This window comes from Stomoxys calcitrans, chromosome 3, assembly GCF_963082655.1.
Source record: "Stomoxys calcitrans chromosome 3, idStoCalc2.1, whole genome shotgun sequence".
Lineage (NCBI taxonomy): Eukaryota > Metazoa > Arthropoda > Insecta > Diptera > Muscidae > Stomoxys > Stomoxys calcitrans.
In genome coordinates, this window is record NC_081554.1 from 136,704,762 (window position 1) to 136,776,850 (window position 72,089).

Here is a 72,089-nt window from a genome sequence, read left to right on the forward strand (position 1 = left end):
CAAGTTGTGCAAAATTTCATTCCAATCGAATAAGGATTGCGCACTCTAGAGGCTCAAGAATCAAGGCCCAAAATCGGTTTATATGGTCCGATATGGCCCATTTACAATACCAACCGACCAACACTAATAAGAAGTATTTGTGCAAAATTTCAAGCGGCATGCTTTACTCCTTCGGAAGTTAGCGTGATTACCACAGACAGACGGACGGACGGACAGACGGACGGACGGGCGGACATGGCTAGATCGACATAAAATGTCGCGACGATCAAGAATATATATACTTTATGGGGTCTCAGACGAATATTTCGAGTAGTTACAAACAGAATGACGAAATTACACCCCATCCTATGGTGGAGAGTATAATAATAATCCTGCTTGTTTTGATGATTTTATGCCAAAACCATTAAATCCAACTTTCTTCGTAAATGGTCATATAATATTATTATACCCTCCACCATAAGATGGGGGGTATACTAATTTCGTCATTCTGTTTGTAACTACTCGAAATATTCGCCTGAGACCCCATAAAGTATATATATCCTTGATCCTCGTGAAATTTTATGTCGATCTAGCCATGTCCGTCCGTCTGTCCGTCCGTCCGTCCGTCCGTCTGTCTGTCTGTCGAAAGCACGCTAACTTCAGAAGGAGTAAAGCTAGCCACTTTAAATTTTGCACAAATACTTCTTATTAGTGTAGGTCGGTTGGTATTGTAAATGGGCCATATCGGTCTATGTTTTGATATAGCTGCCATATAAACCGATCTTGGGTCTTGACTTCTTAAGCCTCTAGAGGGCGCAATTCTTATCCGATCAGAATGAAATTTCGCACGACGTGTTTTGTTATGATACCCAACAACTGTGCTAAGTATGGTTTAAATCGGTCCATAACCTGATATAGCTGCCATATAAACCGATCTTGGGTCTTGACTTCTTGAGCCTCTAGAGCGCACAATTCTTATCCGATTTGAATGAATTTTTGCACGAAGTATTTCGTTATGATATCCAACAACTGTGCCAAGTATGGTTCAAATCGGTCCATAACCTGATATAGCTGTCATATAAACAGGTCTGGGGATTTGACTTCTTGAGCTTCTAGAGGGCGCAATTCCTATCCGATTTGGCTGAAATTTTACTTTCAACAACTGTGTCAAATAAGGTTCAAATCGGTTCATAACCTGATATAGCTGCCATATAAACCGATCTGGGATCGTGACTTCTTGACCCCTAGAGGTCGCAATTATTATCCGATATGCCTGAAATTTTGTACGACGGATCCTCTCATGACCATCAACAAACGTGTTTATTATGGTCTGAATCGGTCTATAGCCCGATACAGATCCCATATAAATCGTTTTCTCTATATTATTTCGTGAGCCCCAATGGGCGCAATTCTTATACGAATTGGCTGAAATTTTACACAGGTCTCCAACATATAATTTAATTGTGGTCCGAACCGGACCATATCTTGATATCATTTTAATAGCAGAGCAACTCTTTTTATACCCTCCACCATAAGATGGGGGGTATACTAATTTCGTCATTCTGTTTGTAACTACTCGAAATATTCGTATGAGACCCCATAAAGTATATATATTCTTGATCGTCGCGACATTTTATGTCGATTTAGCCATGTCCGTCCGTCTGTCCGTCCGTCCGTCTGTCTGTTGAAAGCACGCTAACTTCCGAAGGAATAAAGCTAGCCGCTTGAAATTTTGCACAAATACTTGTTATTAGTGTAGGTCGGTTGGTATTGTAAATGGGCCATATCGGTCCATGTTTGATATAGCTGCCATATAAACCGATCTTGGGTCTTGACTTCTTGAGCCTATAAAGAGCGCAATTATTATCCGATTGGAATGAAACTTTGCACGACGTGTTTTGTTATGATATCCAACAACTGCGCCAAGTATAGTTCAAATCGGTCTATAACCTGATATAGCTGCTATATAAACCGATCTTGGGTCTTGATTTCTTGAGCCTCTAGAGGGTACAATTCTTATCCGATTTGAATGAATTTTTGCACGAAGTATTTCGTTATGATATCCAACAACTGTGCCAAGTATGGTTGAAATCGGTCCATAACCTGATGTAGCTGTCATATAAACAGATCTGGGGATTTGACTTCTTGAGCTTCTAGAGGGCGCAATTCCTATCCGATTTGGCTAAAATTATGCATGACGTATTTTATTTTTACATTTTTACAACTGTGTCAAATAAGGTTCAAATCGGTTCATAACCTGATATAGCTACCATATAAACCGATCTGGGATCTTGACTTCTTGGCCCCTAGAGGTCGCAATTATTATCCGATATGCCTGAAATTTTGTACGATGGATCCTCTCATGACCATCAACAAACGTGTTTATTATGGTCTGAATCGGTCTATAGCCCGATACAGATCCCATATAAATCATTCTCTCTATTTTACTTCGTAAGCCCCAATGGGCGCAATTCTTATACGAATTGGCTGAAATATTACACAGGTCTCCAACATATAATTTAATTGTGGTCCGAACCGGACCATATCTTGATATCGTCTTAATAGCAGAGCTACTCTTTTCTTATATCCTTTTTTGCCTAAGAAGAGATGCCGGGAAAAGAACTCGACAAATGCGATCCATGGTGGAGGGTATATAAGATTCGGCCCGGCCGAACTTAGCACGCTTTTACTTGTTTTATATCCTTTTTTGCCTAAGAAGAGATGCCGGGAAAAGAACTCGACAAATGCGATCCATGGTGGAGGGTATACAAGATTCGGCCCGGCCGAACTTAGCACGCTTTTACTTGTTTTTTTAGACAAAATCACCCCACCCCTGGATCACCCGATTTGATTTCTTGATTCTTTTGTGTTTCTGATTTTTATACCCTCCACCATAAGATGGGGGGTATACTAATTTCGTCATTCTGTTTGCAACTACTCGAAATATTCGTCTGAGACCCCATAAAGTATATATATTCTTGATCGTCGTGACATTTTATGTCGATCTAGCCATGTCCGTCCGTCCGTCCGTCTGTCTGTCTAAAGCACGCTTACTTCCGAAGGAGTAAAGCTAGCCGCTTGAAATTTTGCAAAAATACTTCTTATTAGTATAGGTCGGTTGGTATTGTAAATGGGCCATATCGGTTCATGTTTTGATATAGCTGTCATATAAACCGATCTTGGGTCTTGACTTCTTGAGCCTCTAGAGGGCGCAATTCTTATCCGAATTGAATGAACTTTGGCACGACGTGTTTTGTTGTAATATCCAACAACTGTGCCAAGTATGGTTCAAATCGGTTTATAACCTGATATAGCTGCCATATAAACCGATCTTGGGTCTTGACTTCTGGAGCCTCTAGAGTGCGCAATTCTTATCCGATTGGGATGAAATTTCGCACGAAGTATTTTGTTATAATATCCAACAACTGTGCTAAATATGGTTCTAATCGGTCCATAACCTGATATAGCTGCCATAAAAACCGTTCTTGGGTCTTGACTTCTTGAGCGACTAGAGGGCGCAATTATTATCCGATTTAGCTGAAATTTTGCATGAGGTCTTTTGTTATAACTTTTAATAACTGTGCAAAGAACAGTGCAAATCGGTTCATAACCTCATATTGCTGCCATATAAACCGATTTGGGATCTTGACTTCTTTAGCCTCTACAGGTTGCAATTATTATCCGATTCGCCTGAAATTTCGTACGACGGATTCTCCATGACCATCAACATACGTGTTTATTATGGTCTGAGTCGGTCTACAGCCCGAAACAGCTCCCATATAAAATGATTGCTCTATTTTACTTCTTGAGCCCCCAAAGGGCGCAATTCTGACATTTTACACAGATCTCCAACATATAATATAATTGTGGTCCATACCGGACCATATCTTGATATCGCTCTAATAGCAAAGCAAATCTTTTCTTATATCCTTTGTTTGCCTAAAAAGAGATACCGTGGCAAGAGCTCGATAAATGCGATCCATGGTGGAGGGTATAAAAAATTCGGCCCGGCCGAACTTAGCACGCTTTTACTTGTTAGTTCTACCACCTTTTCTTATTTTATCATCAATAAATTAGAAAACTTTTGGACTTATAAATACATGATAGAAATTATAAGCATATAAGACAATAGTTGGATGCAATTTTTATCGGACGTCTTTTCCCTCAATTACGAATTTCCGATCGATTTTAATTGAACTGGAAGAGGAAATTAGCGACTTCATTTAGGTAGAATGAAGATGGTTCTTCGTAAAAATTGGTCAAAAAAATTTGTGTTTGAAACATTAACAATTGTAGTTGCTTAATGTTTTCAATCTGCGTAAAATTTTATAGAAATAAAAGCCATTTAAGCCCAACATACAGACATAAGCAATAACCTGTTGAAATCATAAAAATAGTTTGATAGCAAAAATGAGCGCAAATGAAAATATTTCATCAAAATACTGAAGCTCAGTCGCTGAAACTTTCACTATAAAACTAAGATATTTGAAGGCTGGATTAGTACAAAATCCAGCTCTGACTTTGTGACCAAATGTCACAGCTGATGGGCCAGTTTCTGCACAAAATAGAGATCACAATTAAAAAAGAAAATTTGAGGTATATTTATTTATTACACAGTAACAAAGAATTTTCGCAAAAATTCGATTTTGAAAAAAATGTTAGTTGGACTCCCGCCTACTTCCCTGATGGAAGCATTATCAGGTTATAGACCGATTTAAACCGTAATTGTCACAGTTTTAGGAATTTATAACAGAACACTGCATGCATAATTTCAGTCAAATCGGATAAGAATTGCAACTTGTAAGGGCTCAAGAAGTCAAATCGGGGGATCGGTTTATATGCGACCTATATCAGGTTATGGGCCGATTTGGACCGTACTTTGCACACTACGTACAAAATTTCAGCCAAATCTGACAAAAATTGCGCCTTCCAGGGGCTCACCAAGGCAAATCGGGAGATCGGTTTATATGGGAGCTATATCTTAATCTGAACCGCAAAAGCAATCCCCAACGACCTACATCAATAGTAAGTATCTGCAAGCGGAAAGCTTTACGCGTTCGACTACTATCTTGATTTCGACAGACAGACGGACGGACATCGCTAGATCGGCTCAGAAAGTCAAGATGATCAAGAATATATATACTTTGTTGGGTCCTAGATCAATATTACGAGGTGTTACAAACGAAATGACTAGATTGGTATACCCCCATCATATGGTGGTGGGTATAATTTAAAATACAAACTTAGTTAATAAGGGTACAGTTTTAGCGGAAGCCATGGTGGTGTATACTCAAGATTTAGTCCGGCCCAACTTACGTTATTACCCGTTTATAAAGAAACCATCGAATGCAAAAATATACTACAACGGTTTCCAGGTATCTGACTCCTAAGAAGTTTGAGAAAATTTTTTTTTAAATTTTGAGCTATAAAACGTTGCTGACTTGAGGAAAGTTTGGGCATTGTAATTTGGATGAGCTAGTTGTGCTGACTTTGCCAATTGCTGTTTGCACTGTTCAAATTCGCTGATTAATTCATTAGTTCAAGCGATTTTTATACCCTCCACCATAAGATGGGGGGTATACTAATTTCGTCATTCTGTTTGTAACTACTCGAAATATTCGCCTGAGACCCCATAAACTATATATATTCTTGATCGTCGTGAAATTTTATGTCGATCTAGCCATGTCCGTCCGTCTGTCCGTCCGTCCGTCTGTCTGTCGAAAGCACGCTAACTTCCGAAGGAGTAAAGCTAGCCGCTTGAAATTTTGCACAAATACTTATTAGTGTAGGTCGGTTGGTATTGTAAATGGGCCATATCGGTCCATGTTTTGATATAGCTGCCATATAAACCTATCTTGGGTCTTGACTTCTTGAGCCTCTAGAGTGCGCAATTCTTATCCGATTCAAATGAAATTTTGCACGACGTGTTTTGTTATGATATCCAACAAATGTGCCAAGTATGGTTCAAATCGGTCCATAACCTGATATAGCTGCCATATAAACCGATCTTGGGTCTTGACTTCTTGAGCCTCTACAGTGCGCAATTCTTATCCGATTGAAATGAAATTTTGCACGACGTGTTTTGTTATGATATCCAACAACTGTGCCAAGTACGGTTCAAATCGGTCCATAACCTGATATAGCTGCCATATAAACCGATCTTGGGTCTTGACTTCTTGAGCCTCTAGAGGGCGCAATTCTTATCCGAATGGAATGGAATTTCGCACGACGTGTTTTGTTATGATACCCAACAACTGTGTTAAGTATGGTTTAAATCGGTCCATAACCTGATATAGCTGCTATATAAACCGATCTTGGCCTCTAGAGGGCACAATTCTTATCCGATTTGAATGAATTTTTGCACGAAGTATTTCGTTATGATATCCAACAACTGTGCCAAGTATGATTGAAATCGGTCCATAACCTGATATAGCTGTCATATAAACAGATCTGGGGATTTGATTTCTTGACCTTCTAGAGGGCGCAATTTCTATCCGATTTGGCTGAAATTTTACTTTCAACAACTGTGTCAAATAAGGTTCAAATCGGTTCATAACCTGATATAGCTGCCATATAAACCGATCTGGGATCGTGACTTCTTGACCCCTAGAGGTCGCAATTATTATCCGATATGCCTGAAATTTTGTACGACGGATTCTCTCATGACCATCAACATACGTGTTTATTATGGTCTGAATCGGTCTATAGCCCAATACAGCTCCCATATAAATCGATCTCTATTTTACTTCTTGAGCCCCTAAAGGGCGCAATTCTTATTCGAATTGGCTGACATTTTACACAGGTATCCAACATATAATATAATTGTGGTCCGAACCGGACCATATCTTGATATCGCTCTAATAGCAGAGCAAATCTTTTCTTATATGCTGTTTTGCCTAAGAAGAGATGCCGGGAAAAGAACTCGACAAATGCGATCCATGGTGGAGGGTATATAAGATTCGGCCCGGCCGAACTTAGCACGCTTTTACTTGTTTTATATCCTTTTTTGCCTAAGAAGAGATGCCGGGAAAAGAACTCGACAAAAGCGATCCATGGTGGAGGGTATATAAGATTCGGCCCGGCCGAACTTAGCACGCTTTTACTTGTTATGTCTATACTCTTTCTATTGCCAGAGCAATGGGCGTGCAGATTCGATTGACTTGTACTGCTCTGGGTACAAATCGACGAAAAAAAAAATCTTTTACTTTTGCAGGAAGTGGACTTACGTCGTTGCTTGTCACCAGGTGTCCCAGGTATTTATTATGTAGAGCATTTATATGGACGTGGTTACTATTTAAAATTATTTAAAATTCGTAAACATATTAAAAAAAAATTTTATTCACAACAAACAATTATGGAAAGGAAAATGTCGAGGAGTGCCGACTATTAAATACCCCACACCTACACAAAAATCGAAAATTGGGAGATATATCTAATTCTGATCCGAAATTTAAATAATTAGGTGGAGAACAATACGAGGTAATTATATGTGCAACTTTCAGGGACCATCGGTTGACAAATGACGACATTTTTCCAAATTATTCAATGTCGGAAGAGCTTTTATAGGGGAGCCATAAGCGTAGAAAGAACTCCGGATGGTGGGCTAAGCACCCCAAGAATAGTTTTAGCAACTAGGATGGGGGAGATACTAATTTCGTCATTCCGTTTGTAACTACTCGAAATATTCGTCTGAAACCGCATAAAGTATATATATTCTTGATCGTCGTGACATTTTATATCGATCTAGCCCTTTCCGTCCGTCTGTCTGTCGAAAGCACGCCAACTTCCGAAGGAATAAAGCTAGCCGCTTGAAATTTTGCACAAATACTTTTTATTAGTGTAGGTCGGATGATGTTGTAAATGGGCCATATCGGTCCATGTTTTGATGTAGCTGCCATATAAACCGATCTTCGGTCTTGACTTCTTGAGCCTCTAGAGTGCGCAATTCTTATCCGATTTGAACAACATTTTGCACGACGTGTTTTGTTATGCTATCGAACAACTGTGCTAAGTATGGTTCAAATCGGTCCATGTTTTGATATAGCTGCCATATAAACCGATCTTGGATCTTGACTTCTTGAGCTTCTAGAGTGCGCAATTCTTATCCGATTTGAATGAAATTTTCACGACGTGTTTGCTCTGCGCAATTTTTATCCGATTTGGTTGAAATTTTGCAAGGCGCGTTTTGTTATGATATCCAACAACTGTGCTAAGTATGGTTCAAATCGGTTCATAACCTGATATAGCTGCCATATAAACCGATCTGGGATATTGACTTCTTGAGCCTCTAGAGGTCGCAATTATTATCCGATTTGCCTGAAATTTTTGTACGACGAATCCTCTCATGACCATCAACATACGTGTTTATTATGATCTGAATCGGTTAATAGCCCGATACAGCTCCCATATAAATCGATCACTCTATTTTACTTCTTGAGCCCCTAAAGGACGCAATTCTTATTCGAATTGGCTGACATTTTACACAGGTCTCCGACATATAGTTTAGTTGTGGTCCAAACCGGACCATATCCAAACCCGGCCGAACTTAGCACGGTTTTACTTATTATACCCTCCACCATAAGATGAGGGGTATACTAATTTCGTCATTCTGTTTGTAACTACTCGAAATATTCGCCTGAGACCCCATAAAGTATATATATTCCTGATCGTCGTGAAATTTTATGTCGATCTAGCCATGTCCGTCCGTCCGTCCGTCCGTCCGTCTGTCTGTCGAAAGCACGCTAACTTCCGAAGGAGTAAAGCTAGCCGCTTGAAATTTTGCACAAATACTTCTTATTAGTGTAGGTCGGTTGGTATTGTAAATGGGTCATATCGGTCCATGTTTTGATATAGCTGCCATATAAACCGATCTTGGGTCTGTTTTGCCTAAGAAGAGATGCCGGGAAAAGAACTCGACAAATGCGATCCATGGTGGAGGGTATATAAGATTCGGCCCGGCCGAACTTAGCACGCTTTTACTTGTTTTATATCCTTTTTTGCCTAAGAAGAGATGCCGGGAAAAGAACTCGACAAAAGCGATCCATGGTGGAGGGTATATAAGATTCGGCCCGGCCGAACTTAGCACGCTTTTACTTGTTATGTCTATACTCTTTCTATTGCCAGAGCAATGGGCGTGCAGATTCGATTGACTTGTACTGCTCTGGGTACAAATCGACGAAAAAAAAAATCTTTTACTTTTGCAGGAAGTGGACTTACGTCGTTGATTGTCACCAGGTATCCCAGGTATTTATTATGTAGAGCATTTATATGGACGTGGTTACTATTTAAAATTATTTAAAATTCGTAAACATATTAAAAAAAAATTTTATTCACAACAAACAATTATGGAAAGGAAAATGTCGAGGAGTGCCGACTATTAAATACCCCACACCTACACAAAAATCGAAAATTGGGAGATATATCTAATTCTGATCCGAAATTTAAATAATTAGGTGGAGAACAATACGAGGTAATTATATGTGCAACTTTCAGGGACCATCGGTTGACAAATGACGACATTTTTCCAAATTATTCAATGTCGGAAGAGCTTTTATAGGGGAGCCATAAGCGTAGAAAGAACTCCGGATGGTGGGCTAAGCACCCCAAGAATAGTTTTAGCAACTAGGATGGGGGAGATACTAATTTCGTCATTCCGTTTGTAACTACTCGAAATATTCGTCTGAAACCGCATAAAGTATATATATTCTTGATCGTCGTGACATTTTATATCGATCTAGCCCTTTCCGTCCGTCTGTCTGTCGAAAGCACGCCAACTTCCGAAGGAATAAAGCTAGCCGCTTGAAATTTTGCACAAATACTTTTTATTAGTGTAGGTCGGATGATGTTGTAAATGGGCCATATCGGTCCATGTTTTGATGTAGCTGCCATATAAACCGATCTTCGGTCTTGACTTCTTGAGCCTCTAGAGTGCGCAATTCTTATCCGATTTGAACAACATTTTGCACGACGTGTTTTGTTATGCTATCGAACAACTGTGCTAAGTATGGTTCAAATCGGTCCATGTTTTGATATAGCTGCCATATAAACCGATCTTGGATCTTGACTTCTTGAGCTTCTAGAGTGCGCAATTCTTATCCGATTTGAATGAAATTTTCACGACGTGTTTGCTCTGCGCAATTTTTATCCGATTTGGTTGAAATTTTGCAAGGCGCGTTTTGTTATGATATCCAACAACTGTGCTAAGTATGGTTCAAATCGGTTCATAACCTGATATAGCTGCCATATAAACCGATCTGGGATCTTGACTTCTTGAGCCTCTAGAGGTCGCAATTATTATCCGATTTGCCTGAAATTTTTGTACGACGAATCCTCTCATGACCATCAACATACGTGTTTATTATGATCTGAATCGGTTAATAGCCCGATACAGCTCCCATATAAATCGATCACTCTATTTTACTTCTTGAGCCCCTAAAGGACGCAATTCTTATTCGAATTGGCTGACATTTTACACAGGTCTCCGACATATAGTTTAGTTGTGGTCCAAACCGGACCATATCCAAACCCGGCCGAACTTAGCACGGTTTTACTTATTATACCCTCCACCATAAGATGAGGGGTATACTAATTTCGTCATTCTGTTTGTAACTACTCGAAATATTCGCCTGAGACCCCATAAAGTATATATATTCTTGATCGTCGTGAAATTTTATGTCGATCTAGCCATGTCCGTCCGTCCGTCTGTCTGTCGAAAGCACGCTAACTTCCGAAGGAGTAAAGCTAGCCGCTTGAAATTTTGCACAAATACTTCTTATTAGTGTAGGTCGGTTGGTATTGTAAATGGGTCATATCGGTCCATGTTTTGATATAGCTGCCATATAAACCGATCTTGGGTCTTGATTTCTTGAGCCTCTAGAGGGCGCAATTCTTAGCCGATTGAAATGAAATTTTGCACGACGTGTTTTGTTGTGATACCCAACAACTGTGGTAAGTATGGTTTAAATCGGTCCATAACCTGATATAGCTGCCATATAAACCGATCTTGGGTCTTGACTTCTTGAGCCTCTAGAGGGCACAATTCTTATCCGATTTGAATGAATTTTTGCACGAAGTATTTCGTTATGATATCTAGCAACTGTGCCGAGTATGGTTCAAATCGGTCCATAACCTGATATAGCTGCCATATAAACCGATCTTGGGTCTTGACTTCTTGAGCCTCTAGAGTGCGCAATTCTTATCCGATTTGAATGAGTTTTTGCACGACGTGTTTTGTTATGATATCCAACAACTGTGCCAAGTATGGTTCAAATCGGTTTATAACCTGATATAGCTGCCATATAAACCGATCTTTGGATCTTGACTTCTTGAGCCTCTACAGTGCGCAATCCTTATCCGATTGAAATGAAATTTTGCACGACGTGTTTCGTTATTATATCCAACAACTGTGCCAAGTATGGTTGAAATCGGTCCATAACCTGATATAGCTACCATATAAACCGATCTTGGGTCTTGACTTCTTGAGCCTCTAGAGGGCGCAATTCTTATCCGAATGGAATGGAATTTCGCACGACGTGTTTTGTTATGATACCCAACAACTGTGTCAAATAAGGTTCAAATCGGTTCATAACCTGATATATCTGCCATATAAACCGATCTGGGATCGTGACTTCTTGACCCCTAGAGGTCGCAATTATTATCCGATATGCCTGAAATTTTGTACGACGGATCCTCTCATGACCATCAACAAACGTGTTTATTATGGTCTGAATCGGTCTATAGCCCGATACAGATCCCATATAAATTGTTTTCTCTATATTATTTCGTGAGCCCCAATGGGCGCAATTCTTATACGAATTGGCTGACATTTTACACAGGTCTCCAACATATAATTTAATTGTGGTCCGAACCGGACCATATCTTGATATCATTTTAATAGCAGAGCAACTCTTTTTTTATATCCTTTTTTGCCTAAGAAGAGATGCCGGGAAAAGAACTCGACAAATGCGATCCATGGTGGAGGGTATGTAAGATTCGGCCCGGCCGAACTTAGCACGCTTTTACTTGTTGTATTATTGATTTTCTTCCAACAAAAATTTATTTTGAATAAGAGATTACAATGAAATCTTATCTTAATACTCACCTTAAAATCACTTTAGTCGTCATACTTTTTTTTATCTATGAGAGCAAGTTTTATATTACACCCACGGTTTTCGTTAGGCCATTTGATATCAATTATTTAATTATTTCATCTACCGAGAAATGAAGGCATCGGGATGACGGCAGAAGTGAGTGATGGCTTTGATAAGCTCACAAACAGACCGAGAAAGCGATCCGGAGCACGACGAAAGAGACAGAGGAGTATGTACCGGCAGTGTATTCATGCGAAAGTGCAGCATGCTTGAAGGGATAGAACTGACATTCCAACCACTTCTACGGATGCTGAAAAAAGAATCAGTTCTCCCGAAGAGAACTGCTAAAATACCGAAGAAGGAAAAGAGCTCTCCGTTTTCAAGTACTCCGGTAAATCCTACCAGCCATCCCGCAATGGAGACTCCAGACTGTGTCCTGCGGAGGTAGACAAAGTTGGAGCTGGAACGAGGGAAGCGCGCACAGCCCCTGAGTCTTCATGGAGGACTGTGATTCCAAACTGATGCCACTGCCATCACGGAAGGGGAAAATGGTCGCTGAGAATGGTAAGGAGCCGCCCCCTTACGCCAAGGAAGCACAACAGAGATGATGCATCCGGTAGGATTCCACCAGATCATCGGTCGCAAGTGGAGGATCTGGTTAACGATCGGATTTTTGAACATGTGTGTAACTCTGTAGAGGGACCCATACAAATGATGAGCTGCGAGTTTAGAGGGGACATCTTTACGCTGCGTTTTGCGTCGGCGGAATGTATTGATACCGTCAAATAGCTCGTCACACCGTCAAAACTCGAACTGGTGAGAAAGATGGATATCCGCCAGCTCACAAAGGCTACGGTCTTCATCAAGGGATGGGCAGTAAATTTGAGACGGAACGCATATTGGAATTCTTGGGCAAGCAGAAAGAAGGTTTGGTCACAGAGAAGTGGGAGGTCCTCCACAGGGAGGAGAAGGAGGATGGAACTCTCTTTGTGGTTGGCATTGATCAATCTCCGTGAAAAGTTTGGCTAAGACAAAAGGCATGGCACACTACGGGAGCAAAGCTGTCTTTTTCAAGATTGGGAAGACTAGGATAGGCAGAAATTTTCATTCTGCGGCATCAGGCCGTGCAGTGACAGGTGACTAAACACCGCCCAACAAACAGGGGGCCGACAACGAAATAATCACGGTATCTCTCAATATTGGAAAGACTAGCAGAAGCAATGGTCCTAATACTAAAATATCATGCGGTGCAGTGCGGAGCGACCCAAAACAGCCTAACAAACAGGAACCCGACGACGGACCCATCACCGTTTTAAAGATTTGGAATATTGGGATAGGTAAAGATCCTAATATTGAAATATAAGGCAGCGCAGCGACAGGAGACTCAATGCAACCCAACGAACAGGGAGCTGATGATGGTACCATCACCTACTCCCAAAAAGCCCATTTACCTAAGATTTGGAAGGCTAAGATAGGAAAAGATCCTAGTATTGAAACATCAGGCAGTACAGGGAATGGAAACCCAATACAGCTTAACGAACAGGAACCCTACGATGGAACCATTACCGACTTTATAAAAAGTCGGAAGACTAGACAAGGCAAAAAACCTAAAACGATGACATCAGACAGTGCAGTGACAGGCGTCTGAAGAACAGGGAGCAGACGATGAGATCATCACCCACTCCCAAGATGCCCATTTACTGGAGGACCAATGATTGAGGAATTCAAGATAAACCTCCACCGGAGCGAGACTGCTACACACGCTCTGATGGAGGCGTAAGTAAGAATTAGTCTAATCACGCTCCTGTAGAGGCAGTGGACTATCCTAGGATTGAGGGCCCCATTTCGAGCTTACGGCCCGTCTAGATAGTGCCCAACATCTGTGAGCCTTCTCAGTACTCTCCTGAATGTGACACTTCCAATTCAGTTTCCTGTCCAAGATCACACCTAAGTATTTGACCTTGTCAGATATCGAAATCTTTTTGTTGAGGAAACGTGGTGCGTTAAATTGGCCCACCTTCGACTTCCTGGTGAACAGGCATATATCAGTCTTCTCTGGGTTAACATGGAGACCTCTGATCTAGCTCAGTCAAATGCCATATACAAGACCCTTTTGGCCCTTCTGCACAGCTCGATTAGGTATTTATTGACGATGTTATAATATTTTGAAGTATTATAACATCGTCTGCGTAGCAGACGGGTTCAAATCCCTCCTCAGTCAGCATCCGTAATAGGTCATTTATGGGAATCACCCATAGGAGTGGCGATAAAATGCCCCCCTGTGGCGTGCCCTGTGCCACAATTTATCCACCTGTTCCTTAGCATATGGTTTATCCAGTCTCTAAGGACCGGGTCCACCCGGTACCGGTCTAAGGATTATATCAGTGAATTGGACCGCACGTTGTTAAAAGCCCCCTCGATGTCAATGCTTCCCGCCAGTGTGTACGTTTTGGCATCAAAGGATTCTTCTATTTTATGCACAACCCCGTGTAGGGCAGACTCCACCGACTTTCCTTTGACATAGGCATGCTGTATGTATTTGAGCAGTTTGCTGGATGTCCTATTCTATGTCATGGTGTCCACAATACGTTCCATGGTTTTGAGTAGGCCCTTGGTGTCGCATAACTTGTTTTGCCGGGCTTGGGTATGAACACCACCCTTGCCTTTTGCCAGGTTTTCGGAGTATATGCAAGACCTAGGGACGCTGTGAAAATTTTGGCCAAACGAGGCGTCAGATAGTCTGCCTCTTCCTGTAGTAATGCCGGAAATATTCCATCAGGTCCGGGAGACCTTAATAGTTTGAAACTCCTCAAGAATTCCTTCACAATAAACTCCGTAATTAAAAACCTTCGATCAACGTCATTTTTCCAAGATTCCGGTGTCGCCATGAGTCCTACCGTATCCTGTGGAAGATGAGTTTTCATCCCAAGCCTCAACATGTCCTCCGTTGTCTCTGCTCTCATTCCCATGTCGTCTACTTCAGTTTGGTTTGGACATGGGTTTTTGAGAGAAACTTTTTTATCTTGGCGGTGTCATTAACACTATCGATCTGTTCACAGAAAAGCTTCCAGGAGGCACGTTTTGCCGCTCTGGTTATCTTATTGTATTCCTTGAGCCCTGTGTAATACACATCCCTTTAAACTTCCGCTTCTTTACGACCTGCTCCAAGGTTTATCTTGGGCTGATTTCCTTTCCCGAAGAGGACAACTACCTTCGAGGGACCCCACCAGTGCAGTCGTAATCCTGTTTTATGCTTGTAAATTGCAAATTTTGCCCATGAACATTCCACTAAGGAACAGGGGCAAACTTCTCACATATCAATGGGTGCAGTCCGATTCAAGTTTAAGCTCAATGATAAGGGGCCTCCTTTTTATAGCCGAGTCCGAACGGCGAGCCGCAGTGCGACACCTCTGTGGAGAGAAGTTTTACATGGCATAGTACCTCACAAATGTCGCCAGCATTAGAAGCTTATCGGATTCGGCGCTGGCCGTGCTATTCTAAACCTAATGTAGCGATGGTCAGAGAAAGAGAGTTCTATAGAGACCCTCCAATCATGAACTTCATCGATTAGATTTTCCGATCATATCGTCACATCTCATAACTCCTCCCTAATCTTATTAACAAAGGTATCGGTGTTACCAATATTAAAAGTATTCAAGAACTCTGTCAGGGCTTGGTCCCGCTTATTAGTGTTGGTAGTACCCCACGAAATGTGGTGAGAGTTCGCATCGCACCCTATTTGTACCTCGTTAGCTGTTTGTTTTGCTTTCCTCACCAGCCGTTGCAGCTCCGACGTAGGAGGCGGTGTCGGAGAGCCCAAAGGCAGATAAAGTGATGACAGGTATGCTCCACAGCCTCTTTGTAGCATCCGACGTCAAAATATAAAATTCAAAATGGATGCTTATTTTGGGAGTAGGTGATGATCTCATCGTCTGCTCCCTGTTCTTAAGACTGCATTGGCTTTCCTGCGACTGTACTGCCTGATGTCATCGTATTAGGTTCTTTGCCTATCCTAGTCTTTCGACTCTTTATAAAGACGGTAACGGTTTCATCGTCGGGTCCCTGTTCATTAGGCTCTACTGAGTTTTCATTCTTTACTACCTGATGTATCAATAATAGGATCTTTACCTATCTTAGTCTTCCAAACCTTAAGTAAATGGGCTTCTTGGAAGTAGGTCATAGTATCTTCATCCAATTTCGTCTTAAAGTCAAAACAAGAATAAACGAGCTAAATTCAGTCAGGCCGAATCTTGTATACCATCCACCATAGATCGCATTTGTCAAGTTCTTTGCACTGTTTCTCTTTATAAGCAGAAACTAAAAAGGATCAAGCAGCAAACTCCATGGATCTTTAAACCCACCTCCAGAGTCGTAGCCCTCGGGCCCGAGCCCAACCCAAAGTGATTTTGTGTACGGAAAAAAAATTCAATTCATTTATTCTAAACACAAAATTTTAGTAAAACTTTTAAAAATAAAATTTTTGATCATTTTTTTTTTATGAAATTTTTCTAACAAATTTGAATGATATTTCAGACATTTTTCTGAAGACTACATTTTAATGATTTCTTATTTCTAAAGACTATATTTAAGTGAAAATTTGTCTAAAGACAAACTTTTTTTCAGCCTACCTTAAAATTATTTTATAAAGCCAAAATTTCAATAAAACTGCTTGCGCCTGCTCAAAGCAAATTGCAACACAAAATTTGGCTCAAAAATGTTTAATTTTTTTTTTATTGTGCTTTTCTGTCCCAAACAGTAACAAAACCAAAATGAACAATTACAAAATAAAATAAAAAACCAGTAAGGAAAGGCAAAAGTGGGGCGGGGCCGACTATATAATACCCTACACCACCTAGTATACATGCTACTTTTAATATATAAAACTTATCTCCAAATCTATTCAGCATTAATTTTGCATACGTATTGACATATCGGATAAAAAATATATATGGGAGTAGTAAATTAAAATCGAAATCGAATTCTATGAAATTTTGCCACGTATTGGGACGTCAAATTAAACACCTCGTGCTAAATCCTGTTAAGATCGGACTAAAATTGTGGCTTCTACAGCCTTAAAACTCCATATTGGAAGAAATATATATGGTAGTTATATCTAAATCTGCGCAGATTTTGACGAAATTAAGCAAACTTATTAAGACGTTAAAAACTTCATGTTAGATTTTGCAAAAGATTGAACCAAAAATGTGTCTTCTACAGTCTTAAAAGACCATATGTGATGAAAGATACATATGGGAGCTATATTTAAATCAGGATCGATTTTATTGAATTTTCGAGCACGTGTTGGGATGCCAAGTAAAACGTCTCATGCTGCATTTTGTAACAATCGGACCAAAATCCATATCGGAAAAAAGATATATATGGGAGCTATATCTAAATCTAGACCGATTTTTATGAAATTTTGCGCACATATGTAGACCTCAGAAGAACACCCCATAACAAATCTTTTAAAGATCGAAGTAAAATTGTAGCTTCTACAGCCTTAAAAGTCCATAACGGAAGAAAGATATATATGGGAGCTATATCTAAATGTGAACCGATTTTTATGAAATTTGGACACATATGAAGAAACAACCCATGCCAAATTTTGTAAAGATCGGACCATAATTGTCGCTTCTACAGCCTTCAAAAGCCATATCGGATGAATGGTCCGAGCAACCTTCTCAGACACTGTCACAGTCGTCGAAGAAAGCGTTGTACGAAGTTTTGGGAAGATTGGACAATAAATGTGCTTGCAGTGGTTGTAGGAGTTGAAATCGAGCTATATATATATACTTGCTGACCCGGGCCCGCTCCGCAGCGCTTTCTTTTACTTTATATGGAAAAAAAGTTTCCTTGGAATATTTATTTTTGACAATTAAAGAGCTTTTAGTGAAATACCATGCTACGAAAATAGTTGACTAACAATTTAAGAACATAAGTGCCTTTGCCCGAATCCCATATAATCTTTATTGGTCTACGAATTTAAGTTTGGATGTAAGGTGTACTCCATTCATAAAATACTTTATTTCAGCCCGCTACTCTCATGATATCTGATTTAGGGGTGTTTTCGGGGGTGAGGTTGTCCCCCAGGCACATGGCCTGGAAAAATATCAGCATCGTACTCTTCTTTCAAAAACGATTTATTTAAACCCCATATTGCATAAAAATTGGATATCAAATTCGTTTTCTAATCTCGTTTAAACTCCTTATTGCAAAAGTCAGCAAATATGTCCTAAACTATAAATATTTAGTTCCACTCTCTTTACGACTCAAATTGTCTTGGTTAGCAAATACGTCATATTTGGGGGTTTTTATAGTGGTGCGACGTCCCTAATGTTGATATCAGATACGTGGTCTACTCCTAAATACCTTTAATTTGAGCCCCATATTTTTGTAGTCGGCAAACATGACCGGCTTGGGGGGTGTTTTGGGGTATGGGCGGATCCACTCTAAAAACCCTCTTATTTGAGCCTCATATTGCAAAAGAGAGCAAATTCTTTTTATTTGGGTGGTGTTGTGGGGTTGGGGTGGCCCCATAGACACTTTTCCCGAATATTGATATCAGATTCGTGGTTTACTCCCAAAGAGCCCCATATGGTCGTAAATGTGTCCCCTTTGGGGGATGTTTTTGAGGAGAGGCGGCCTCCCAAACACTTGTTCCCATATTTGGATATCAGATTCTAATTCTACACTCAAATACCTTTTATTTAAGCCCCATATTCCCATGGTCAGTAAATAAGTCCTGTTTGGGGGGTGTTTTGGGGAAGGGGTTCATCCCGCCTGAAACGTGGTCCCACATTTGGATATCAGATTCGTATTCTCCTCGTAAATACCCTTCATTTGAGTCCCATATGCCATGATCGGTAAATATGTCCGATTAAGGGGTGTTTTGGGGGTTGGGTGGTATTGTGGGGGTGGGGTGGTATTGTGGGGGTGGGGTGACCCCGTAGACACTTTTCCCGAATATTAACATCAGATTTGTGCTTTACTCCCGAGTTTTCATTTGAGCCCCATGTGGCTATGGTCGTAAATGTGTCCCCTTTGGGGGAGGTTTTTGGGTAGAGGCGGCCCCCCAAACACTTGATCTTATATTTGGATATAAGATTCTAATTCTACACTCAAATACCTTTTATTTAAGCCCCATATTTCCATGGTCAGTAAATAAGTCCTGTTTGGGGGGTGTTTTGGGTAAGGGGTGGACCCCCAGAAAAGTGGTCCCACATTTGGATATCAGATTCGTATTCTACTCACAAATACTTTTCATTTGAATCCCATATTGCCATGGTCGGTAAATATGTCCGATTTAGGGGTGTTTTGGGGTTTAAGGTGGTCCCCCTAACATTTGATTCGACAATTGGATATCAGATACGTTTTCTAATCCTAAATACCTTTTATTTGAGTCCCATATTGTTGTGATTGGTCTAAATATATGTTCGATAGGTTTTAGGGTGGGGCGGCCCCCCTAGGTACCCCACCCGAAATTTGGATACAAAATTTTTATTTTTAGGGTACTATATGAGAGCACAGAAAATTTCGCTAAATCGCACCACCCATCTCCGAAATCTGGCGTTTCTGAAAATTAGGGTAAGGGGGAGGGTCCGCCCCCTTTCAGATATCAAAAAAAGTAGTACCCTATTTTCACCACGGGATCATTATGCACCATCTGTGACAATTTCAAGCAAATCGGTTCAGCAGTTTCTGAGTCTATAAGGAACACACAAACATACAAACAAACAAACACAAATTGATTTTTATATATATGATATATCTATATATATGAGAGCTATATCTAAATCTGAACCGATTTCCATGAAATACACCAGTAATTTCGAGAGTCAGGAGAAAATCCTTCCTAATAAATTTCAAGAGAATCGGTTAACAAATGGCCATTTTATTGCATTATTGCTGCAAAACGGACGAATATATATATGGGAGCTATATCCAAATCTTAACCGATTTCTATGAAATTAACCGGTAATGTCGGGAGTCATAAGAAAATCCTTGCTGCCAAATTTCGAGAGAATAGGTTCACAAATGACCATTTTATTGCAGCATTACTGCATCCAATTTCAATAGGCTTCGTCTCTAGGCCGAAAAACATGCCCATACCAAATTTGAAGACAATCGGATGACAACTGCGACCTGTAGTTTGTACACAAATTAACATGGACAGACGGACATAGCTAAATCGAACTAGAAAGTGATTCTTTCTCTCTTCCTTTTGGGTGTTACAAACTATTTCACTAAGTTATAATACCCTGTACCACAGTAGTGGTGTAGGGTATAACTATATTATACCCTCCACCATAAGATGGAGGGTATACTAATTTCGTCATTCTGTTTGTACCTACTCGAAATATTCGTATGAGACCCCATAAAGTATATATATTCTTGATCGTCGCGACATTTTATGTCGATTTAGCCATGTCCGTCCGTCTGTCCGTCCGTCCATCCGTCCGTCCGTCCGTCCGTCCGTCCGTCCGTCCGTCTGTCTGTCGAAAGCACGCTAACTTCCGAAGGAATAAAGCTAGCCGCTTGAAATTTTGCACAAATACTTGTTATTAGTGTAGGTCGGTTGGTATTGTAAATGGGCCATATCGGTCCATGTTTCGATATAGCTGCCATATAAACCGATCTTGGGTCTTGACTTCTTGAGCCTCTAGAGAGCGCAATTATTATCCGATTGGTATGAAACTTTGCACGACGTGTTTTGTTATGATATCCAACAACTGCACCAAGTATAGTTCAAATCGGTCTATAACCTGATATAGCTGCCATATAAACCGATCTTGGGTCTTGATTTCTTGAGCCTCTAGCGTGCGCAATTCTTATCCGATCAGAATGAAATTTTGCACGACGTGTTTTGTTATGATATCCAACAACTGTGCCAAGTATGGTTCAAATCGGTCTATAACCTGATATAGCTGCCATATAAACCGATCTTGGGTCTTGACTTCTTGAGCCTCTAGAGAGCGCAATTATTATCCGATTGGAATGAAACTTTGCACGACGTGTTTTGTTATGATATCCAACAACTGCGCCAAGTATAGTTCAAATCACTCTATAACCTGATATAGCTGCCATATAAACAGATCTTGGGTCTTGATTTCTTGAGCCTCTAGAGGGCGCAATTCTTATCCGATTTGAATGAATTTTTGCACGACGTGTTTTGTTGTTATATCCAACAACTGTGCCAATTATGGTTCAAATCGGTCCATAACCTGATATAGCTGCCATATAATCCGATCTTGGGTCTTGACTTCTTGAGCCTCTAGAGGGTACAATTCTTATCCGATTTGAATGAATTTTTGCACGAAGTATTTCGTTATAATATCCAACAACTGTGCCAAGTATGGTTAAAATCGGTCCATAACCTGATATAGCTGTCATATAAACAGATCTGGGGATTTGACTTCTTGAGCTTCTAGAGGGCGCAATTCCTATCCGATTTGGCTAAAATTATGCATGACGTATTTTATTTTTACATTTTTACAACTGTGTCAAATAAGGTTCAAATCGGTTCATAACCTGATATAGCTACCATATAAACCGATCTGGGATCTTGACTTCTTGACCCCTAGAGGTCGCAATTATTATCCGATATGCCTGAAATTTTGTACGATGGATCCTCTCATGACCATCAACAAACGTGTTTATTTTGGTCTGAATCGGTCTATAGCCCGATACAGATCCCATATAAATCGTTCTCTCTATTTTACTTCGTAAGCCCCAATGGGCGCAATTCTTATACGAATTGGCTGAAATTTTACACAGGTCTCCAACATATAATTTAATTGTGGTCCGAACCGGACCATATCTTGATATCGTCTTAATAGCAGAGCAACTCTTTTCTTATATCCTTTTTTGCCTAAGAAGAGATGCCGGGAAAAGAACTCGACAAATGCGATCCATGGTGGAGGGTATATAAGATTCGGCCCGGCCGAACTTAGCACGCTTTTACTTGCTTTTCTGTAAAATTGTTAAAGAATATTACTTTATATTATATTATAGTTTCATGCATACTCATTGAGCATTCAAAATGCGCATTAGTATGCTAGAATATTTTCGTATTGCTTCCAAGCCAAGAACAATTTTTTGCTGGGAACTGTGATTGTGCTCTTCTTGGGCGTCGTGAAATGTAAATTTTCCCTAGATAAAAAAGCAAGTTACAGCAAAACGAACACTTTTCATCTGTATTTTCCGCTTATTATATCCACCACCGAAAGATGGGGGTATATTCATTTTGTCATTCCGTTTGCAACACATCGAAATATCCATTTCCGACCCTATAAAGTATATATATTCTTGATCAGCGTAAAAATCTAAGACAATCTACACATGTCCGTCCGTCTGTCTGTTGAAATCACGCTACAGTCTTTAAAAATGGTGATATTGAGCACAGGTTCTTTTTTTGTCCATAAGCAGGTTAAGTTCGAAGATGGGCTATATCGGAGTATATCTTGATATAGACCCCATATAGACCCTCCCCCCCCAAAAAACAAAAAAATAAGTCCTGGCTACGTCCCTGCCCCTCATCATAGGAAAGATGGTATATTCATTTAGTCATTTCGTTTGCAGCTCAATCCATTTCCGATTCAAAAAATATATATATTCTGGATCTTCGTAAAATTCTAAGACGATTTAATGATGTCCGTATGTCTGTCTGTCCGTCTGTTGGAATCACCCTACACCCTTCAAAAATTAAAGTATTTTAAATTAAATTTGGCATAAATCCACATTTTGTCTTTTCGCAGGTTAAGTTATTGAAAGAGTAAAATTGGATCATATTAAGATATAGCTGCCATATAGACCGAACTCCCAGTTTAGGGTCCTAGGCCCATAAAATCAGCTTTTGTTGTCCGATTTCTCTGAAACTAGAAACCGCCAGTTGTACTAGGGCCGCCGATATCCGAACTGAATATACTCCATTTCGGACCATAGTTAGGTTTAGCTGCCATATAGACCAATCTAACAATTAAAGGCCATTGGCCTATAACAGGTGCATTGAGCACCCGCTTTCGCAAAAATTTGGAACAGTGAGTTTCACTATGCATGTCGACTTTCTAATCAAATATGTTCCAAATCGGTTCATGTGAGGATATTTCCGATTTCGTTGAAATTTTAAGCAGTGAGTTGCATTTGGTCTATCGTTGTCTGAACTGAATATGGTCCAGATCGGAACATATTTGGATATAGTTGCCATATAGACCGATCTGTCGATTTAGGGTCTTAGGCCCAACTTTGTCCCGTGTGTAACTCCTCGAAATTTTCGCCTTAGACCCCATAAAGTATATACATTATGGACCGTCATGACATTTTAAGTCGATCTAGTCATGTCCATCTGCCTGTCGGTCTAAGTATGCTAACTTTCGAAGGATCATATTGGTGTGGGTCGGTTGGGATTGTAAATGGGCCATATCGGTCAATGTTTTGATAAAGCTGTCATATAAACTGATCATGGAACTTGATTTTCTGACCCTCTAGAGGCCGCAATTTTGCATGACGTGTTTCGTTATGACTTACAACAACTGCGCCAAGTATGGTTCAAAACAGCCCATAACCTAATATAAATAGCTGCCATTAAACTGATCTTGTATCTTGACATCTTGAGCCACTAGAGGGCGCAATTCTCTCATCCGATTTGGCAGAAATTTTGAACAACGACTTCTCCTACGACTCTCAACATGCGTGCCAAATTTGTTCGAATCGGTTCATTACCTGATAAAGATACCTCACTTAAGGTGGGTATTAAGTTCGTGTTTCACAGTGAAAATTTATATTTTTTACGATTACTTTTTGTAGATAATAGATTTTGAAGCAAAAAGACTTTCTGATTTCATTCATTATTTCCCATTATTAATGAAAGCATTCCCATTATTAATTATAACATTTTAATAAATAAAAGTGTTATGCTATATCGGAGCCCACTTTAGCGTAGAGATTAGCATGTCCGCCTATGTCGTTGAACGGCTGGGTTCGAATGCTGGCGAGACCATCAGAAAAAATTTTCAGCGGTTTTCCCCTCCTAATACTGGCGACATTTGTGAGGTACTATGTCATGTAAAACTTCTCTCCAAAGAGGTGTTGCACTACGGCTCGCCGTTCGGACTCGGTTATAAAAAGGAGTCCCCTTATAATTGAGCTTAAACTTGAATCGGACTACACTCATTGATATGTGAGAAGTTTGCCCCTGTTCCTTAGTGGAATGTTCATGAACAAAATTTGCAATTTATGTTATAACACTGATAACTGATTTTTGTAGTTACTCAAAAAAGTGATTGTGAAAAACATGGGTATTTCACTGTGAAACACGAACTTAATACCCACCTTTTTGTAAACATGCAATTTGGCTCGTTGAATTTCATTAAAGATTTTCATACATGACACATAAGGAAATCGTTATTCGCAAAATCTTTTCATTGTAAAAAAATAAATTTTAAAATGTTTTAAATAATATTCCGCTGTGCTGAAATCTGCGGTCAAAGCCAACAGAATTAACAAATTTATTTATAATTTTCGTCCCTTAATCATTATGAGCTCCGTCTCAATTGCCTTAAATTCTGTATTGTGAATTATTGAATTCCAAGAAAAAAAAGGTGTTATTTGAAATAATTATTTTAAAACTAAAATAATCTGGGTGAACATTTCGGGGATTTAAATTTGTGTTTCCGAATCCATACAATTTTTTATTTCATTGCTGATTTAATTCAATTAATTAAAGATAACTAATTATTCTTTGGAATAGTTTTTCAGATAAACCAAAAAATATTTTATTAAAAAAAATTGTTGAAAAATATATTTTTTGCAGATAAAATTTCAATTAAAATAATAGCAAGTAAAAGCGTGCTAAGTTCGGCCGGGCCGAATCTTACATACCCTCCACCATAGTCACATTTGTCGAGTTCTTCTCCCGGCATCTCTTCTTAGGCAAAAAAGGATATAAGAAAAGATTTGCTCTGCTATTAGAGCAAGGGTCCGGTTTGGACCACAATTAAATTACATGTTGGAGACCTGTGTAAAATGTCAGCCAATTCGAATAAGAATTGCGCCCTTTGGGGGCTCAAGAAGTAACATAGAGAGATCGATTTATTGTATATGGGAGCTGTATCGGGCTATTGACCGATTCAGATCATAATAAACACGTATGTTGATGGTCATGAGAGGATCCGTAGTGCAATAAGGCAAATCGGTAATAATTGCGACCTATGGAGGCTCAAGAAGTCAAGATCCCAGATCGGTTTATATGGCAGCTATATCAGGTTATGAACCGATTTGAACTTTATTTGACACAGTTGTTGAAAGTAAGAATAAAATACTTCATAAAAATGTTCAACCAAATCGGATAGGAATTGCGCTCTCTAGAAGCTCAAGAAGTCAAGTCCCCAGATCTGTTTAGATGACAGCTATATCAGGTTATGAACCGATTTGAACCATACTTCGCACAGTTGTTGGATATCATAACAAAACACGTCGTGCAAAATTTCATTCCAATCCGATAAGAATTGCGCCCTCTAGAGGCTTAAGAAATCAAGACCCAAGATCGGTTCATATGACAGCTATATCAGGTTATGAACCAATTTGAACCACACTTGGCACAGTTGGTGTGATTCTAGAATCCGTTTTAATATCTGGTTGCATTTGATGGTTTCAATATTAAACAAGTAAAAAGGCGTTAAGTTCGGCCGGGCCGAACTTTGGATACCCACCACCTCGGGTATATATGTAAACCACCTTTCATCAAAATTCGGTGAAAATTTCATACCTTATGACCCATATCAGTTATTTCAAAACATGTTCCGATTTGGACCAAATACTAATAAGTACAGTAGCTATAACTAAAAATTAACCGATCTGAACCATATACGACACGGATGTTGAAAAGCCTAACATAAGTTACTATGTAAAATTTCAGTGAAATCGGATTATAAATGCGCTTTTTATGGGGCAAAGACTTTAAATCGAGAAATCGGTCTACATGGCAGCTATATTCAAATCTGGATCAATCTGGGCAAAATTGAAGAAGGACGTCGAAGAGCCTAACTAAACTCACTGTCCCAAATTTCAGCGACATCGGACAATAAATGCGTCTTTTATGGGCCCAAAACCTTAAATCAAGAAATCGGTCTATATAGCAGCTATATCCAAATCTGAACCGATCTGGACCAAATTGAAAAAAAATATCAAGGGGCCTAACGCATCTCATTGTCCCAAATTTCAGCAAAATCGGGTAATAAATGTGGCTTTTATGGGCCTAACACCATAAATCGAAGGATCGGTCTATATGGCAGCTATATCCAAATCTGAACCGATCTGGGCCAAATTGACAAAGGAAGTCGAAGGGTCTAACACAACTCACTGTCCCGAATTTCAGCGGAATCGGATACAAAATGTGGCTTTTATGGCCCTTAGACCCTAAATCGGAGGGTCGGTCTATATGGCAGCTATATCCAAATCTGAACCGATCTGAGCCAAATTGACGAAGGATGTCGAAGGGCCTAACACAACTCACTGTCCCGAATTTCAGCGGAATCGGATACAAAATGTGGCTTTTATGGCCCTTAGACCCTAAATCGGAGGGTCGGTCTATATGGCAGCTATATCCAAATCTGAACCGATCTGACCCAAATTGACGAAGGATGTCGAAGGGTCTAACACAACTCACTGTCCCGAATTTCAGCGGAATCGGATACAAAATGTGGCTTTTATGGCCCTTAGACCCTAAATCGGAGGGTCGGTCTATATGGCAGCTATATCCAAATCTGGACCGATCTGAGCCAAATTAATGAAGAATGTCGAAGGGCCTCCCAAAACTCACTTTTTCAAATTTTAGCAAAATCGGATATTAAATGTGGCTTTTATGGGCCTAAGACCCTAAATCGGCGGATCGGTCTATATGGGGGCTATATGAAGATATAGTCCGATATAGCCCATCTTCGAACTTAACCTGCTTATGGACAAAAAAATAATCTGTGCAAAATTTCAGCTCAATATCTCAATTTTTAAAGACTGTAGCGTGATTTCAACAGACAGACGGACAGACGGACAGACGGACGGACATGCCTAGATCGTCTTAGATTTTTACGCTGATCAAGAATATATATACTTTATAGGGTCGGAAATGGATATTTCGATGTGTTGCAAACGGAATGACAAAATGAATATACCCCCATCCTTCGGTGGTGGGTATAAAAAATAAATGTATATCATTATTTCACAGCATGTGAGGTTTTATGCCGACATCATTAAATCCAGCTTTTTTTCGCTCAATGGTCATAAAATATTAAGAAAATGATTTTATTGTTGTAGGAGCTTAAGAAATGACAAGATTTTTTTCAAAAAATTTTAAATCTATTATATCTTTTGTTATATAGCATGTAAAAAGGCGTTAAGTTCGGCCGGGCCGAACTTTGGATACCCACCACCTCGGGTATATATGTAAACCACCTTTCATCAAAATCCGGTGTACATTGCATACCTCATAGCAGCTATATCGAAATATGTTCCGATTTGGACCAAATTCTAATAGGTACAAGTCATTGTTCAATTGTGTATAACAAAATATTGGTCTTTTTAGAAGCTATAACAAAAAAAAAAGCCTAACACAACGAACTGTCCCAAATCTCGGCGAAGTCGGACAATAAATGCGCCTTTTATGTCCCCAAAACCCCGAATCGGAGGATCGGTCTATATGGCAGCTATATCCAAATCTGAACCGATCTGGGCCAAATTGACGAAGGATGTCGAAGGGCCTAACATAACTTACTGTCCCAGACGGACGGACATGTCTGGATCGTCTTAGATTTTTACGCTGATCAAGAATATGTGTACTTTATAGGGTCGGAAATGGATATTTCGATGTGTTGCAAACGGAATGACAAAATGAATATACCCCTATCCTTCGGTGGTGGGTATAAAAATTAAATTGTTGGGCTTTGTTTGTTTAGTTTGCTTGTCTATGCCGTATAGACTCAAAAACGGCTGAACCGATTGTATTGAAATTTTCACGGATGGTTTGGGCCCCCGGTGGAGATAGGGTACTAAATTTTTTGATATCCGAAGGGGGGCGGACCCTCCTCCAAACACCAATTTTCTCAAACGCCAGATCTAGGAGATGCGTGCACCGATTTAAGCGAAATTTTGTGTGCCACCCTCTGGTACCCCAAAAACTCGAAATTGGTGAAAAATTTGGGGTCTCCCACCCCCAAAAAAGACCCAAGAGGACACTTTTACTGCTTTGGGCAATATGGGTATCAAATGATAGGTATTTGAGGGTAGAGTTTGAACTTGGCATCAGAATGTTACGTGACATTTTAACCGCTTTGAGTAATATGAATATCAAATAAAAGGTAATTAAAAGTAGAATACAAATCCGAGACAAAAAATTATTTTTTGATGTCTGAGGGCCCTCCTCAACACCCAAAACCCCTCAGCAGGACAAATTTACCGATTGGGACAATATGGACATTCCTTGGTGTCTGAGGTGCCTCCCTACCCCCACAAAACCCGTCATCAGAACATGTTTACCGATTGGCACAATATGGGTTTCATACGAAATATATTTGGAAGCTGAGTATACATCTGTTATAAGAACTTGGTCCAAGGTGTCTAGGGGCCTCTCCAATCCAAAAAAAACCCCAAAACGTGCATATGGGTATCGAATAAAAAGTCTTTGGGACTTGACTACGAATCTGGCATGCACAATTAGTACAGAGTCTGGGACCGGCCCACCCACTAAATACCCCTTCAATAGGACGAGTAGTTCGATCGGGATAATATGTCAATTAAAAGAAAGGTCTATGACAGTATATTTCGAATCTAATGTTAGTATAGAATTAAAGTAGATCGCGACAATAAAAGACTCAAATAAATTGTCGTTTGGTTCTTAGCGTCGGGGGGCCGACCCTCTCCTCCCAATAAATGCAACGGCAAACTGTCATGTACGATGATCGAGAATATATTGTACTCAAATGAAAGGACGTATCAGAGAACAATTCCCCTCGCCCTATCCTACCCAAAAAAAGGAATTAAGAATAATATATAAATAATATGAAATAATATATGAAGGCCAATCAGGATAGAATAGGTTAAAAAAACAAGTAAAAGCGTGCTAAGTTCGGCCGGGCCGAATCTTATATACCCTCCACCATGGATCGCATTTGTCGAGTTTTTTTCCAGGCATCTCTTCTTAGGCAAAACAGGATATAAGAAAAGATTTGCTCTGCTATTAGAGCGATATCAAGATAGGGTCCGGTTTGGGCCACAATTAAATTATATGTTGTAGACCTGTGTAAAATGTCAGCCAATTCGAATAAGAATTGCTCCCTTTGGGGGCTCAAGAAATAAAATAGAGAGTTCGATTTATTTGGGAGCTGTATCGGGCTATAGACCGATTCAGACCATAATAAACACGTATGTTGATGGTCATGAGAGGATCCGTCGTACAAAATTTCAGGCAAATCGGATAATAATTGCGACCTCTAGAGGCTCAAGAAGTCAAGATCCCAGATCGGTTTATATGGCAGCTATATCAGGTTATTAACCGATTTGATTTGAATAAAATACGTCATGCAAAATTTCAACCAAATCGGATAGGAATTGCGCCCTCTAGAAGTTCAAGAAGTCAAGTCCGCAGGTCTGTTTATATGACAGCTATATCAGGTTATGAACCGATTTGAACCAAAAATTTTCACAGTTGTTGGATATTATAACAAAACACGTCGTACAAAATTTCATTCCAATCGGATAAGAATTGCGCACTGTAGAGGCTCAAGAAGTCAAGACCCAAAATCGGTTTATATGGCAGCTATATCAAAACATGGACCGATATGGCCCATTTTCAATACCAACCGACCTACACTAATAAGAAGTATTTGTGCAAAATTTCAAGCAGCTAGCTTTACTCCTTCGGAAGTTAGCGTTCTTTCGACAGACAGACGGATGGACAGACGGAAGGACATGGCTAGATCGACATAAAATGTCGCGACGATCAATAATATATAAACTTTATGGGATCTCAGACGAATATTTCGAGTAGTTACAAACAGATTGACGAACTTAGTATACCCCCCATCCTATGGTGGAGGGTATAAAAAGAAAAACCGGTGTTGGAATGTATAGATGTAATTCTCATACCCACATCAATAAAAATCTGTGCAAATTTTAGGGATGACTTTATTCATTGAAAGGAATAGTTATTTCAAAAGATGTAAGACGAATATGGCTAGATCGATAAAGAATATAAATACTGGAATAGACAATACAGCTGTTGCAGGTCATAGATAATTCATCTTATAGAATTTTAGTCAAATCGAGTTTTGAGTTTAAATGGGAGGTATATCAGGCTACGGACCGATTTGGTACAGCTATTGGAAGTGAAAAGAAAATATTGTACAAAATTTCAAGCATGTCTAACAAGAATTAGATGCTCAGTAAATATAATCGAGGTATCGATTTAAACCAATGGGAGCTATACCTAAACATGAAACGTATTTAGACCATTTACAATCCTGACCGTCATAAATCCTTAAGAAATAATTGGGTCAAATTCGACCAGCTCATTCAAAATTTAACGTGCATTCGAAAGACGGACTGATGTTACTAGATCGACATGACGTTCAAGGAGTATGGGGACTAATGTTTCGAGGTGTTGCTGACAGAATGATTAATTCACTTCTATTCATGTTTTCATATTCAACATTTTCCATTTGTATTTGTTTTAGAACATTTGAAAAGAGCATTATCTTTAAAATGGTATTCTAGACTGCAGCGAAGCACATCGGGTCACTCAGTCGTAAGATACTAAGAATTATTCAGTTTTCACCATGTAAAGTTTACACCCCACAGCTGACACTGCTGTCTTGGCTTCTATTGTCAGGGCTTAATCTCATTATAACCATTCTTCTGGTATATATCATTTAAATCAATGAGAGCTTACAAAACATAAATGTGTTTCCACATTTTGTTTATATTTATCTGTGCACTGATTGTGAACGGTGGCGTGTTGTTCAAGTCCTTATAATCACAAAATGCTGTATAATCGTTTAGCACGACAAACGAGAGTTTAATGAAGAGGAAATTATTTATAGAACGGATGGGAATGGAATTTGCCCTGGAAAAGAAGACAAAAATCAAGCTATTCATGAATAGAATTTTCAATGCACATGAGGGAAGCTAGACTTTTTTAAAATGGGTAAACAATTTTAATCCTTATTTCGACAAAAAACTTTATGAATTTACAAATTTTTCTGATATATTCTTAAAAAAATTGTGCTCAGATAAGTGTATAGACTAATATCGCTAAATAAACAAAAAAGATTACAAAAATTCAATTCTCGTGGCTTTATATTGGAAATTGTACTTATTATTTGCGTTGCGATTACTGCAAAAAATATGTGGCCCCATAGGGGATGATGTGCTACCAGAGACAACAATAAAGCTGTGTCAATTTGATTATTTTACTCTTCATACCCACAACAAGTGAGTACACACACTTAAGTGCACAAATCTGAGTTACAAACGGGGCTCCTTAAGTTTGCCTTATCTCAAGCACAATAGGAGACACATAAAAATTTACTTCCCTTGTTCTGAGTCAACTAACCCCTTAATAACCACAAACACAAAAATTGCCAAATTTGACAACGCTTTGGCGGACTGGAAATCGCCCTTGAAATGCAGCACACATTTTCCAAATTTTAAAGTCTACATATCAATCAATTTGTATACCCACACAATACAAATTAATTGATCCAAATAATATTTTTATGGAAACTGCTTCAACCACGAAAATGATAATATAATTTTCAATAAAAAAAATTCATATTCAATTTTAAAATGATTGAAATTTTCAATTAATTTATGAATTGATTCATTTGAAGAACTTATAGTATTTGGTACATAGATGTTTACTTCCCGTTACATGAACTTGCGGTGTATTGTTTTGCCAAAGGTCCATGGGCACCTTTATGAATAAAAACTATTCCGCGGGGGTTTTCCAAAAAAATTTTAAGTATCGGAATGGCGTGCCCCATAGATTTGTTGTTGTTGACTCACTAGTCTCTTGTACACTGAGGCGACAGCCATGGCTTATCAATCCTTTACGTAGAATCGACTGCCATCGGATTACTATAGATTTGTGGAAATGTGGGTTCAATGCGTCCTTGAAATCCTTGAAGTTAAAGGCTACATGACAGATATTATCAAAAAAGGGTCCAAGACCAATTTGTAATTAAAAAAATTTTGGATTCAATTAAAAAAAAATTTCGATTCAATTAAAAAATGAGTGATACAAATAAGTTTTAAATAAAAATGAAAAACTTTCAATTGGGATTGAAAACTTTTGAAATTCAATTGAAAAATAAATTGAATCAATTAACTAGTTAACTGAAAATTTCAATCACGACTGTAATTGTTAAAAAGTAAGGATGGTCAAAAGTAGGGCAAATAATATCCTACACCACATGTATAGGCTAAGTCGTCGAATTAAAAATTTGCTTCAATTTGAAATGTAGAATTTCGATCAAAATCCGAACATATTGTAACAACCATAGAGTAAATCGTTTTTGAGAAGATTGATTGATAAATGTGATAAATGCGATAGCAAAGGCGTTAAAAGTGAAAATCGGGAGATGCATAAATATGGAAGCTTTATCTAAAACTTAATAAATTTCTATGAAATTCATCTGTCATTGGAAGAAGAGCATAAAGCACCTTAAGTGAAGAAAAATTGGTTTTTCATTGAGAAGGGTATGTATTAACTTAAAATAAATATTTTTGTGACCTATGCTTATATGATACTAGCTGATCCGGGCCCGCTCCTCTGCGCCTTCTTTTACTTTATGTGGAACAAACGTTTCCTTGGAATATTTATTTTCGACAATTAAAGATCTTTTAGTGAAATACCATGCTACGAAAATAGTATATCGATTGATTAACAGTTTAACCATATAAGTTTCTTTATCTGAATCCCACATGATCTTTATTGGTCTACGAATATCAAATCCGAAATAAGTTATCAAATCCGTTTTCTAATCTCAAATACTTTTCATTTGAGCCACAAATTAGCATGGTTGAAAATTTTTTCCCTTTGGTGTGTTTTGGGAAAGGGGTGATGTCCTACATGGTCCTACATTTGGATATCAAATTCGTATTCTACTCCCAAATACCTTTATTTGAGCCCCATATTGCGCTGGTCACTAAACAATTGTTGTTTGTGGGGTAATTTGGGAAAGGGGTAAACCCCCAGAAAATTGGTTCCGAAAATGGGTATCAATTCTTGCTCTAAGAAATTCTTTATTAACTCGCAATGAAGCGAATAAACTAAATTGTTTAAATTCCTTTGTGAAAGATTACCTTATAATACTTTGTTATCCATTGTTATCTAATTTGTAATGTTTAATTATATATTTAATTTAGTACTACGAATTTTACACTTTTACATTGTATATCCTTGCTAACAAGCCTAAGGCTTCGCGAGGCACAAATTGTAATGAATTCTCATCAAAATAAAAATTATTTACATTCCATAAAAAAAAATAAAATAAAACAAGTAAAAGCGTGCTAAGTTCGGCCGGGCCGAATCTCACATACCCTCCACCATGGATCGCATTTGTCGAGTTCTTTTCCCGGCAACTCTTCTTAGGCAAAAAAAAGGATATAAGAAAAGATTTGCTCTGCTATTAGAGCGATATCAAGATATGGTCCGGTTTGGACCACAATTAATTTATATTATGGAGACCTGTGTAAAATGTCAGCCAATTCGATTAAGAATTGCGCCCTTTGTGGGCTCAAGAAGTAAAATAGAGAGATCGAATTATATGGGAGCTGTATCGGCCTATAGACCAATTCAGACCATAATAAACACATATGTTAATGGTCATGAGAGAATCTGTCGTACAAAATTTCAGCCAAATCGGATAATAATTGCGACCTCTAGAGGCTCAAGAAGTCAAGATCCCAGATCGGTTTATATGGCAGCTATATCAGGTTATGAACCGACTTGTACTTTATTTGACATAGTTGTTGAAAGTAACAATAAAAAACGTCTTGCGAAATTTCAGCCAAATCGGATAGAAATTGAGCCCTCTAGAAGCTCAAGAAGTCAAGTCCCCAGATCTGTTTATATGACAGCTATATCAGGTTATGAACCGATTTGAACCATATTTGGCACAGTTGTTGGATATCATAACAAAATACTATGTGCCAAAATTCATTCAAATTTAATAAGAATTCCGCCCTCCAGAGGCTCAAGAAGTCAAGACCCAAGATCGGTTTATATGACATCCTTACAAGGTTATGGACCGGTTTGAACCATACTTGGCACAGTTGTTGGATATCGTAACAAAACATGTCGTGCAAATTTTCATTTTAATCGGATAAGAATTGCGCACTCTAGAGGCTCAAGAAGTCAAGACCCAAGATCGGTTTATATTGCAGCTATATCAGGTTATAAACCGATTTGAACCATACTTGGCACAGTTGTTGGATATAATAACAAAACACGTCGTGCAAAATTTCATTCCAATCGGATAAGAATTGCGCACTCTAGAGGCTCAAGAAGTCAAGACCCAAGATCAGTTTATATGGCAGCTATATCAGGTTACAAACCGATTTGAACCATACTTGGCACAGTTGTTGGATATAATAACAAATCACGTCGTGCTCAATTTCATCACAATCGGATAAGAATTGCGCACTCTAGAGGCTCAAGAAGTCAAGACCCAAGATCGGTTTATATGGCAGCTATATCAAAACATGGACCGATATGGCCCATTTACAATACCAACCGACCTACACTAAGAAGAAGTATTTGTGCAAAATTTCAAGCGGCTAGCTTTACTCCTTCGGAAGTTAGCGTGCTTTCGACAGACAGACAGACGGACGGACGGACAGACAGACGGACAGACGGACGGACATAGCTAGATCGACATAAAATTTCACGACGATCAAGAATATATATACTTTATGGGGTCTCAGACGAATATTTCGAGTAGTTACAATCAGAATGACGAAATTAGTATACCCCCCATCTTATGGTGGGGGGTATAAAAAACACCCCAATACCTTTCAAATAAGCTAAACATATATTTGTATATCAATTATTTGAACCCCATAATGCAATTGCCCTCAAAATTGGATATCAAATTCGTTTTCTTATCTGATTTAAACTCCTTATTGCAAAAGTCAGCAAATAAGTTCGGTTTGGGGTATTGGCCCTAAAAACTATGAATATTTAGTTCCACTCTCTTTAAGACCCAAATTGTCTTGGTGAGCAAATACGTCCTATGTGGGGGTTTTATGGTGGTGGGACGTCCGCTAGACAGTTGGCCCCTAATGTTGATATCAGATACGTGGTCTACTCCCACATGCCTTTAATTAGAGCCCTATATTTCCATAGTCGACAAACATGACCGGCTTGGGGTGTTTTGGGGGATGGGCGGCCACTCAGTGAGTTGGCCTTGAAAATATATATCGGATTAGTGTTCCATTTAAAAACCTTCTTATTTGAGCCTTATATTGCAATAGTCAGAAAATGGTTACTATTTGGGGGTGTGGTGGGGGGTGGGGTGGCTCCATAGTCACTTTTCCCGAATATTGATATCAAATTCGTGCTTTACTCCCAAAGACCTTTCATTTGAGCCCCATATTGCCATTGTCGTAAATTTGTTCCCTTTGGGGGATGTTTTTGGTGAGAGACGGCCCCCAAACACTTGGTCCCATATTTGGATATCGGATTCGTATTCTACATTCAAATACCTTTTATTTGAGCTCCATATTCCCATGGTCAGTAAGTAAGTCCTGTTTGGGGGGTGTTTTTTTGGGAAAGGGGTGGACCTCCAGAAATGTGGCCCCATATTTGGATATCCGATTCGTATTCTACTTGGAAATACCTTTCATTTGTCCGACTTAGGGGTATTTTGGGGCTTGGTCCGACAATTGGATATCAGATACGTTTTCTTATCCTAAATACCTTCCATTTGAGTTCCATATTGTCGTGATTGTTCTAAATATATGTTTGGTGGGTTTTAGGGTGGGGCAGCCCCCCTAGGTACTCTATCCGAAATTTGGATACCAAATTTTTATTTTTAGGGTACTATATGAGAGCACAAAAAATTTCGCTTAAATCGCACCACCCATCTCCGAGATCTGGCGTTTCTGAAAATTAGGGTAAGGGGGAGGGTCCGCCCCGCTACAGATATCAAAAAATGTAGTACCCTATTTTCACCACGCGGCCATTATGCACCATCTGTGAAAATCGGTTAAGCCGTTTCTGAGTCTATAAGGAACACACAAACATGCAAACAAATAAACAAACAAACAAACACAAATTGTTTTTTATACCCACCACCGAAGGATGGGAATATATTCATTTTGTCATTCCGTTTGCAATAAATCGAAATATCCATTTCCGACCCTATAAAGTATGTATATTCTTGATCAGCGTAAAAATCTAAGACGATCTAGACATGTCCGTCCGTCTGTCTGTTGAAATCACGCTACAGTCTTTAAAAATAGAGATATTGAGTTGAAATTTTGCACAGATCCTTTTTTTTCCATAAGCACGTTAAGTTCGAAGATGGGCTATACTGACTATATCTTGATATGGCCCTCATATAGACCGATCCACCGATTTAGGGTCTAATGCCCATAAAAGCCACATTTTTTATCCAATTTCGCTGAAATTTAGGACAGTGAGTTGTGTTAGGCCCTTCGACATCGTTCGTCAATTTGGCCCAGATCGGTTCAGATTTGGATATAGCTGCCATATAGACCGATCCTCCGATTTATGGTGTTAGGCCCATAAAAGCCACATTTATTATCCGATTTTGCTGAAATTTGGGGCAGTGAGTTGTGTTAGGCTCTTCGACGTCTTTCTTTAATTATGCCCAGATCGGTTCAGATTTGATATAGCTGCCATATAGACCGATCTCTCAATTTAAGGTTTTGGGCCCATAAAATGCTCATTTATTGTCCGATGTCGCTGAAATTTGAGACAGTGAGTTAAGTTAGGCTCTTCGACGTCCTTCTTTAATTTTGCCCAAATCGGTCCAGATTTGAATATAGCTGCCATATAGACCGATCTCTCGATTTAAGGTTTTGGACCCATAAAAGAGGCATTTATTGTCCGATTTCGCCGAAATTTGGGACAGTGCTTTGTGTTAGGCTCTTCGACATTTTTGTGCAACTTGGCCCAAATCGGTCTAAATTTGGATATAGCTGCCATGTAGACCGATATCACGATTTAAAGTCTTTGCCCATAAAAAGCGCATTTATTATCCAATTTCACTGGAATTTGACACAGTAACTTATGTTTGGCTTTTCGACATCCGTGTCGTATATAGTTCAGATCGGTTTATTTTTAGATATAGCTACTGTAATTATATTATAATTTTCACCGAATTTTGATGAAAGGTAGTTTACATATATACCCGAGGTGGTGGGTATCCAAAGTTTGGCCCGGCCGAACTTAACGCCTTTTTACTTGTCATATATAAGATAAGAAAAAATTTATATTAAAGTAACTGCAATAAAACAACAATTATGACTTCCATGGACTGGAACCTGCGGGATTCAATGGAATTCAATATAGCTTTATTGTGATGAATTACTATGTTGTCTTCTGATTATTTTGCAGAATGGATTACCTGCATCCACCTGCAACTTAGTGAGATATTTTTTTGGGAACGATATCGGTGCTCAGACGAAAAGTTTATGTAATATTGTGCAACCCAAATTGGGAGATAGGTTTATATGGGAGCTATAACAGTTTACGGGCCTATTCGGACCATACTAGGCACAGATATTGGACGTCATACGAAAAGCCGTTGTGTAAAATTGGAAGTGAATTGCGTCCTCTAGGGGTTCAATAAGTACAATCATTAGATCGGTTTATATGGGAGCTATATCAGGTTGTGGACTGATTGAGACCACTTGGCACAGATGCTTAACGTCATACATGCAGTCGTTGTCCGAAATTGCGCCATCTAGGAGCACAATAAGAACAATCGGGAGTTCAGTCTATATGGGAACTATAATCGGTTATGAACCGCATCACACCATATATTGGAGGTAGTAAGAGAAGTCATTGTGCAAAACTATAGTCAAATAGGGGCTCAAGAAGTCAAACAGATGGATAGCTTTAAATGGGAGCCAGGGACGTAGCCTTATTTTGTCTTAAAAAAGTGTATCTTAACAAAAAATTCAGTAAAATTTTCTTTGAGAAAAAAATGTATTTTCAATTTTTTGTTTTTGCCTGTTAGTGCGAAGATCATTTTAATTTTACAATTTTCGTTTGTTATACCCACCACCGAAGGATGGGGATATATTCATTTTGTCATTCCGTTTGCAACACATCGAAATATCCATTTCCGACCCTATAAAGTATATATATTCTTGATCAGCGTAAAAATCTAAGACGATCTAGCCATGTCCGTCCGTCTGTCCGTCTGTCCGTCTGTCTGTTGAAATCACGCTACAGTCTTTAAAAATAGAGATATTGAGCTGAAATTTTGCACAGATTCTTTTTTTGTCCATAAGCAGGTTAAGTTCGAAGATGGGCTATATCGGACTATATCTTGATATAGCCCCCATATAGACCGATCCGCCGATTTAGGGTCTTAAGCCCATAAAAGCCACATTTATCATCCGATTTTGCTGAAATTAGGGACAGTGAGTTGTGTTAGGCCCTTCGACATTCTTCGTCAATTTGGCTCAGATCGGTCCAGATTTGGATATAGCTGCCATACAGACCGATCCTCCGATTTAGGGTCTAAAGCCCATAAAAGCCACATTTATTATCCGATTTCGCTGAAATTTGGGACAGGGATTTGTGTTAGGCCCTTCAACTTCCTTCGTTAATTTGGACCAGATCGGTACAGATTTGGATATAGCTGCCATATAGACCGATCCTCCGATTTAGGATCTTAGGCCCACAAAAGCTAAATTTATTATCCGAATTTGATGAAATTCAGGACAGTGAATTGTGTTAGGCTCATCGACATCCTTCGTCAATTTGGCTCAGATCGGTCCAGATTTGGATATAGCTGCCATATAGACCGATCCTCCGATTAAGGGTCTTAAGCCCATAAAAGCCATATACATTATCCGATTTTGCTGAAATTTGGGACAGGGAGTTATGTTAGGCCCTTCAACTTCCTTTGTTAATTTTGCCTAGATCGGTCCAGATTTGGATATAGCTGCCATATAGACCGATCCTCCGATTTAGGGTCTTAAGCCCATAAAAGCCACATTTATTATCCGATTCTGCTGAAGTTTGGGACAGTGAGTTGTCTTAGGCCTTTTGACATATTTCTTAAATTTGGTCCAGATCGGTTCAGATTTGGATATAGCTGCCATATAGACCGATTTCCTGATTTAAGGTTTTTGGCCCATAAAATGCTCATTTATTGTCCGATGTCGCTGAAATTCGGGACAGTGAGTTAAATTAAGCCCCTAAACTTACTTTTGCAATATCACATAGATCGGTCCAGATTTGGATATAGCTGCCATATAGACCGATATCTAGGTTTTAGGTTTTGGGGCCATAAAAGGCGCATTTATTGTCTGATGTCGCTGAAATTTGAGACAGTGAGTTAAGTTAGGCTCTTCGACGTCCTTCATCAATTTTGTCCAGATCGGTCTAGATTTGAATATAGCTGCCATATGGACCGATCTCTCGATTTAAGGTTTTGGGCCCATAAAAGAAGCATTTATTGTCCGATTTCGCTCAAATTTGGGACAGTGCTTTAAGTTAGGCTCTTCGACATTTTTATGCAAATTGGCCCAAATCGGTCCAGATTTGGATATAGCTGCCATGTAAACCGATATCTCGATTAAAAGTCTTGGCCCCATAAAATTCGCATTTATAATCCGATATCACTGAAATTTGACAAAGTCTTATGTAAGGCTTTTCGACATCCGTGTCGTATATGGTTCAGATCGGTTTATTTTTAGATATATCTACTGTACTTATTAGTATTTGGTCCAAATCGGAACATATTTTAATATAACTGATATGGGACATAAGTTATGAATTTTTCACCGAATTTTGATGAAAGGCGGTTTACATATATACCCGAGGTGGTGGGTATCCAAAGTTCGGCCCGGCCGAACTTAATGCCTTTTTACTTGTTTGTTTCTAGACGAGCTCAATGATTTCACACAATTACGATACTGCCATGGCACACACATGATTTTGTGAATCTTTTGGAAGTTGTATTGATGGCTTCGAACGCTCGATAGCGGTAACGGCTCTCGCTGTTGCTCCGTGTGCCCAGGTTCGAATCCCGGCCGGGCTCTGCTTATCTTTCATTTTAATTTGTTTTTGCCTGTTAGGGGGAAGATCATTTTAATTTTAAACTTTCCGTTGGTTTCTTTTTCGGGACGAGCTCAATGATCGGAGATTTTTTTGCGATGGAAAGGGAAAAAAGGACAAGTAAAAGCGTGCTAAGTTCGGCCAGGCCGAATCTTATATACCCTCCAACATGGATCGCATTTGTCGAGTTCTTTTCCCGGCATCTCTAAGATATAAGAAAAGATTTGCTCTGATATTAGAGCGATATCAACATATGGTCCGGTTTGGACCACAATTAAATTATATGTTGGAGACCTGTGTAAAATGTCAGCCAATTCGAATAAGAATTGCGCCCTTTGGGGGCTCAAGAAGTAAAATAGAGAGATCGATTTTTATTGGAGCTGTATCGGGCTATAGACCGATTCAGACCATAATAAACACGTATGTTGATAGTCATTTCAGGCAAATCGGATAATAATTGCGACCTCTAGAGGCTCAAGAAGTCAAGATCCCAGATCGGTTTATATGGCAGCTATATCAGGTTATGAAACGATTTGAGCCTTATTTGACACAGTTGTTGAAAGTAAGAATAAAATACGTCTTGCAAAATTTGAGCCAAATCGGATAGGAATTGCGCCCTCTAGAGGCTCAAGAAGTCAAGACCCAAGATCGGTTTATATGACAGCCATATCAGGTTATTGACCAATTTCAACCATACTTAACATTATTGTTGGGAGTAATGCCAAAACGCCACGTGCAAAATTTCAGTCAAATCGAGCTAAAATTGCACCCTTAAGAGGCTCAAGAAGTCAAGATCGGTTTTTATGACAGATATATCAAACCATTGACCGATATGACCCATTTGCAATCCCAACCGACCTACACCTTTAAGAAGTATTTGTGCAAAAAATCAAGCGTCTAGTTTTATTCCTTCGAAAGTTAGCGTGCTTTCGACAGAGACCCAAATTGGTAAAAAATTTTGGAGTCTAATAATCTATTCCCACATACCAAAACCCACCCGAACGGACATGTGCACCGATTGGAACAATATGGGTATCAAATGAAAGGTATTTAAGAGTAAAGTACGAATTAGGTATACAAATTTCACTCTTAAGTTTCAGGAGGTCCCCCCACCCCCAACAAAGCCCCAAGAGGACACATTCACCGCTTTGGGCAATATTGGTATCAAATCAAAGGTATTTGAGAGTAGAGTACGAACTTGGCATTAAAATGTTACCCTAAGTGTCGGGGGGCCACCACCCCCAAAAATATTACCCAACAGGACACTATAACCGCTTTGAGTAATAAGGGTATCAAATAAAAGGTATTTAAAAGTAGAATAGAAATCTGAGACAAAAAATTATTTTTTGGTGTCTGAGGGCCCTCCCCCTCACCCAAAACCCCTCAGCAGGATAGATTTACCGGTTGGGAATATAGAGAAAACTATTTTAAAAGTTGAATCCAATGCTGATATAAAAATTTATTTCTTGATGTTTGAGGCGCCTCCCCACCCCCAAAAGCCCTCAACAGGACATGTTTACCGATTGGGACAATATGGGTATCAAACGATCGATATTTGGAAGCTGAGTACAAATATGAGTTCACACTAGGTGTCTAGGGGGCTTCTTTAATACAAAACAAGTAAAAGCGTGCTAAATTCGGACGGGCCGAATCTTATATATCTCCACCATGGATCGCATTTGTCGAGCTCTTTCCATAGTATCTCTTTTTGGGCAAACAAAGGATAAACGGAAAAAATTGCTATGCTATTGGAACAATATCAAGCTGTAGTTCATTTTGGACCATAATTAAATTGAATATTGGAGACCATAGTAGAAGTCATTGTGTAAAATTTCAACCAAATCTGATAAGATTTGCGCCTTTAAGGGTTTGAGAAGTAAAATAGGGAGATAGAATTATTGGGGAGCTGTATGATATATAAACCGATTCATAGCATATTCGACACGTTTGTTAAAGGTCATGAGGGAAGCCATTGCACAAAATTTCAGCCAAATCGGATAATACTTGCGCCCTTTAAAGGTTCAAGAAGTCGAGACCCCAGATCGGTTTATATGACAGCTACAATACATCAAGTTATGGACCGATTCCAGCTATTCTTAGCACAGTTGTTGAAAGTCATAACGAAAAACGTCATCCAAAATTTCAGCCAATTGTGACCTTTAGCGGCTCAAGAAGTCAAAATCACAGATCGATTTATATGACAACTATATCAAAACGTGGACCGATATAGCCCATTTACAATCCCAACCGAACTACACTTATTAGAAGTAATTGTGCAAAATTTCAAGCGGCTAGCTTTACCCTTAAATTGTCATGACGATCAAGAATATGTATACTTTATGAGGTCATAGACGAATATTTCGAGGAGTTACAAACAGAATGACGAAATTAGTATACCCCCATCCTATAATGGAGGGTATAAAAACCCCAATACGGGAACAAATATCCAACGTCTCAAAATGGGTATCGAATGAAAGGTCTTTCGGACTTGATTACGAATCTGGCATGCACAATTAAGACAGAGTTTGGGGCCGGCCCACCCACTAAATAACCCTCAATAGGACATGTAGTTCGATCGGGATAAAATGTCAGTATATTTCGAATCAAATGTTGGTATAAGGATTCAAAAACCTGGATCACGTCCTACCGTTCCGCAGGACAGCAAATCGCGACAATAAAATACTCAAATAATTTGTCGTTTGGTTCTTAGCGCCGGGGAGACCGAACCTCTCCTCCCAATGATCGAGAATATATTGTACTCGAATGAAAGGACGTTTCAGAGGACAATCACCCTCCACCTATCCTACCAAAAACAAGTAGCGTGCTAAGTTTAGCCGGGCCGAATCTTATATACCCTCCACCATTGATCGCATTTGCCGAGTTCTTTCCCGTTATCTCTTTTTAGACAAACAAAAGGCAAAAGAAAAAAATTGCCATGCTAATTGAATTGAGTGTTAGAGATCACAGTAGAAGTCTATGAGTAAAATTTCAGCGAAAACGAATAAGAATTGGGCCTTTTAGGGGCTCAAAAATAAAATAGGAGATCGTATATTGAAGGTCATGGGAGAAGCCGTTGAACAAAGTTTCAGCCAAATCGTATAATAATTACGCCCTCTTAAGGCTGAAGAAGTCAAGATCCAAGATCGGTTTATATGGCAGCTATATATGGCTAAATGGCTGAACCATATTCGGCACAGTTGTTAGAATTCATAACAAAACACCTCAGCAAAATCGGATAGGAATTGCGCACTCTAATGGGTCAAGAAGTCAAGATCAAAGATCGGTTTATATTGCACATATCACGTTATAGACCGATTGAAACTATAATTGGAACAGAATTGCGTCCTTTAGTGGCTCAAGAAGTCAAGATCCCAGATCTTTTTATATGGCAGCTATATCAAAACATGGACCAATATAGCCCTTTTACAAGCCCAACCGACCTACACTAATAAGAAGTATCTCTGCAAAATTTTAAGCGGATAGCTTTACTCCTTCGAGGCGGACGGGCGGACGGACGGACGGACGGACGGACGGACGGACGGACGGACGGACGGACGGATAAGGCTAAATTGACTTAAAATATCATGGCGATCAAAAATATATATACTTTATGGGGCCTTAGACGAATATTTCGAGGACTTACAAACAGAATGACGAAATTAGTGTACCCCCATCCTATAGTGGAGGGTATAAAAATGAATTAGGAATAGTATATGAAATGTATGAAGTAATATATGAAGGCCGATCAGGAGTTAACAGGACAGAAACAAGTAAAAACTTGCTAAGTTCGGCCGGGCCTAATCGTGTATACGCTCCACCATGGATCGCATTTGTCGAGTTCTTTTCCCGGTATCTCTTCTTAGGAAAAAAATATAAAAGAAAAGATTTGCTCTGCTATTAGAGCGATATCAAGATATGGTCCGGTTTGGACCACAATTAAATTATATGTTGGAGACCTGTGTAAAATGTCAGCCAATTCGAATCAGAATTGAGCCTTTTGGGGGCTCAAGAAGTAAAATAGAGAGATCGATTTATATGGGAGCTGTATCAGGCTATAAACCGATTCCGGCCATATTAAACACGTATGTTGATGGTCATAAGAGGATCCGTCGTAAAAAATTTCAGGCAAATCGTATAATAATTGCGACCAGTAGAAGCTCAAGAAGTCAAGATCCCAGATTGTTTTATATTGCAGCTATATCAGGTTATGAACCGATTTGAACCTTATTTGGCACAGATATTGAAAGTCATAATAAAAAAAAAATTGTGCAAAATTTCAGCGCCCTCTAGAATCTCAAGAAGTCAAGTCCCCAGATCGGTTTACATGACATCTATATCAGATTATGAACCGATTTGAACCATACTTGGCATGGTTTTTGGATATCAGAGCGAAACACGTCGTGCAATCGGATAAGAATTGCGCCCCCTAGAGGCTCAAGAAGTCAAGACCCAAGATCGGATTATATGGATGCAATATCGTGCTATAGACCGATTTAAACCAAATTTGGCATAGTTGTTAAAAATCTTAACAAAACACGTCGTGCAAAATTTCATTTCAATCGGATAAGAATTGCGCACTCTAGAGGCTCAAGAAGTCAAGACCCAAGATCGGTTTATATGGCAGCTGTATCAAAACATGGACCGATATGGCCCATTTGCAATACCAAACGACCTACACTAATAATAAGTATTTGTGCAAGCGGCTAGCTTTACTCCTTCGGAAGTTAGCGTGCTTTCGACAGACGGACGGACGAACGGACGGACGGACGGGCGGACGGACGGACGGGCGGACATGGCTAGATCGACATAAAATGTCACGACGATCAAGAATATATATACTTTATGGGGTCTCAGACGAATATTTCGAGTATTTACAAACAGAATGACGAAATTAGTATACCCCCACCCTATGGTGGAGGGTATAATAAAGGGTCTTTGGTAGTAGAGTACACCCTCGCTTTAAAATATGATTTTGAATATAGATAATCAATAGAAAAAAATTAATTAGTGTAAATCTAAACGAGATCCCCTAGCCCGGAATAACCTTGATAACCTCCTTCAAAATGCTTGACATTATGGGGCTCAAACAAATTCGTGCTCTAGCACGATATTGATATTGCTTCAGAATCTGCCTCTGAACTCCCTTCAAACCGGTCATGATTGGCTACTATGGCGTTAAATAATAGGAATTTGATAGAAGAAAACGAATTTGATATCCAAGTTTGAGGATAAATGTTTGGGGGTCGCGCTCCCCCTAAACCAATGGCAATTGGGGCTCAAATTAAAGAAATTTGAGAGTAGAGCACGATGCTGATATTGTTTCAGGGCTAAGTACGGGCTAATGCTGGCAACATTTGTGGGATACTATGCCATGTAAAACTTCTCCCCAAACGGGAGCACTCCGTTCGGACTCGGTTATAAAAAGGAGGCCTTTTATCATTCAGCTTAAAACTTGAATCTGACTGCACTCATTTATATGTGAGAGGTTAGCCCCCTTTCCTTAGTGGAATGTTCTTGTGCAAAATTTGTTGTTTGTTTGAAGAACGTACGTGGCCGCCCCACCATGCATACCCCCCAAACTGTATGATGACAATATGGGACGGAAATGAAAGGTATTTGAGACCAGAGCACAAATTTGATATATGGGGATCCGCCTCACTCTCAAAAACTCCCCCATACCGGACATATTTACCGACCATAGCAATATACGGCACCCAGGACAGGTATTTGGGAGAAGAGCACCTATATAATATCCACATTGGAGCGAAATATCTGAAAGGCCGTACCAGCACCCTGTAACGAACCACCACACGGGCTCTACTTCCTCTGGGAGTGGCTACCTCCTTGCCCCGGCCGCGCTCAGTCTTGGGGCAGTTCTTTCCCTTCAGAAGTAGACTCGGTTTCGCAAACATAAAAGTAAAATAAGGTAGCTCTTGAAAAGGAAAAGATAGAGGTAGAAAATGAAGTAAGGAAATAGAAAAGGGAGAAATAGGAAGATGATGTTATTACTGCAGGATGCAGTTATTGATCTCGTAACTGCTCAGCTTCCCACCCTACCATGCTGAATTCCAAGTTCTTTCAGCCCTTAAATAACCTCCTCTACTTAAAGACCATCACCTTTCACAAATGAACGGATAATGCTTAGAAATTCATTACAATATATATTTAAAATTAATCAAAACAATAGTAAAAAGTGATGCTATCAATCATATTAATATAAGAGGAAATATTAATTGCAAATTTGATAAAAAAAAAACTAGTAATAATTATTTTAAATGTTAAACAAAAAAAAAAATTAAAACAATTAATAAATGAGCAAAAACAATTAATTTGAGCATATGCAAACTAAATCGCGAATGTAAAAATAAAATAAGGACTCACCCGTTAATTCAACGTTGTCATCAGGCCTGTTGACTGGGAGTTATTCATTGTTTTGGCAGCTGAAATTCTTTCTTTTTTTTTTAAATTTAGTTTGCTGAGCTCACGGTTTGTATAAAATGTTGTTAAATTATTTCGATAGCTAATTCATTAAGTAGAATTTTTAAATTAGGGTTTCTTCCATTTATAAGACAGCATTTGGTTGCAAAATATTGTTAAATTGATGGAGAACATCCTTATGTGATATTGGCTTCAATGAATGCCCTCCTTAAATAGTTGCCATTTGATGGGGAATTCCCGCTTTAGCGGCAATTCCAAATAGATTTACTAATCAGATTTACTATTTTTGTTGCGTCCGGTTATACAAATTTTCCAAAGTCCAGTTAAAATTATATCGTCAAATCCTTGTGTAGTTTCGTAGAGATTCTTCTAGATTTCCTTTTAAAATTTTCAGTGGTAGGTAAAATATTGCCTCACAAAAATCCTTTAGAATCTTCTTGAACGATGTGGAACACGGCGATTTTCCACAAAAACTGAAAGCCAAAGCTTCTTTTCTAACGCGCTATTTGACACAATTGTAAAAAATCTTACAATTTTCTTCGTTTTAAATGAAAAATTCTAATAAAATTTTAAACAAAAATTAATTATTTTCTGTCCTTTCCGAACAACGTCTTGACAGTTCAAAGTTTCAAATAAAAAAATCAATCGGAAATTAGTTGTTTGAGTATAAAAGCATTTAGAAATCTCTAGTTTACATTCCAAAGCCTCTGTGAGTCTAACCAAAAAAAACTTTTCATGCAGTATAAATTTCCTCATCCAAATTGTTAAAATTTATCAGTCACAAATAATAACACGCTCAAAAAAAAAAAAAAAAAAAAAAAAAAAAAAAAAAAAATAATAATACTAAGTCCAAATATCTTTTAAATGATAAACTCCGATCTTACCACCATCACAATCTTGTAACTCAAAATATACCTTTCCTATCTTCCGTACTACTTTCGCTTTAACACCAACAGGAGCGAATTTTGAACTAAAATAATTCAAATGAGAACTTTGGACAAAATTACGTCGAATGACTTCTTGACCAACATCTATTTTCCTACTTCTAGCTTTTGCATTATATATTCTTTCATTCTTTTCATATGCTGCTTTCATCTTTTCCTTTATCTTATCGCGTAGTATTGTAAATTTATCTTCACGCCGAATTTCAGAGTCATTTTCCTCCAACAAATGTAAATTCCTTAAAAGTTTAAAATCCCCACCGTTAGTAATCATTTGCTGTCCAAAAACAGTCTGATAGGGTGTCTTGCCGGTCGTCTGATGTATAGTACTTCTAAGGGCACAATTCACACTCGGCAAATATATATCCCATTGACGGTGATCATCCTTAACATATGCACGAAGAGCCGCGTTAACAGATCTATTTACTCGCTCGCTCGCGTTAGCCTGTGGACTGTAAACCGCCGTACACATGTGCTGCACACCAAACTCAGACAGAAACTTTTCAAAATCTTTACTTTTAAATTGGGTACCGTTGTCGGATACCAGCACCTCAGGCACACCAAAACATGTAAATATCTCATCCCTCAAGTACGTGATAATAGGTTTCGTTTCCAATTTCTTTAAAGGCTTCAGGAATGAAAATTTTGAGAAATGGTCTAGCACAATTAAAATACCAATATTACCATTACGTGTTCGAGGAAACGGACCAATAATGTCTACATAAAGCCTCTGGAATGGCCTGTCAGTTATTACCATATTACCCATGGGAGGTCGCAGGGCCATAGCAGGAGTCTTAGATGTTTTACAAATATCACATTTTTCAATATACCTTTTGACATCAGCCACTAACTTTGGCCAGTAGAAAAATCTTCTAATCATCTCTATGGTTTTGGCAATACCATAGTGAGAAGAGGTAGGGATATCGTGAGCTGTATAAATAACTTCAGAACGTAATTTCGTCGGCACAAGCAACTTCCACGAACTTAGACCATCTTCATCCCTACTGCCAAACTTCGTTCTTCGATAAATGAATTTTCCATCAACTTTAAAATCAGGATGATTAGACTTTCTCACTTCGCTCCTCAATTCAGAATATTCATTGTCATCAAAAGCGTCCGATTCAAGATTTATCATTGGACTTACTTCTATTTCTGAAACATTGCCTTCGACTTCGTAACTTCGTGACAATGCATCTGGAACAATGTTGTCTTTTCCTCGTCTATGCTCGATAGTGAAATTGAAGCACTGTAATTTTAATGCCCATCTGGCCAATCGTCCAGATAAATCATTCTGTCTCATGAGCCATTTAAGGCTGGCATGATCTGTGACAACTTTGAATTCATGCCCCTCTATGTAAGCTCTAAACTTTTTAACAGCTAGAACTACAGCTAAGCATTCTAGCTCTGTAATGGTATAGTTTCGCTGAGCTTTATTCAACTTCTGAGACATGTAAGCTATGGGTCTTTCATTACCATCGCCATCCTCTTGAGCCAAAACTGCGCCAACACCAACCGTACTTGCATCACATTGCAATATAAACGGCTTAGCAAAGTTGGGGTGGACCAAAACTGGTGCTCGACACAATTTGGATTTTAACAAATCAAAAGATTTTTGAGCATTATCGTTCCATTTAAAAGACCTCTTTTTCGACAGTAACTCAGTTAGTGGAAAGGTGAGAGTAGAAAAATCAGCAATAAAACGTCGGTACCAACCAGTCATTCCTAAAAACTGACGTAATGAGCGTAGCGAAGTTGGAGTTGGAAAATTTAGGATAGCTCCTACTTTTTCTGGGTCGACACTCAGTGAACCTTCTCCCACAAGGTATCCTAAATACTTTACATGTCTTATGGCAAAAACACTCTTTTTGACATTTATGGTAAGTCCAGCCTTTCGAAATTGTAAGGCTACTTCTTGAAGGTGCTGCACATGTTCGTCAAAACTTTCAGACAATATTAATAAATCGTCTAAATAAACGAAAACATGAGATTTCATGTTATACGGAATGACTAGATCCATGAGACGGCACATTGTTTGGGGTGCGTTGCACAACCCGAATGGCATTCTAGTGAACTGGTACAATGGCCGGTTGGGAATGGTGAATGCAGTTTTGGGCTTAGATGACTCATCCAACTTTATTTGCCAAAATGCATCTTTAAGGTCCACCTTGGAGATGAACTGAACGGATGGCAACCTAGACAAAATTCCTTCAATATTTGGGATGGGATATGAATCCTTAATTGTAACTGAGTTAAGCTTTCTGCTATCTACGCAGAACCGAACTTTGTCAGGCTTAACAATTAGTACCCCAGGTGATGACCATGGTGACTGGGGACATTCTTCGATAACACCCAGTGACAACATCCTGTCAATTTCCGTGCACAAGATCTTTTCTCTCGCCGGTGAGATGGGGTAATATCTCTGTTTAATTGGTTTCGAATCCCCAGTATCGATTGAATGCTCAACTAAATGTGTACAACCCAATCCTTCGCGCTCAGAACTCGGAAACATTTCGGTCACCACGTTTAATTTCTTTTTCTGCTCCGAAGACAGCTCTATGAATTCATCTGAATCGTTATTATGAAGTTCTCCAATCTCACCAATCATGGATATCGAAATGTTAAACTTCTTCCAAAAGTCCATCCCACATATAATGTCTTGCCTTATTGATTCTATTACTAAAAACTCAAATTTGTAATCATCATTTTGAAATTTAAAATCAACGTTAACTATACCAGATATACTTTGGTTCTGACCATCTGCTGTCTTAACGTTTCCATGGGCTTTCTTGAATCCTGGTAACTGTTGCACCTAATGACACAAATCACCCCCAATAACGCTCTTATTAGCCCCGCTGTCTAATAAAGCAAAGTATAGTTTATTGTCGATGGTAATAGGGATATATGGTCTAGTATCATTCTCCTTTGTAGTTATAGATGCGATGGTAAATTTTCTAAATGATTTCAATCTTTTCCAATATGTTTGTATACGCTTAGAATTTCGTCTCAGTCTTGCATTTCTATAGTAAATTTGTGTAGGTCCGGTTGTTATAAGTCTGAGTAAATTATCTTCTCTCTCGTCTGGGTCTTGTGTTGGTTGTGAATTCGAATAGGGAGATATGTTCCCTATTTCCTTGGATATGGTGACGGATGTCCACTCTTCTTTTGAGGGACACCCCTCTGGACATTTCCCGACTCCCTGCATTTAGGACAAGTAGGCCCATAAGTATTAATTAAACCACAACCATAGCAGAAAATTGTTCTGTCCTTCATACAAGATTTATATGTATGGCCGCTTTCATGACAATTCCAACATAAAACTTCTCGGTGGACTTCCATCACATCTCCTTGCTCGTCGCTGCCCTGAAGATCTTCATTACCAACTTCAGCTATTTGGCCCTTATCACGATATCGGCCCCATTTATTTGCTGCTTGAAGCTCTGTGACAAACTTTTCGTGTCTCCTAACCGATTTCCGAAGCTGTGAAACACTAGAAACTTCTAAATGAAGCAATTCATGTCTTATCGCTGACCTAAGGTTGCGAATCATTGTTTCACACAGTTCCTCATCTGTCATGGGCACCCGAAGTCGATCGGCTATAGACATTATGGAGTCATAGAATTCATCAAAGGTCTCATTGTGTCTCTGCCTCCTGCGTCGGATATCGTCCTTTAGATCGAAATCGTTGAACGAATCCTTGTACTGAGTCTTCAATGATGCACACAAACCTGACCATTCAAAAGCATCATTCTGCCGATGGTATCTCCAATACCATTCCAATGCCTTGTGCTCAAACAGAATATGAATATATTTGCATAATAATTCATAATTACCATTTAGAGTATTAGTGGTCATAATATTCACCCTATAGATAAATTCTTCGACAGGTATATCCTTATTATAACCTGAGAAAGATAACTTCCAATTACGGATTGTATTCATAATCTTCTCAGGACTATCTTGTAATGTGTCCAAGCCTGTATTTCTGACTGATCCAGATCTTATCACTGGATTCATATTCTCATTAGGTACAGTAGCACTTCTGTTCAAATCCAACCCCTGAACTAATCTCTCGAGTTCATTTGCAATAGAGGACGAAATTTCATCACGCATTTCAGAAATAGATTCTGAAACCAATAAACGGATTCTTCTTTCATTTCTTCTCACGTCACTAGCAGATGGTGCCCTAGCACGATCTGTCTGCGAATTCCTACTCCTGCTCCTACCTCTATTTTCCTCTTCAGGAGGGGCAGCATTATCATCTATCACGTTAGAAGCATTCGGTTGTGCTTCAATATTAGCACTTCTGTCCCTACTTCGTGTTACAGGCATTTTGTATGTGTGTAAGTTTCTGATTCGGATTTAAGATATAGCCTTAACTGACAAAAATGTAACCAGCGCAAAAAAAAAAAATTAAAAAAAAAAATGACTTTTATATAATGGCAAAACTTATTCAGTTGCTACTCGGAAGAAGGTACTTTAAAGTAGAGGTGTTAAGTTGCAGTAACATCATCATAAGTAATAAGAATATTGCATATCAAACTACAGGGTACGTTTTCAGATTAAAACCAGAAAGCATAAATCCACTATAATTTGAAAAATGCAGTTAAAAATATTCTTGAACCATTGTAGTGGCAACAAAACGATATGAAACCATCCTATAAAGTCCAGACTACAATAGTACAAAAATGCGAAGGTAGATTCGAAAGTAAAAAGAAAGATTTCTTTAAACTATTGCAGCGGTAAATAAACGATCTGAACCAATTAATAAAGTCCACCACAATTGCTTAAAGAAATTTTGATAGCAAAGAAAGAAAGAGAAAAAAGATATAGATTAAGATAGAAAATCCTATAAAAGTAATATGGTACGAAATTCGCAACAGCAAAAGTTGAAAGTCTCAAATTCTTTTAAAAGATTTAAGTTTTAAAAGGAAAATAAATATAAGGGACCAGCATTAAGGTGTCAAATTACTGTTTAACCAAAAATCTAGGATAGCCAGATAACGGCCAGTTGCTGCCCCACGTTGGGCGCCATTTAATTTATGTAACGAACCACCACACGGGCTCTACTTCCTCTGGGAGTGGCTACCTCCTTGCCCCGGCCGCGCTCAGTCTTGGGGCAGTTCTTTCCCTTCAGAAGTAGACTCGGTTTCGCAAACATAAAAGTAAAATAAGGTAGCTCTTGAAAAGGAAAAGATAGAGGTAGAAAATGAAGTAAGGAAATAGAAAAGGGAGAAATAGGAAGATGATGTTATTACTACAGGATGCAGTTATTGATCTCGTAACTGCTCAGCTTCCCACCCTACCATGCTGAATTCCAAGTTCTTTCAGCCCTTAAATAACCTCCTCTACTTAAAGACCATCACCTTTCACAAATGAACGGATAATGCTTAGAAATTCATTACAATATATATTTAAAATTAATCAAAACAATAGTAAAAAGTGATGCTATCAATCATATTAATATAAGAGGAAATATTAATTGCAAATTTGATAAAAAAAAAACTAGTAATAATTATTTTAAATGTTAAACAAAAAAAAAAAAATTAAAACAATTAATAAATGAGCAAAAGAAATCTTTTTGATTTCTATGATTTTTTAAAGTGTACTAGTTGTAGGTATTTGAGCATATGCAAACTAAATCGCGAATGTAAAAATAAAATAAGGACTCACCCGTTAATTCAACGTTGTCATCAGGCCTGTTGACTGGGAGTTATTCATTGTTTTGGCAGCTGAAATTCTTTCTTTTTTTTTAAATTTAGTTTGCTGAGCTCACGGTTTGTATAAAATGTTGTTAAATTATTTCGATAGCTAATTCATTAAGTAGAATTTTTAAATTAGGGTTTCTTCCATTTATAAGACAGCATTTGGTTGCAAAATATTGTTAAATTGATGGAGAACATCCTTATGTGATATTGGCTTCAATGAATGCCCTCCTTAAATAGTTGCCATTTGATGGGGAATTCCCGCTTTAGCGGCAATTCCAAATAGATTTACTAATCAGATTTACTATTTTTGTTGCGTCCGGTTATACAAATTTTCCAAAGTCCAGTTAAAATTATATCGTCAAATCCTTGTGTAGTTTCGTAGAGATTCTTCTAGATTTCCTTTTAAAATTTTCAGTGGTAGGTAAAATATTGCCTCACAAAAATCCTTTAGAATCTTCTTGAACGATGTGGAACACGGCGATTTTCCACAAAAACTGAAAGCCAAAGCTTCTTTTCTAACGCGCTATTTGACACAATTGTAAAAAATCTTACAATTTTCTTCGTTTTAAATGAAAAATTCTAATAAAATTTTAAACAAAAATTAATTATTTTCTGTCCTTTCCGAACAACGTCTTGACAGTTCAAAGTTTCAAATAAAAAAATCAATCGAAAATTAGATGTTTGAGTATAAAAGCATTTAGAAATCTCTAGTTTACATTCCAAAGCCTCTGTGAGTCTAACCAAAAAAAACTTTTCATGCAGTATAAATTTCCTCATCCAAATTGTTAAAATTTATCAGTCACAACCCCCAAACAGGACTTATTTCCTGACGTGACCGTATAGGGCTCAGATAAAGTAAGAGAGTGAAAGAAGTCGCAGCGGAGCGGGCCCTGTCCAGCAAGTTTAATTATAAATTATTTGAATTACATCGGCAATGACATGAATACTTTTAAGGCGTCGGAAACACAATTTTCGAACACCGAAACGATCAATCGGATTAATTAGGAGCTCCTAGTGTTTAAGGATCGAAATCTATTAGTCAATAGCAAGCAGTGTTGATTCTCATAGAAATTTATTAGTTCTGTAAACTATGACCGTAGATTTGGGCACAGTGAAATTTTTTTTTAAATGTTCAAAATTTACTTTTATTATTTTTGATTTTCTTTTGAGAAAATCTTTTTAAAATGAGATGATTTTGGGATTGATGATTTCCTTATGTGTTGTGTACCAAAAACTTTAATTAAATTTGGAGAGTCTAATTCCATGTTTACAAAACACTCCAAGCTCCCTAACTAAAGAAATATGTTTATACCCTACACCACCACTGTGGTACAAGGTATTATAACTTAGTGAATTAGTTTGTAATACCCAAAAAGATGAGAGATAGACTCATTAATAAGTATACCGATCGACTCAGAATCACTTTATGATTCGATTTAGCTATATCCGTCCATGTTAGTTTGTGTACAAAGTACAGGTCGCAGTTTTCATCCGATCGTCTTCAAATTTGGTGCAACCATGTTTTTCGGCCTAGAGACGACCGAAAAACATGGTTGCACCAATATATATATATATATATATATATATATATATATATATATATATATATATATATATATATATATATATATATATATATATATATATATATATATATATATATATATATATATATATATATATATATATATATATATATATATATATATATATATATATATTGCCAACGCACAGTGGGCCAAATGGCAAAAAAATTGGAAATAAGTCTACAACTTTTTATCTGTTGATTTTAGCCATACAAAATGTTCTAGACATTTGTAGAGGAGGACATAGGCTTTCAGAAAAGTGCTGTTGTTGGTCCATATCTTTAATACAGGGTGAGCTACAGGGTGTCAAAGTTGACCACTTTTGACTTCTCCAAGCTTCTGGGGGCCATAACTTTTGATCTACTCAACCGATTTACATGATTTAGGACTCTAGAGAAAGAGCTTGACAAGATCTAAAAAACTTATGCATAAAGTACCATGCCATCGTGTACTGTTAAGGAGTTATGAATTGTTTAATTTTAAAATATGAAAATTTGGCCTTGGTTTTTTTCAGTGTTTTTTAAATAACTCCGTCAATTTTAAAGCTATAAACTTCATACTTCACACAAATTATGCCAGCATATGTGTGCATAAAATACAAAAGGAATCACGTGAATATCTTTGGCGGTTTAAAAATGGCATCGTTTTCAATATGAAAAATATTTTTTTTGTCAAAAAATTGCAAAATTTTTCAAAAAAGATACTCCCATTTCCTTTAAGTTTTCGCAAACTTTGGCCGTCAAAGCATTATCATTTCTTTCCATTTTCACAAAGTCGAGGTATTAAGAAAAGTTTTAAGTGCTAATTTGGCTAATTTCGATATCAAACAACACCGTTATCTTAAGACCAAAATGGCCAATTTTTTTACTAAACTTCAAAAGTTTCTCACTGGAAAAAAAGTTCCACGGGGATTTTTTCGCTTTTTTTGAACTTAAATGAAAGCTTAAAATGTTCCCAACATTTTAAGGTATGTCTCGCCATATCCTAGCCATAAATGAGATCGTAGCGATCAAAATACTGAAAAAAGTCAATTTTCAAGTAGTGCTATATTCATTGCTAAAAAACAAGTATTACGTCACATTTTATTGCAAAGATGTTAAATAAACTTTTATTTGGTAACACTTCTTCTACAAAACACAAAAAGAATCATGGAAATATCTCTATTCTATTCCATTTTATGGAACCGGCAATAAAAAAGTCAATTTTTCAAAAAAGTCGAATTTCCCAAATTTTGTTTTTGTTGTCCTAATTGCACATGACACACTATAGCCATATTTACGCAACATACCTTATCGTAAAGGAAATTTTCATACCTTTCCAACGATGTATAAAACATTTCTCAACTCGGATTCTATCTACTCTAAAATTCATTTACACTTCATTAAACTCTATATAAAAATGTCTATTTGTGAAATGGAACCTTATATGGGGCCTACACTAAAACATTGATAGATTTGCCCAGGGTTTACAATACAAATGTGTTAGAATAAAAAAAGGTCTCCTGCCAAAGTTTAAAAAAATTGGAATAAAAATATGTGTTTTAGAGCGAAAACACTTCGCATCGGCGTGCGTTTATATGTATATTAGCTACTCCCAAAATAAAAAAGCATTTTAGTTTTGTATTATTTGATTTTATTCTCTACCAAATAATCTAAGGTATCAAAATTTAAAAGCTCTTTAATTTGAATGGCATCGGGATCGTCCTTATCTATATCGTCACATATTTTTGGTAGCCATTTAGTTCTGATGCTGTATAGTACCGGATCAGACGATAACAATAAATATTGAAGTAAATCATAATTTTGGTTAAATTTGGTGCTCTTTCGGGTATTGAAAAGCCGGAACTGTTTAACATCTCTATTACGGGATTCCTGAGCTTCTTCTGTAAGTTCTCCTAACGGAAGTATGTTGTATTCCACAATTTCCTTGCCATGATGTAAGACTTTATGTACTGTCGGTGTTAAAGCTTTCCACGAATATAAATCAGATAAAATGTTTTTTGTGTCATTACTATAAGCTTCAAATTTGGTTGAATTTATCATCTTTTTGCTATTGATTACAGCCAAAATCACTTTGAATCGTCTTAGCAAGTGTTCATCAAGACCGGTTATTTTAGATGTCGATACGGGGTCCTCAAAAAACCGCCTTGCCGAGTTGCCATCATTTGTGCTTCCGTATCCGTAAAGAGGTTTATCTATTATAAGTCCCTTTTGTTTAAACTCCAACTGGATTCGATTCTTCTCTTCCTGCCTCATTTTGTGAAGATCTTGGTTGTTTCTAGCAGAGACATCGCGGTTTCCAGGGCTAGTCCGATATTTAAGGTCATACGATAAATGCAAACAATACTCCATGAATCGAATTCTACAGTGCAGGGGCGAAATACCGAAATTGAGCGCATTTTCGTTTACTAAATTTTCATCAGACTTGTCCTCGAATTGCCCATTCTTCTTGCCACAAATATTGCATCTCCAATTGGACATAACGCCAGTTAATGCGTTTGCCACCTTTCCATCGATCATAGTGAGTTGTAGTTGAAACGAAACTTTTATATTTCTTCCCAATTGGTTTATAACAATCATGGGTAATGCAGCAATTTCTTCCTTTATTTCGTTCACCAAAGATCGTGTTGTGTTCCGGTCTTCCTTTGTATACTCAAACCGAATTGGGCGACATAAATATTTTGACCCAGGTGTTCTATTTATCCATATATCTTGAAATGCATTTTCTTTCGATGATGAAGATTGGTCCTTGTACAATCTCATTCTCAATGGTACTAATGATGCCATGAAAATTGATGCGAAGTTGGTATCTATTTCTGTTTGTTGCTTATATTCGGAAAATCCAGATGATCCATCACAACCCCATTTGCTGATCAAAACCACTTCGGAATTATTACATGTGTTCAACTGTTCTTCAGTAAAATTAGAAATAATTCTAACAGCTGTATTTTCAACAAGATCAGCAAGTTTCACTCTTGCTTTTAATTCGTCCACGTATATATTTGATGGCACCATTTTCGTCCTGGTGTTGTACAATTTATGTTTTGAGGGTAAACAACCCCATCCTTTTTCACGAAGAGCCTTCCTCATTGTTGAGTATTTGTTTCTTGAGAGGCCTAGGTTCAAAATCAGGGCCAGTGCATCTTCCTCCGTGAATTCTGTAGTCGATTTTGGAGTTGGAATACTTTCTACCATTCTCTTTACCCTTTTCGGAGATGCTAATGGTAAAACATCGACAATTCGTCCAACATTTTTTGGTTGTGTTTTTAACAATGCTGTTTTGAACGTATCTTTTATTAAATTTGGCGGATGTGCCGCCAATAGTTCCTCTTGTTTTTTCTTTTTGGTTTTCTCCGTAACTTCGTCGTATGCTTTGCTAGGCCGGCCGGGAATCAGCGGTTTAATTTCAATAAGTAGATCCGATTTCAGCCACTTCTCATACATTTTGAAAAACTTGATTTTTGCGAATGAACATTCTGGCAACCTTCTCTCAAATGATTTGTAGAATTTTTCAAGTTTGTCTAAAGCGTCTTTATTTAGCCTTATTCCATATATGTGGTCCAAAGTGTAAACAAGTTCCTTAAATGACTCCGTGTATGATTTGGAATCATTTTTGATGTCCCATACAATTTTCGAAAGAGTGGAATACTTCAGTATGACTTCCATAACTTATAAATGTCCTTTACGCCTCTACAAAATATAATGAAGAAAATTTGGATTTTGTTCAAATATTTATGCAATATATTCACAATTAATGACCCATTTCAGGTATCAGACGCAATCGTAAAAAGGGGTCCAAAGTGCCTCTTTTTACTTACTCTTCTATAATTATTTACCTGGACTCGAATTTGGTTAAAAAAAATGACAATGAATTTTTTATGGGTAGGTTTTTTCACATTCATTGATACGGTGGATTTCCTGGGAATTCGACATAGCGAAACAGGTAACATTTGTCTGCATCAAATCTTAACACAAATATATATATATATGCAGGTATATTTCTAGGTTACTTTTTATTCAAAAATCATCAGCTTACATTAAAAATAGATGTAGGTACTATACAAACGCACGCCGATGCGAAGTGTTTTCGCTCTAAAACACATATTTTTATTCCAATTTTTTTAAACTTTGGCAGGAGACCTTTTTTTATTCTAACACATTTGTATTGTAAACCCTGGGCAAATCTATCAATGTTTTAGTGTAGGCCCCATATAAGGTTCCATTTCACAAATAGACATTTTTATATAGAGTTTAATGAAGTGTAAATGAATTTTAGAGTAGATAGAATCCGAGTTGAGAAATGTTTTATACATCGTTGGAAAGGTATGAAAATTTCCTTTACGATAAGGTATGTTGCGTAAATATGGCTATAGTGTGTCATGTGCAATTAGGACAACAAAAACAAAATTTGGGAAATTCGACTTTTTTGAAAAATTGACTTTTTTATTGCCGGTTCCATAAAATGGAATAGAATAGAGATATTTCCATGATTCTTTTTGTGTTTTGTAGAAGAAGTGTTACCAAATAAAAGTTTATTTAACATCTTTGCAATAAAATGTGACGTAATACTTGTTTTTTAGCAATGAATATAGCACTACTTGAAAATTGACTTTTTTCAGTATTTTGATCGCTACGATCTCATTTATGGCTAGGATATGGCGAGACATACCTTAAAATGTTGGGAACATTTTAAGCTTTCATTTAAGTTCAAAAAAAGCGAAAAAATCCCCGTGGAACTTTTTTTCCAGTGAGAAACTTTTGAAGTTTAGTAAAAAAATTGGCCATTTTGGTCTTAAGATAACGGTGTTGTTTGATATCGAAATTAGCCAAATTAGCACTTAAAACTTTTCTTAATACCTCGACTTTGTGAAAATGGAAAGAAATGATAATGCTTTGACGGCCAAAGTTTGCGAAAACTTAAAGGAAATGGGAGTATCTTTTTTGAAAAATTTTGCAATTTTTTGACAAAAAAAATATTTTTCATATTGAAAACGATGCCATTTTTAAACCGCCAAAGATATTCACGTGATTCCTTTTGTATTTTATGCACACATATGCTGGCATAATTTGTGTGAAGTATGAAGTTTATAGCTTTAAAATTGACGGAGTTATTTAAAAAACACTGAAAAAAACCAAGGCCAAATTTTCATATTTTAAAATTAAACAATTCATAACTCCTTAACAGTACACGATGGCATGGTACTTTATGCATAAGTTTTTTAGATCTTGTCAAGCTCTTTCTCTAGAGTCCTAAATCATGTAAATCGGTTGAGTAGATCAAAAGTTATGGCCCCCAGAAGCTTGGAGAAGTCAAAAGTGGTCAACTTTGACACCCTGTAGCTCACCCTGTATTAAAGATATGGACCAACAACAGCACTTTTCTGAAAGCCTATGTCCTCCTCTACAAATGTCTAGAACATTTTGTATGGCTAAAATCAACAGATAAAAAGTTGTAGACTTATTTCCAATTTTTTTGCCATTTGGCCCACTGTGCAACGCTTTCCTCGACGACAACCATAATATAAATAGAGTGTGGTCAAAATCGGTTCAGATTTAGGTATAGCTCCCATATAGATGTTCGTCATTTGTAAATCGATTTTCTTGAAATTTGGCATAAGGGATTTTTTCTTGGCTCTCAATATTACTGGTGAATTTCATCGAAATCGGTTCAGAGTTAGATATATCGCTCGATTTTAACTTCTAGAGGCATACCAAGCGCATTTATTGACCCATTTTGCCAAAAGTTTGCAAAACGCTTTCCTCGACGACTGCAACAGTATCTGAGGAGTTAGCTTGAAATCGCTTCAGATTTAGGTATAGCTCTCATGTATATGTTGGTCCAATTTTGAGAAATATTGCAAAAAAGTCCTCATTTGTTAACCGATTCTGTCGAAATTTTGCAGGAATGCTTTTGTTATGACTCTCATTATAACTGATGAATTTTATAGAAATCGGCCCAGATTATATCTATTGATTGGGACCTATATCCATATATATTGATTATATATATGGATATAGGTCCCACATTGTATTTATTTTTTTGCCCTTCCTTACTGGTTTTGTAATGAAATATAATGTCAATATTTTATAATGCTTTATTAAAATGAGAGCAAAAGCAACATTTTCATAAAAAATACTGAAACCGATTGGTCGAAATTATCGCAGTAAAACAAATAAATTCGCAAAGACAAGCACATTTTGAAGGATTTGAAAGGGCCTTTTAAATATTGTGTTGGCTAGCAGTAGAACATTATGCCCTGACTTTATGACCAAATCACACCGTTCATGGGTTTGTTCCTGCACAAATTAGCGACCACAAATTCAATAAAAAAATGTTGGTATCTTTACTAATTTCACAGCAACAGAAGAAATTTAGTAATTTTTCCCCTCAAAATAACATGATGTCTACGTCCCTGATGGGGCTATATCAAAATCTGATCCGATATCGTCTATTTTCTATGATGTACATAAATTATAAGTTTCTTTGGAATATTTAAAATAACTAACTTTATTGGCGACGTCTATAGTAATATCGGCCTACAGACGGAAGGACTTGGCTAGAACGACTTAAAATATCAACATTATCAAGAATATATATACTTTATAGGGTCTTAAATCAATATTTAGAGATGTAGCAAACAGAATGTCTAAACTAGTATACCAACAAAAGAACTAGTATTATATACCAAAATTCTTGCAACATACACAAAAAAAATTGGGGGCCTGCCAAAAGGCGCTCGGAGCTTTAGGCCCTTTAAATTTTCCACACGATCTTGTCAAAACTTCAGTTCTAACATCTCGGAATTTCACCTACCCGTTCTCACACGGCATATTTGTTACTAGTTTTTTTTTCGATTTTTTTCCCACTGTGCGATAGTTGGTTAATAAAAACAAATTGAAATGAAAATTGACTGGTCAAATTTCATTTTCAGCCAAATTCGAGATGTGTTAAAAAAAAAACAATCGGGAAATCTGTTTATAAGGGAGCTATAACAGGTTATGGACCGATACGGACCATATTTAACACGTATGTTAAAAGTCACAGAAGAAGTCGATGTGCAAAATTTCAACTAGTTTAGGTCCACAGTGCCATGGTTCGGATTAATATCCAAAAATCCAGAGGAAAATTGGAATACATTTTCAATAGAAATTAGGCAGAAATTTTCAAATTTAATGTACTCCTCTCCAACATAGTATTCTCGGGCGCAGCAGAACGACCCTGGCTCAGTTATCTATATATATAACAAGTAAAAGGCGTTAAGTTCAGCCGGGCCGATCTTGGATACCCACCACCTCAGATATATATGTGAACCACCTTTCCTCAAAATCCGGTGCAAAATTCATACCTTATGCCCCATAGCAGCTATATCAATATATGTTCCGATTTGGACCAGAAACTAATAAGTAAAAGTTAAAAGTGTTCAATTGTATATAACAAAATATTGGCCTTTTTAGTAGTTATATCTAAAAAAAAACCGATCTGAACTATATACGACACGGATGTCGAAAAGCATAACATAAGTCAGTGTGTCAAATTTCAGTGCAATCGGATTAAAACTGCGCCTTTTATGGGGCCAAGACTTTAAATCGAGAGATCGGTCTACATGGCAGCTATATGCAAATCTTGATCGATATAAACCAAATTGCAGAAATATGTGGAGGGGCTCAACTTAACTCTTTGTCCCAAATTTCGGCAACATCGGACAATAAATGCGCTTTTTATGGTCCCAAAACCTAAAACCGAGGGATCGGTCTATATGTCAGCTATATCCAAATCTGGACCGATCTGAGCCAAATTGACGGAGGATGTTGAAGGACCAAATACAACTCACTGTCCCAAATTTTCGCAAAATCGGACAATAAATGTGGCTTTTATGGGCCTAAGGCCCTAAATTGGAGAATCGGTCTATATGGCAGCTATATCCAAATCTGAACCGATCTGGACCAAACTAACAGAGGATGTCGAAGAGCCTAACACAATCTACTGTTCCGAATTTCAGCAAAATCGGATAATAAATGTGGCTTTTATGGGCCTAAGATCCTAAATCGGAGGATCGGTCTATATGGCAGCTATATCCAAATATGAAACGATCTCAGCCATATTGCAGAAGTATGTCGAAGGGCATAACACAACTCACTTTTCCGAATTTCAGCAAAATCGGATAATAAATGTGGCTTTTATGGGCCTAAGGCCCTAAATTGGAGAATCGGTCTATATGGCAGCTATATCCAAATCTAGACCGATCTGGGCCAAATTGACGGAGGATGTCGAAGGGCCTAACACAACTGACTGTCCCAAATTTCAGCAAAATCGGATAATAAATGTGGCTTTTATTGGCCTAAGACCCTAAATCGGCGGATCGGTCTATATGGGGGCTATATCAAGATATAGTCCGATATAGCCCATCTTCGAACTTAAACTGTTTATTAACATAAAAAGCATCTGTGCAAAGTTTCAGCTCAATATCTCTATTTTTGAAGACTGTAGCGTGATTTCAACAGACAGACGGACGGACATGTTTAGATCGTCTTAGATTTTTACTCTGATCAAGAATATATATACTTTATAGGGTCGGAAATGGATATTTCGATGTGTTGCAAACGGAATTACAAAATGAATATACCCCCATCCGTCGGTGGGTATAAAAATGAATTTGTGTTTGTTTGTTTGTTTGTGTTTTTATACCCTCCACCATAAGATGGGGGGTATACTAATTTCGTCATTCTGTTTGTAACTACTCGAAGTATTCGTCTGAGACCCCATAAAGTATATATATTCTTGATCGTCGCGACATTTTATGTCGATCTAGCCATGTCCGTCCGTCTGTCCGTCCGTCCGTCTGTCCGTCCGTCCGTCTGTCTGTCGAAAGCACGCTAACTTTCGAAGGAGTAAAGCTAGCCGCTTGAAATTTTGCACAAATACTTCTTCTTAGTGTAGGTCGGTTGGTATTGTAAATGGGCCATATCGGTCCATGTTTTGATATAGCTGCCATATAAACCGATCTTGGGTCTTGACTTCTTGAGCCTCTAGCGTGCGCAATTCTTATTCGATTGGAATTAAATTGTGCACGACGTGTTTTGTTATGATATCCAACAAGTGTGCCAAGTATGGTTCAAATCGGTCCATAACCTGATATAGCTGCCATATAAACCGATCTTGGGTCTTGACTTCTTGAGCCTCTAGAGTGCGCAATTCTTATCCGATTGAAATGAAATTTTGCACGACGTGTTTTGTTATTATATCCAACAATTGTTCCAAGTATGGTCGAAATCTGTCATTAATCTGATATAGCTGTCATATAAACCAATCTTGGGTCTTGACTTCTTGAGGCTCCAGAGGGCGCAATTCTTATCCGATTGGAAAGGAATTTCGCACGACGTGTTTTGTTATGATACCCAATAACTGTGCCAAGTATGGTTGAAATCGGTTCATAACCTGATATGGCTGTCATATAAACAGATCTGGGGATTTGACTTCTTGAGCTTCTAGAGGGCGCAATTCCTATCCGATTTGGCTGACATTTTGCATGACGTATTTTATTCTTACTTTCAACAACTGTGTCAAATAAGGTTCAAATCAGTTAATAACCTGATATAGCTGTCATATAAACCGATCTGGGATCTTGACTTCTTTACCCTAGAGGTCGCAATTATTATCCGATATGCCTGAAATTTTGTACGATGGATCCTCTCATGACCATCAACAAACGTGTTTATTATGGTCTGAATCGGTCTATAGCCCGATACAGATCCCATATAAATCGTTCTCTCTATTTTACTTCGTGAGCCCCAATGGGCGCAATTCTTATACGAATGGGCTGAAATTTTACACAGGTCTCCAACATATAATTTAATGGTGGTCCGAACCGGACCATATCTTGATATCGTTTTAATAGCTGAGCAACTCTTTTCTTATATCCTTTTTTGCCTAAGAAGAGATGCCGGACAATGCGATCCATGGTGGAGGGTATATAAGATTCGGCCCGGCCGAACTTAGCACGCTTTTACTTGTTGTAAATTTGTTTGTTCCGTATAGACTCAAAAACGGCTAAACCGATTTGTTTCAAATTTTCACAGATTGTGGGGAGTGTTCCGAAAGGAGCAATAAGCTTTATAATTTTTTGATATCGCATTGTTGGCGGATCCTCCCCCTTACCCAAAAGTACCAGTCAAAAGTAAAAGTGGACCGATTGGGACAATATGGGACTTAAATGAGAGGTATTCAAGAGTAGAGTACAAATTCCATATTTAGTCCAAGTAATTGGGGGGCCGCCTCGACCCCGAAAACCCCCCAAAATAGGTTCATTGGACGATAATGACAAAATGGGAATGGAATGAAAGGTATTCGGGAGTAGATTACGAATATGGTCCGGAAGGAGCAATAGGCTATATAAGTTTTTGATATCGCAAGGTGGGCGGTCCCTCCTACTTACCCCAAAAGTATCACCCAAAACTAAAAGTGGACCGATTGGGACAAGATGGGAACTAAATGACCAGAAAACCCCCCGCCTCGACCAGACGATAATGACAATATAAGGGCTCGAATGAAAGGTATTCGCTAGTAGATTACGAAGACGCCAATCAAAATCAAAAGTTGACCGATAGGGACAATATGGGTATCAAATGAAAGACAATGGAGAGTAGAAAGGGAATGTGGTAAAAAACTTGGGTTCAAGTATCCAAGGGGTAGCCCAAGCCCGAAAACTGCTCCAAATAGACATATTGGACTTATAAATCAATATAGGAATCAAATGAAAGGTATTTGGGAGTAGACAACGAAAAACGGGGTCACAGTAATTGATAGTCGCCCCTTCCCCGATAAGCTCCCCAAATGGGAATATTACTCAATCATAGCTTGATGAATCTCAAATGATAGGCATTTGAGAGTAGATTACGAATATGACATTGAACTTTGTGTCCAAGAACCTGGGTGGTGTTTTACCTCCTAAAATCGCCTCCAATAGGTTAATTGACCTATTAAAACAATGGGGAATCAAGTAATTAATTTTTTGGAGTTGAGTGCGTCATTCAAATTTCTGCTCAAGTGGCAGTGTGGGGCACAACCCTCATATGGACACCCCCCACCAAACGGCTGTATACACCAATCATGACAATATGAGGTTAAATTAAAGGTGAAAAGTTGTGTAATGCGAATTTGATATCACTATTCTGCTCATATATCTAGCGGACCACCTCACCCCAAAACAGCTGATCAAATATAAAGACATAACAGGGCACTGTGTGATTTAATTAATGTGTAGGCCGCCATAGCCCCGAAATTAAAACATTCAGCGAGAAAGCAGGAGTTGCAAACCTTAATGATAAGGTTGCAACCAAATATATAGACAGGCAAATTAGTTTTTACCACAGAAAATTTTTTAATATGGCAATTTAATGTCATTTAAAAACAAGTAAGAGCGTGCTAAGTTCGGCCGAGCCGAATCTTATATACACTCCACCATGGATCGCATTTGCCGAGTTCTTTTCCCGGCATCTCTTCTTAGGCAAAAAAGGATATAAGAAAAGGTTTGCTCTGCTATTAGAGCGATATCAAGATATTGTCCGGTTTGGACCACAATTAAATTACAATATATGTTGGAGACCTGTGTAAAATGTCAGCCAATTCGAATAAAAATTGCGCCCTTTGGGGCTCAAGAAGTAAAATAGAGAGATCGATTTATATGGGAGCTGTATCGGGCTATAGACCGATTCAGACCATAATAAACACGTATTTAAATGGTCATGAGAGAATTCGTCGTACAAAATTTCAGGCAAATCGGATAAGAATTGCGACCTCTACAGGCTCAAGAAGTCAAAACCCAAGATCGGTTTATATGACAGCTATATCGGGTTATGGACCGCTTTGAGCCATACTTGGGACAGTTGTTGGATATCATAACAAAACATGTCGTGCAAAATTTCATTCCAATCGGATAATAAGACCCAAGATCGGTTTATATGGCAGCTATATCAGGTTATAGACCGATTTGAACCATACTTGGTATAATTATTGGGTATCATAACAAAACACGTCGTGCAAAATTTTATTCCAATCGAGTAATAATTACGCACTCTAGAGGCTGAAGAAGTCAAGACACAAGATCGGTTTATATGGCAGCTATATCAGGTTATATTCCGATTTGAACCATACTTGGTATAATTATTGGGTATCATAAAAAAAACACGTCGCACAAAATTCATTCAAATCGGATAAGAATTGCGCACCTTAGAGGCTTAAGAAGTCAAGACCCAAGATCGGTTTATATGGCAGCTATATCAAAACATGGAACGATATGGCCCATTTACAATACCAACCGACCTACACTAATTAGAAGTATTTGTGCAAAATTTCAAGCGGTTAGCTTTACTCCTTCGGAAGTAAGCGTGCTTTCGACAGACAGACGGACGGACAGACGGACGGACGGACGGACAGACGGACGGACGGACGGACAGACGGACGGACGAACGGACGGACATGGCTAGATCGACATAAAATGTCGCGACGATCAAGAATATATATACTTTATGGGGTCTCAGACGAATATTTCGAGTAGTTACAAACAGAATGACGAAATTAGTGTACCCCCCATCCTATGGTGGAGGGTATAACAGGTAAAAAAGCGTTAGGTTCGGCCGTGCCGAACTTTGGATACCCATCACCTCGGGTAAACCATTTTCATCAAAATTCGGTGAAAATTTCATACCTTATGTCCCATAGCAGTTATACCGAAATTTGTTCCGATTTGGACCAAATACTAATAAGTACAATTCAATTGTTCAATTGTGCATAACAAATTAGTGTCTTTTTAGTATGTCGGAATGTCGAAAAGCCTACCATAATTCACTGTGTCAAATTTCAGTGAAATCGGATTAAAAATGCGCCTTTTATGGGGCCAAGAGTTTAAATCGAGATATCAGTCTGCATGGCAGCTATATCCTAATCTGGACCGGTTTGGGCCAAATTGCAGAAAAATGTTGAAGAGCCTAACACAAAGCGCTGTCCCAAATTTCGGCGAAATCGGACAATAAATTCGCCGTTTATGGGCCCAAAACCTTAAATACAGAGATCAATCTATATGGCAGCTATATTCATATCTGGACCGATCTGGGCCAATTGAAGAAGGACGTCGAAGGGACTGAGGCAACTCACTGACCCAAATTTCAGCAAAATCGGATAATAAATGCGACTTTCATGGGCCTAAACCCTAAATCAGAGGATCGGTCTATATGGCAGCTATATCCAAATCTGGACCGATCAGGGCCAAATTGACGAAAGATGTCGAAAGGCTCACCCCAACTCACTGTCCTAAATTTCAGCGAAATCGGATGAAAAATGTGGCTTTTATGGGCCTTAGACCCTAAATCGGCGGATCGGTCTATATGGGGGCTATATCAAGATATAGTCCGATATAGCCCATCTTCGGACATATATGCACAAAAAAAGAATCTGTGCAAAGTTTCAGCTCAATATCTCTATTTCTAAAGATTGTAGCGTGATTTCAACAGACAGACGGACGGACATGTCTAGATCGTCTTAGATTTTTACGCTGATCAAGAATATATATACTTTATAGGGTCGGAAATGGATATTTCGATATGTTGCAAACGGAATGACAAAATGAATATACCCCCATCCTACGGTGGTGGGTAAAAAAAAGACTAAATGATGACTATTTAATAGGTAGTCATATGGTATGGTGGTTGTCTATGAATGGCTATTCAATCTATTTAAATTAGCGTCATCTGGCAGTCTTCAACTGCAATTGTTTGATCCAATTAAAACATGCTAACGTGAACAGAGGTAGTGCAGAGTGGTAACAAGTAAAAGTGTGCTAAGTTCGGCCGGGCCGAATCTTAGCACATTTGTCGAGTCCTTTTCCCGGCATCTCTTCTTAGGCTAAACAGAATATAAGAAACGATTTGCTCTGCTATTAGAGCGATATCAAGATATGATCTGGTTTAGACCACAATTAAATTATATGTTGAAGACCTGTGTAAATGTCAGCCAATTCGAATAAGAATTGCGCCCTTTGGGGGCTCAAGAAGTAAAATAGAGAGATCGATTTATATGGGAGCTGTATCGGGCTATATACCGATTCAGACCATAATAAATACGTATGTTGATGGTCATGAGAGGATCTGTCGTACAAAATTTCAGGCATATCGGATAATAATTGCGACCTCTAGAGGCTCAAGAATTCAAGATCCCAGATCGGTTTATATGACAGCTATATCAGGTTATGAACCGATTTAAACCATACTCGGCACAGTTGTTGGATATCATAACAAAACATGTCGTGTCGAAATTCATTCCAATCGGATAAGAATTGCGCACTCTAGAGGCTCAAGAAGTCAAGACCCAAGATCGGTTTATATGGCAGCTATATCAAAACGTGGACCGATATGACCCATTTCCAATACCAAGCGACCTACACTAATAAAAAGTATTTGTGCAAAATGTCAAGCGTCTAGCTTTACTCCTTCGGAAGTTAGCGTGCTTTCGACAGACAGACTGACGGACGGACAGACGGACGGACATGGCTAGATCGACATAAAATGTCACGACGATCAAGAATATATATACTTTATGGGATCTCAGACGAATATTTCGAGTAGTAACAAACAGAATGACGAAATTCTATGGTGGAGGGTATAAAAATGTATCATCAGCATGTATATTTGTTATGACAACCTATCGGTCCTTTGAATAAAGAACAAGTGAAATCGTGCTAAGTTCGGCCGGGCCGAATCTTATATACCCTCCACCATGGATCGCATTTGTCGAGTTCTTTTCCCGGCATCTCTTCTTAGGCAAAAAAGGATATAAGAAAAGAGTTGCTCTGCTATTAAAACGATATCAAGATATGGTCCGGTTCGGACCACAATTAAATTATATGTTGGAGACCTATGTAAAATTTCAACCAATTCGTATAAGAATTGGGCCCATTGGGGCTCACGAAGTAAAATAGAGAGAACGATTTATATGGGATCTGTATCGGGCTACAGACCGATTCAGACCATAATAAACACGTTTGTTGATGGTCATGAGAGGATCCGTCGTACAAAATTTTAGGCAAATCGGATAATAATTGCGACCTTTAGGGGTCAAGAAGTCAAGATCCCAGATCGGTTTATATGGCAGCTATATCAGGTTATGAACCGATTTGAACCTTATTTGACACAGTTGTTGAAAGTAAAAATAAAATACGTCATGCAAAATTTCAGCCAAATCGGATAGGAATTGCGCCCTCTAAAAGCTCAAGAAGTCAAATCCCCAGATCTGTTTATATGACAGCTATATCAGGTTATCGACCGATTTCAACCATACTTGTCACAGTAGTTGGATATCATAACGAAATACTTCGTGCACAAATTCATTCAAATCGGATAAGAATTGTGCCCTCTAGAGGCTCAAGAAGTCATGACCCAAGATCGGTTTATATGGCAGCTATATCAGGTTATGAAGCGATTTGGACCATACTTAACACAGGTATTGGATATCATAATAAAACACGTCGTGCAAAATTTCATGCCAATCGGATAAAAATTGCGCACTCTAGAGGCTCAAGAAGTCAAGACCCAAGATCGGTTTATATGACACCTATATCAGGTTATGGACCGATTTGAACCATATTTGGCACAGTTGTTGGATATCATTACAAAACACGTCGTGCAAAATTTCATGCCAATCGGATAAGAATTGCGCTCTCTAGAGGCTCAAGAAGTCAAGACCCAAGATCGGTTTATATGGCAGCTATATCAAAACATGGACCGATATGGCCCATTTGCAATACCAAACGACCTACACTAATAATAAGTATTTGTGCAAAATGTCAAGCGGCTAGCTTTACTCCTTCGGAAGTTAGCGTGCTTTCGACAGACAGACTGACGGACGGACGGACGGACAGACGGACGGACATGGCTAGATCGACATAAAATGTCACGACGATCAAGAATATATATACTTAATGGGATCTCAGACGAATATTTCGAGTAGTAACAAACAGAATGACGAAATTCTATGGTGGAGGGTATAAAAATGTATCATCAGCATGTATCTTTGTTATGACAACCTATCGGTCCTTTGAATAAAGAAAAATAAAATATAGGAATATAGGAAGGATTTAAAAGCAAAATATTTGGTATCAAATTCTGGGGTGAGATGTCTAAGAGAGCCGCCTACGCCCAAAGCCCGGCAACCGGATTTATAGTGCGGACCCTCCCCTTTACCACAATTTTCAGAAACGCCAGATCTGGGAAATGGATGGTTCGATTTAAGCGAAATTTTGTGTACTCTCACCTAGTATTTGTGGGGCCGCCTCTTCCCAAAAACATCCCACAAAGGGGACAAATTTACGACCATAGCAATGTGGGGCTCAAATGAAAGGTCTTTGGGAGTAAAGCAGGAATCTGATATCAACATTCGGGAAGAGTGGGAAGTATTTGCTGACTATTGCAATATGAGGCTCAAATAAAAGGGTTTTTAGAGTAGAACTCGAATCCGGTATATATTTTCAAGCCCAACTCACTGATTGACCGCCCATCCCCCCAAAGCACCCCCCAAGCCGGTCATGTTTATCGACTATGGAAATATGGGGTTCAAATTAAAGGTATTTGAGAGTAGACCATGAATCTGACATCAACATTCGTGTCCAATTGTCTAGGAGACGTCCAACCACCATAACAACCCCCATATAGGACGTATTTGCTCACCACGACAATTCGGGTCGTAAGGAGAGTGGAACTAAATATTTATAGTCTTTAGGGCCAATACCTTAAACCGGACATATTTGCTGAGTGTTGCAATAAAGAGTTTAAATGAGATTAGAAAACGAATTTCGAAGTTCAAATAAATGATATATAGATATATGAGAATAGAGCACGTTGCTGATATATTTTCCAGGCTTAGTGTTTGGGGGACCACCCCAATCCCCAAAACACCCCTAAATCGGGCACATTTACCGACCATGTCAATGTGGAACTTAAATGAAAAGTATTGGAAGGTAGAGCAAGAATTAATACCCAATTTCGGGACAATTTTCT